The 58,033-nt window shown below is 33.3% G+C and overlaps 11 protein-coding genes across 11 annotated transcripts; 6 read left to right on the top strand and 5 right to left on the bottom strand.

The window, feature by feature from the left end:
* Positions 1–447: 447 nt before the first annotated feature.
* Positions 448–1,672, top strand: TRIADDRAFT_56140 (uncharacterized protein; the record flags this gene model as incomplete). The annotated part of the gene is made up of 2 exons (XM_002112237.1): positions 448–1,542; positions 1,619–1,672. 2 exons carry the CDS (start codon positions 448–450, stop codon positions 1,670–1,672), a joined length of 1,149 nt encoding a protein of 382 aa, XP_002112273.1.
* A 5,519-nt stretch (positions 1,673–7,191) lies between these two features.
* On the top strand, positions 7,192–11,166 carry TRIADDRAFT_25308 (uncharacterized protein; the record flags this gene model as incomplete). Its single annotated transcript, XM_002112238.1, has 20 exons — positions 7,192–7,280; positions 7,370–7,439; positions 7,521–7,544; positions 7,638–7,731; positions 7,806–7,936; positions 8,012–8,109; positions 8,302–8,425; positions 8,547–8,635; positions 8,740–8,847; positions 8,940–9,018; positions 9,120–9,242; positions 9,323–9,388; positions 9,456–9,512; positions 9,587–9,664; positions 9,777–9,845; positions 9,931–10,053; positions 10,143–10,279; positions 10,743–10,841; positions 10,929–11,001; positions 11,074–11,166. Coding segments are annotated over 20 exons (1,824 nt in total), but the record flags the coding sequence as incomplete, so codon positions are not given.
* Positions 11,167–13,954: 2,788 nt separating this feature from the next.
* TRIADDRAFT_56142 (uncharacterized protein) lies at positions 13,955–15,090 on the bottom strand (the record flags this gene model as incomplete). The annotated part of the gene is made up of 2 exons (XM_002112690.1): positions 13,955–14,950; positions 15,010–15,090. The coding sequence occupies 2 exons, from the start codon at positions 15,088–15,090 to the stop codon at positions 13,955–13,957; spliced, it is 1,077 nt and encodes a 358-aa protein (XP_002112726.1).
* A 3,585-nt stretch (positions 15,091–18,675) lies between these two features.
* On the bottom strand, positions 18,676–19,812 carry TRIADDRAFT_56143 (uncharacterized protein; the record flags this gene model as incomplete). Its single annotated transcript, XM_002112691.1, has 1 exon — positions 18,676–19,812. The coding sequence occupies one exon, from the start codon at positions 19,810–19,812 to the stop codon at positions 18,676–18,678; it is 1,137 nt and encodes a 378-aa protein (XP_002112727.1).
* Positions 19,813–25,104: 5,292 nt separating this feature from the next.
* Positions 25,105–30,902, bottom strand: TRIADDRAFT_25047 (uncharacterized protein; the record flags this gene model as incomplete). Its single annotated transcript, XM_002112692.1, has 26 exons — positions 25,105–25,183; positions 25,300–25,388; positions 25,513–25,620; positions 25,704–25,760; positions 25,834–25,895; positions 25,999–26,077; positions 26,151–26,273; positions 26,380–26,454; positions 26,523–26,711; positions 26,791–27,819; positions 27,940–27,997; positions 28,090–28,178; positions 28,292–28,405; positions 28,485–28,576; positions 28,803–28,869; positions 29,023–29,079; positions 29,192–29,232; positions 29,333–29,403; positions 29,494–29,567; positions 29,681–29,734; positions 29,826–29,895; positions 30,024–30,097; positions 30,186–30,226; positions 30,308–30,353; positions 30,530–30,628; positions 30,798–30,902. Coding segments are annotated over 26 exons (3,042 nt in total), but the record flags the coding sequence as incomplete, so codon positions are not given.
* A 3,911-nt stretch (positions 30,903–34,813) lies between these two features.
* On the top strand, positions 34,814–35,347 carry TRIADDRAFT_56145 (PTTG1IP; the record flags this gene model as incomplete). The annotated part of the gene is made up of 1 exon (XM_002112239.1): positions 34,814–35,347. One exon carries the CDS (start codon positions 34,814–34,816, stop codon positions 35,345–35,347), a length of 534 nt encoding a protein of 177 aa, XP_002112275.1.
* A 2,578-nt stretch (positions 35,348–37,925) lies between these two features.
* Positions 37,926–42,066, bottom strand: TRIADDRAFT_25386 (uncharacterized protein; the record flags this gene model as incomplete). Its single annotated transcript, XM_002112693.1, has 4 exons — positions 37,926–38,048; positions 38,293–38,391; positions 38,585–38,689; positions 41,899–42,066. The coding sequence occupies 4 exons, from the start codon at positions 42,064–42,066 to the stop codon at positions 37,926–37,928; spliced, it is 495 nt and encodes a 164-aa protein (XP_002112729.1).
* Positions 42,067–43,470: 1,404 nt separating this feature from the next.
* On the top strand, positions 43,471–44,357 carry TRIADDRAFT_56147 (uncharacterized protein; the record flags this gene model as incomplete). Its single annotated transcript, XM_002112240.1, has 2 exons — positions 43,471–43,812; positions 44,325–44,357. The coding sequence occupies 2 exons, from the start codon at positions 43,471–43,473 to the stop codon at positions 44,355–44,357; spliced, it is 375 nt and encodes a 124-aa protein (XP_002112276.1).
* Positions 44,358–45,587: 1,230 nt separating this feature from the next.
* Positions 45,588–46,897, top strand: TRIADDRAFT_56148 (uncharacterized protein; the record flags this gene model as incomplete). The annotated part of the gene is made up of 7 exons (XM_002112241.1): positions 45,588–45,630; positions 45,789–45,886; positions 45,949–46,029; positions 46,205–46,270; positions 46,407–46,475; positions 46,641–46,742; positions 46,877–46,897. The coding sequence occupies 7 exons, from the start codon at positions 45,588–45,590 to the stop codon at positions 46,895–46,897; spliced, it is 480 nt and encodes a 159-aa protein (XP_002112277.1).
* Positions 46,898–47,797: 900 nt separating this feature from the next.
* On the top strand, positions 47,798–55,529 carry TRIADDRAFT_63930 (uncharacterized protein; the record flags this gene model as incomplete). Its single annotated transcript, XM_002112242.1, has 31 exons — positions 47,798–47,923; positions 48,064–48,152; positions 48,711–48,803; positions 49,014–49,062; positions 49,143–49,189; positions 49,270–49,323; positions 49,644–49,674; positions 50,197–50,266; positions 50,366–50,572; positions 50,667–50,709; positions 50,786–50,891; positions 51,040–51,115; positions 51,236–51,311; positions 51,404–51,503; positions 51,638–51,744; positions 51,844–51,923; positions 52,433–52,487; positions 52,573–52,618; positions 52,770–52,829; positions 52,915–52,995; positions 53,097–53,172; positions 53,256–53,348; positions 53,445–53,503; positions 53,610–53,682; positions 53,790–53,855; positions 53,950–53,989; positions 54,085–54,173; positions 54,268–54,464; positions 54,828–54,877; positions 55,033–55,095; positions 55,284–55,529. The coding sequence occupies 31 exons, from the start codon at positions 47,798–47,800 to the stop codon at positions 55,441–55,443; spliced, it is 2,562 nt and encodes an 853-aa protein (XP_002112278.1). The 3' UTR covers positions 55,444–55,529.
* Positions 55,530–55,937: 408 nt separating this feature from the next.
* TRIADDRAFT_25997 (uncharacterized protein) lies at positions 55,938–57,536 on the bottom strand (the record flags this gene model as incomplete). The annotated part of the gene is made up of 7 exons (XM_002112694.1): positions 55,938–56,048; positions 56,143–56,266; positions 56,378–56,391; positions 56,490–56,574; positions 56,798–56,907; positions 56,998–57,067; positions 57,169–57,536. The coding sequence occupies 7 exons, from the start codon at positions 57,534–57,536 to the stop codon at positions 55,938–55,940; spliced, it is 882 nt and encodes a 293-aa protein (XP_002112730.1).
* Positions 57,537–58,033: the final 497 nt, after the last annotated feature.

The following is a 58,033-nucleotide window of genomic DNA, read 5'->3' on the forward strand; positions in this document are numbered from 1 at the left end:
TTCGTTTTCAAATAAGTAGAAGACATTATCTTTTGGATATTTCGAGGATGCTATTGTATCTGAAACATTACAGCTATTTACCATATTGTCTATAGTTTGCATTGTGTAATTTTATTGCCTCCGGCTTTTATGGTAATCAGCCCCTTGAGGTAAATTCAATGATTTGTGGTGTAAGACACAGGGTGGAGTAATAAACAGCCCTATTGATCTAATTATTGAATTATATTATAATATTTTGATATTAAAAACTGAATATGCTGTTTCCATAATTCAAGAACTTTAAGATAATGTAATATGCTTGGTTTTTCCAACGCAGATAGCAAGGGGATGACGTCTTTATCTTCGTAATCATCATCTGTATTTGCCCTGATCAGAATGCAACTTCAACTATTTCAATAACTTCAATTTACAGTTACTTACACACTCGTATGCTATGTTAAGGTTGGGATGGCCTCTAAAATTGAGATAGAAAAGTACAATTTTGATCAAAGTCTATTAGCATTTGAACGTAAAAGTAATGCTCCTGAAATAATATGCCGGGTGGTACAATCATTTTTAAAAGGACTACAACAAAATTCGATAGTGTTTTACGGCGATCAAACGATTAAAATAGCGGAAATTGCTTGCGGGCCCGGCAATCGAACGATTGGCTACTTTAAAGGCATCGATTTTCAACCAGGCTATGACATTAGAGCAACTGATATCAATGCTACATTCACCGGTGAAAATGGCTTTAACTTTTCATCTTGCAAAGGCAGTGAAGACACTAATGCTGCATCTATACTAGGCAAGAACGAAAAAAATCTAGGGTTAACAGTCAAAGCCTACTTACAGGCTATTACGACTCAAAGTATGCCGTTAAAGACGTTCTCGATTAAAAGAGGAAATGCCTTCCTCGAGAATCCACTCCATTTACTTGTTAGCAGAAGTGATGATATTCAGTCTGAAAGAAGTACATTTTCCTTGGTAAATATTTTCCATTGCTTGTATTATGTATTTAACGAGAAGGAACCTGAGGAAGCTTTTCAACGGTTTTTTCATTCTTTAAAACACGATATTTTAGCTGACAACGGCGTAGCGCTATTTTGTCATAGTACACTCAAGCCAAATAGTCATATAGCATTAGAATACAAATATGCATTTCAATCAATACACGATATCCATCCTACTACACAAGAATATGAAAAGTATTCGTTAGATCATATCATCGAAAAAAATTGTCAACAAAATAATCTGCCTTGTTATAAAGTGGAATTTCTTACAAAAGTTCACTTTACTCAAGCTTTATTCGATCAACAAGATATTATTCGAGATATTTATCGATATGACGAGCTCGATGAAAATGCAATCGATGACATTCATCGATTGCTATTTATAGCCCGTCGATCACCAATGGAATTATATAAGGATAAATCTGATATTGGTCTCAATCATTTATTGGATACAGTCCAGGCTATCGTTCGAAATGACGGAGGTATCCTCGAACACAATGCTCTTCAAGTAGTTCTGAGCCAAAATGCAAGTCAGCAGCAGAAGCAAGCGGTAGAATGCTTGCTTGAGCGATTAAATACTACGCCAATGCAATAAAATAAATTTCTATTAATGGATCGATGGATAGGTTATGAACATGGCGGAAGCTAAAACAAAATTAGTTGATTCAAAGGTGGCTTGATTGACCAAAGATATTTCGCCTGATACCATTGAATATATACTTGTATGTCGCGTATGCGTATTCATGAATAAGAAAACTCTCTTTTCTGAAAACAGAATCCGTATCATGATTTTAGTTAACTTTCGTTAATTCGGTCTGTACATATCATATCTGAATAATCCATTAATTATCGTGAAAATTTATTGTACGTTATACCTGAATTGGTGTGAAGACTACGTTACTTTCAAAGAAACCGATAATTTTATATCAATAAAGCTTCATAAATCAAGTTGCGTGTTCTCGGAACTGCTAGTTAAAAATGGGGATTAGTAACGACTACAAACTGTTCTTATAGCAATTAAATACTACCAGTCTGGCGTAAGGTATGCCCACCCCCAACATCTACTTACAGTACTACTCTAAATACTGACAATCTCCTCTCGTCAGAAGCAACAGTAGTGCCACTAGCCTTGTTGAGATACAGTAATTAATCATTAGAAAGACCCAACCTATAGATCCATCAATATCCCAAGTTATTTAATTCAAATTAGAAGTTACCAACGAGTCACTGAAGATAAAAGTAAAACTAAAGCCGATATGCTACCCACGAGCAAGAAGAATCAATCAAATACTCAACTCTATTCTAGCGTTCTCTCTATCTAGCTTAACTTCTACAGCCTTAAATGCCGCCTATTATATGCAGTCATGCACGTGCAGATTGGATAGTTGAATATTTCACTAAGAAAGCAAGAGTAATTTGATGAACTTCTCCCATGTTAGCCTGAAATATCGCCCATTAATGCTGTATAGTACTGTATATGAAGTCATTCATACATGTTGCAGATTGTATACTCTTAAATATGATTGATCAATACACAATTATTAATTGACATAGAGTAACATGGAGTAGTCAATATACCATATGAAAATATCGAAATCTTGATAATGAACACTAGCGTTTAGTCAAAACATTAGCAATAAATACCTTAACATGAACATAACAAGTCTATCGAATCTCAATACTCCTGCAAAATTGGCAGTGCACTATGGCATTGCACGAGTCGGCAGATCCGTATAACGATCGGAATCTACCTACTAAGTCATAACTACTACTTGTTACAGAGTACCTAGTCGCCACCTTCCCTCTTGGCTTTATACCCTCAATAGTATCCACAGATTCTACATTACTGTATACCTTTCTAATAAATTGGTTCAACCTTTTCCAATCAAATCGAATGTGAAATCATGGACTACTCAAAGAAGACCATGAGTAGTCGATGGCTGAATTACAGTGCACAGTGCTATCCAATCTCAATCTACTCTTGAAAAGTTGGCAGTGCAACTATGGCAAAGTATGAGTCGGCAGATCCGTGTAACGATCGGAATCTACCTATTAACTTAAGTCATAACTGCTACTTGTTGCAGAGCACCTAGTCGCCACCCTCCCTCTTGGCTTTATACCCTCAATGGTATCCACAGATTCTACAGTACTGTATACCTATCTAATAAATTGGTTCAACCTTTTCCTATCAAATCGAATGTGAAATCGTGGACTACCAAAAGAAGACCATGAGTAGTCAATGGCCGAATTATAGTGCACAGTACCTTTCTAATAAATTGATTCAACCTTTTCCAATCAAATCGAATGTCAAATCATGGACTGCTAAAAGACGACCATGAGTAGTCAGTGGCCGAATTACAGTGCACAGTACACAGTCAGTACAGTACTGTACACTGTACTGTACAGTACTGTATTGCGTCATAAAATCGGTCGACAAGGCAACTCAGTGTACAGTACACTGTACTGTAAATCTAAGCACAGTAAGAGTGCTAACTTGTGTAAAAATGATGTCGCGACCCCAAACGAACAGCGACATCGCCACCGCCTCAATAACCGGAGGTGTGTAAAAACGACCAGAATAGAACAGATGGACACTGGGCAGTATAGTTACCTGGAACTGGAAGTGATGAGCCTGCTAGGATTACGACATCTTTTTTACACGCATCTGCACCCTACAGTACACATGAAAAAATTGATACAGTACGTACTATACTGTACAGTACTTAGGTATCACCGCTGCACTAACTCGTTCATTCAAATCCAAACCAGCATGGCTGCCGCCTGTGTCAACCGATTACTGCTCTATTCCAAGTCTTACAGGTCGAATAAGCTAATTAAGCAATGGTTTCAAAATTATAACAGTATAAGGCCAATGGCAGGTTTGTTCTACAATCATTTTTATCATTTCTGTTGCAATAGTAGCCTATTCAGTAGTACGATAAGATACAGCTTGTTCTCCTCGCAACAGCTTGGTTTGCAGCTAGATTGCAATAGATTTCAATTTGGTGTTAAACTAACGATAGTTGCATGGATCATCATTGACAGTGATAGCTGAAAATAAGACTGACAACCATCAGAAATCATCAGCACCTCATGATATTCCACCCAGGCGTAGTCGATGTAGCAGATTAAGCTCTTATAATGAAGAATTCAGAGCAACATCGATCATTGATGCTAGCCTCTATACTGGCGATGTAAGTAGACTATCCACCATGGAAGAGCATACAAAACTAGTTGCTTTACAACATTGAGGACCAGACGTTTAATCTTACTAACTACTCAACTATACTGTAGTAGTATAGCTTGCCAATTGTTATATTCAATTTCGACAGCTGCATAAGCTTACTTTCCTGTATTAAGTATTTCACTTGTTAATACATTGCCATTCCTTGCAATAGAACAGTAAATGTGTCAGATAATTGTGTGAGTAAAATTATGATACAATGATGGTATAATATGAACCCTTAGGATCATTTTTTGCTGTTCTGACTAAAAATAGGCATCCTTTGCTGTACTCTAGCTGTAATAAATTTCATCGTGCACGTATGGTAGTTATACATAACTTATACAGCATAGAATGACTATCAATCGATCAATAAAGCCGTTTTGTGTCTTCTAATATGGCTTGTCGTAGTGATTCATCGTTTTAGAACAGCACAGTAATACTGTAATACTACATGGCGTAAAGACCATTTTCCGCAGACTTTTACACACCAGCCCACTTTATGTGCATCATTTTCATCTTGTCAATTTATAGATCGAGCAGGCTTGGTCCTACTTTAATAAATTTCGACGGCTTGATCATACCTTCAAGATCGATGTCTACAATGATATCTTGCAAAGTCTAATCAAACAGGTAATTTATGTTAGTTGCATTGATTACATCGCAAACCTCCCGTAGAGCACGAGTACAGTATTCGACTTACAAGGACTGGTGCAATTCGAATTAGAATAATTATAGCTTAACGCTGTACATATTTATGATAATATTGTTAATGGAAACCCTGGTCTGGCCTAGAATACGAAACTAACCTCTTCTCTATTACGTTTTTGTACATTTAGAAAAATAGATCTAAAATTGAAGCTTTTATTCACTCTATGCAAACCGATGGTGTCCAGTATAATTATGATACTTTTGCAATTTTATTGTTAGACGCTTACATGTAAGACATAATACTTCAGAAAGCAACTAATGTCTTTATGTCTTTACAACAACCAATTGTTGAATGTGTATTTTATCATATTATAACTAACACAGTCAAGAACTTGAATACGAAAATGTCAAGAAAATTATCGATAGTATGACGGCGCAGGTAATACGTTAATTTAGTTTTAAAATTATTAGTGGATAGAATTAGACGGAAGACTGTCGATATTAGATACTTAAATACTACACCACACTATGTCACCATTTTTAGTTCATATTTCTAGTTTTAAAAGTATCTAAGCCGTTTGCTTACCTTCCGTTTGAATTAAATACTTAGCCTAGTATTTCTGATATAATGAATATACCCAGTCCTTCCGCTGTCGTTAATATCTGGAAAAAATACCAATTTTAGGGATTCGATTATAAACGTGTCACCTATGAGTGCTACTTGCCTGCAGAGGATATTGACAAAATAGCTGAGGTAAGTTAATGGTGTTGATCCCTAGAGGAGACATGTTTACTGAGGCAAAGTACAACACCTGTATCATACACCATTTTTTCGTAGATTGTTATTAAAATTCGTGTCTTTAAACGTCTTAATTTTGTATACAGTGGGAAAACACAGGTTAGCTAACATTGATTTCACTCTAGGTATTGGAATTCTATGACTTATCACAACATATTAAATCAAAGAGCGTTTTGGAGGAGCATCCTAAATTGTGTGATTTTTCAAATCCTTTAACTACTGCTGGCGATGTAAGCTAATGGATATGGCTACAAGCAAGCACGAGTTTTATGAGATGTAATTCTTGTCCATTAATTTCCCTCAGTAATGCTAATGCTTTTTAAATTGTAATAGATTCCGAAGCATTCCGTGCTATTCGATTACAGCAATGACGATATCAAGACATTAGTAGATAAGCAATTGGAACGAGAAAAAATTGGCTATACAGAAATAAAATCTGTAACCAAAACAAGAGAATCGGATGAATGGGCATACGCTCAAGTGAGCAATATATTCATTGCTAGCTTATTGATAACCGAATGGTATTTCTTGTATGCCTAACAAGATTTAGTGCAATAAATTCTCGTTCGTCGATAGAAGTAATCTTCAATACTATAGCATTAATTGGTAATACTGGAATTTAATGTTTCGTTATTCTTAATAGTTTAACAAATTAATGAATACCTGGAAGGCTGACTTAATTGCTGCTTTAGAAAATGAGCTACAACTAGTCAAAAGCGGGAACAAAGGTAAAACCAACTATGTTTCCAAATAATCAGATAAATATTTCTTATATATTGTGTAAACTAAATTGGTTGCTATGATCGATCTCTTATATGCTCTAATATTACTATTCATACTTTTGTACTAGAAACTCATCGCAAGCGATATGGCCCGTTTTTAAATATCCTCTCCACATCCCAATGTGCTGATATTACACTTAATGTAAGTAAAACGGGAGATATGAAAGCAAGCCTGGCGCGATTTTACATACGTATGACAAGCAAATTCCTTTTATTTTGTATAAATATTTTAATAGGTGTCAATATTGTTTCAATTTTGCAGACTTTTCGAAACTGTATGAATTCTTCTTATGGTAATGCCTTAAATTTTCTGTGTAAAGAGATTGGAGGAAATATTCTGCGTCTGTATTTAATTAAAAGAAAAGAAGAGTATGGTGGCATCGATAAGGTAACTATTGTAGTTATATGATATGCCTAGATTATTAAGGTACTAACACAAATAATATCAGGTTAGAGATCTGTATCCAGCTTATGTCAAGAATATCTTCCAAGGAAAGAAGAACATACAACATAGCAGTCTTGATTACTGGGAAAAACTAATTGAAGACAGTAATAGTGGCCCTTCTATGGTTAGATCTAAAACCCATATATTACTGGAATCGAACTAATAGAATTTAACGTTCCTTCGATCACTTTCGATATTCTTAGATAACAAGGCTACCAATATGGCCACAATCTGTTAAAGCATCGGTAAGTCACTTAAAATTGTTAAAATAACAATTTCAATACCTACTTCATCCTTAAATATCTCGTCTTCAGCTTGGATCTGCGATAGTAGAAATATTTCTTCGAGTGGCCAAAGTTAACGTTAACCTCATGAAAGAAAAGGCAGAGTACGGTCTAATTTGTTATTAATAACCTATTTATGAAATGTAAGCCATTCATCTACAATCTGAATTGAGTTCTGTTTCCGATCTTATAGAGAGAAATTTATTCCTGCATTTTATCATGTGTATGTATTTCAAAAGCAGCGTCAAGTTGGATTTATCAAGGTAATCTTCTAGGTCGCGATAATACTACAATTGAAATGATCACTTACTTTTGAAGTAACTGTCGACTCTAATTTACTCTAGCCTCATCCCAACGTTATGAAACTAGTACAAAAATTGCAACAATTTGGGGCAAGTCTAATTTAGCAAACTACCATATTTATCTAGTGCTTCGATTTTAATACAAAAATATAACAATAGGGAAAATTCTTAATGGAAACTAGTATGCTTCCTATGCTAGTACCTAGTAGACCATGGTTATGTCACCATGATGGTGGCTATGTAGCTACGCCAGGTAAAGTGTTTATCGAAGGTTTGGTCTTTACATGTTGGAATAATCATTTTTTTTCGAAAATTGATACCACATAGCGCCGATTATGCGTTATCGAGAAGATTGCTTCGATCAAGATGTTTTACTAGCCAAAAGTTCACGAAAATTAAGATCTATTTATGATAGCATTAACTATCTTGGATCTTGCCCTTGGAAGGTTAACAAACGGGTAAGGCGCTTTATGCTAAGAAGAATATTACAGCTATTTTTGGTGACAAAATTGTTCGTACTTCTTTATACTTAGGTTCTAGATAAATGTATCGAATGCTTCAATGAAACTGGTAGTGATATATTAGATATACCTGACCCAAGGCTAATTCCAATGCCGCCATATCCTGTTGAGTGAGTAGAATCTACAATGAAGAATTATTTTGTCGATATCCGTTAGCTAATTCTTTGCACTATCTGAATGCTCAATGATTTATTCAGAATGATAACCATTGATCCATGAGGTAGCAATGTTATTTTGCAAATTTAATTTTACAATATTCATTGAAACTTACCACTTTGCAAACTATTTTTTAATTGATGTAGTCCCGACATTGAGCCACAAGAGAAACGCAGAATAATTGAATTACGACGTCAAGTTGCAAAGAAACAAAGGGAACATCATTCTCTTAGAATGGATGTTTTATATAAGTTATCTGTGGCTAAGCATGTGAGTGTTATAGCAGCTGTACATTTGCATAGATTGTTAATTCCCATATGCCATTAATGCAGTTATACGAACATAGTTTGTGCTACGAATACTGACTTGTAGTTTAATTTTCACGTTCTAGTTTGAAAATGACATATTTTGGTTACCTCACAACATGGACTTTCGTGGTCGTGTCTACCCAATTCCACCACATTTAAGTCATGTCGGTAAGTTACTATTGCAGATTTAATAATCTTATTGCGCCAAGTGTAGATTGCATTCAAGCATCACAAATCTTTCACCTTACTTATAACATTCCGGGAAACAATAGGAAGTGATCTATCACGCAGCCTAATGTTATTTGCTATTGGGCGACCCCTGGGTACCGAAGGCTTCGATTGGATAAAAGTTCACTTAGCTAATGTTCATGGTCAAATGAGCAAGTTAGTAGTATATCTCCATTCATCAACAATTAATTATTGTTAAAATTACATCCAAAAATGCGATAAAGTTTCATTACTTTTTAAAAACTTAGAGCATCTTTAACCGATCGTATTAACTTTACCGAGTCACTGAAAAATGAAATTTTAGATTCTGCCGATAATCCTTTCACGGTAAACAATTATTTGTTTTGCATGGAATGAATGCATTGTAACTGTCATCATCCGATAACAGTAAGTAATAAAATTGCTACTGATAATGATTTTACCGCTAGGGTGATAAGTGGTGGCAAACTGGAGAACATCCTTGGCAAACATTGGCTACATGTATGGAATTGGCAGATGTTTGGAGATGTGATAACCCAGAACAGTATATATCTTATTTCCCCGTTCATCAAGTAACCAAAAGTTTTACAATAGTTCTTTTGAATTATACAGCAAATTTTCATGCTTATATTTAGCACGGTTAATGTTTCAGGACGGTACTTGCAATGGTCTTCAACATTACGCTGCGTTAGGAAGAGATACATTAGGTGCCGAACAGGTAACATTTCCGTTATTATAAGATTTTTACTCGCCTTACCGGCTAATTGATCAAATCTTACTTATAGGTTAACTTGGTATCAAGAGGTATTCCTCAAGACATATATTCCGCTGTGGCAAGATTGGTCCGTTTCTATCGTTCTCGGAAATATGCCTTACTGAATTAATAATTAAGACGTTAATTGTGTAAATTTTATAGGTTGAAGAACACCGTGCAAAAGATGCAAAGAAAAATAATTTCAACGCTCTGTGGTTAGAAGGAAAAGTTTCTAGGAAGGTTGCCATAAGAAAATTAAAAATTTAAACATATCTATTGTAGAACTTAGTACAATACCGCTGTTAATATTTATCGCATAAGATTGATAGCTAATGTTTCATGTACTCATTAGGTTGTGAAACAAACTGTAATGACTATTGTTTATGGGGTAACAAGAGTTGGCGGAAGGGAACAAATTGCGGTAAAGATAAGATATGCGCAATTAATTTTATTGATATTAAAAGAACGCCCATATCGCAACCTAATATTCTGTAATATTGTTATAGCGACAACTTGAAAGACTACAAGAATTAGAAAATGAGGAAAGAATTTTCACTGCATCGCAATACCTTGTACGAATTGTTTTTGATCAGCTTAGCAAGATGTTTTATTCCGCTAGACGAATACAGGTAGAAAATATTCAAAGTATGGGTACTAATTGTAATTACTTCTGAACTATCCGGATATATCACTGTGCTGTTTTGTGATATTTTATAAGGAATGGCTAAATGATAGTGCGCGCCAGATAGCGTCAGCAGGTAGCTTAGTAGAGTGGATAACGCCACTTGGACTACCAGTACTACAACCGTATAGAGTTCCTGTTTATAAAGAGGTACACTTTAATCGCGTAGATGTGTATACATATGTTGCATGTATATAAAAAATTCATTTAATAAGTGCGGAGTTAGCTCTAGAATAATTTCTTTTTTTTATAAAGTGACTTTCGAGTTCCTATAGCTACTACTTTGTGTTAAGTGCAATAAAATCTAAAATGCGCTTCAAGTTATTCGACCCAAGATACCAATAAATTTTAATTATGATATTACTATACTATGACTATACAGTACCTGTAAATATATCGTGATCAATTGACAAAATCTACTTTGTTAATTATTCCGCTGTATTAATATCAACTGTTTTATGTTGTAGCAACGGACTAGATTGCAAAGGATAAATCTTATATCGACAACAGACAATACTAGGTATAATTACATATATATTGATTTGTTCAGTTACTTGTACGGTTATTTCCTAAGTCGATTCAAAAATTACATGATTAATTGATTGATATTGATCAGCATATTTTCGATAATTTCAGTAAACCTCACGTTTCTAAGCAAAAGATGGCATTTCCACCCAATTATATACATTCTTTAGATTCAACGCATATGATGCTAACAAGCCTAGAGTGCCAAGCGTAAATAGTCTCGCTTCTTTTGACTTAGTGGATTGTTGAATTATTGTCGGTAAATGAAGTAAATGTACTTTTTAATGAATTTTACAGATCTGATACTACTTTTGTTGCCGTTCATGATAGCTTTTGGACTCACGCTGCAACTGTAAATGAGCTAAATAGGGTTCGTTGAGACTAATCTTCATATTTATGTCTGTGTGGAATGCATAACAAATTCTTATAATACTATATATAGATTTGTCGTAAGCAGTTCATCAAACTTCACCAGGAGCCTCTGTTAGAAGACTTGGAGAAATTTTTGTGCGCCAAGTTCGATGGACAACTGTAAGGTTTTACAGAAAACTTTGATTAATTAAATTCTATACCACGACTAAACATTAGCTTATTCATTGACTTACATTATAGAACTAAGAATAAAAGCCGCGTAAAATTTGGCAGAATGCCAGAAAAAGGTGAGATTGTAATTACGATTCTAAACGTAAAATATTTACGTTTAGAGGGAATCCTGTTGATAACAAAAACGTTATTTTAATGCAAGTAGAAGAATGGTTGAGTAGATCAATGTTATAATGCGGTCTTCATTTCTAATAATGATAGGATCGTTCGATTTGAATGAAATTAACAACTCAAGATATTTCTTTAGCTAAAAATTCTTATCGAATTCATCATAACCTTATTTGAAGGATGAGATATAATCACGGCCAAATTTTAGATGACAATTTACTGCCTTTAATGATTAAATTAGAATCCAATTATATTCGATTATTGGCAATGAGTGCAACCGACGTTGAAACCAATTTAATATTACAAACGAAGCTCGCTGTTTTATGCATTTCATATTTTCGCATTGAATGACAATTGACGTAGAAGCTCAAGGCTGTTGTATTTACAGCAATCTTGTGATATATGATTTAAATCATCAAGTATTATAATGTGCCATTTATATCATAATGAGAGCAATTGTAGATTTATTGCCGTGATATTTTAGACTAGATATTGTCGAACACCCTAAAGCTTACATAATTAATTTAATATTCAAATTGCTAGTTATTATATGGATTATTTTAAATTTATTTATTTTTTATATTTTTTAGTAGTTTCTGATATATCATTCATTGATGGTAAAATTATAAATTTAACATCACGTGGAAAGTGCAGTGTAATAACAAGTATATGAAAGGGTCGTAACAGCTCATTAAACTGCTATAAGTTAATGCAAAGATACCTATCCAAGTAATATATATATAGTATATATATATATTAATTTAAATTATTATACTATATCATATTAATACAATTATTTTGCAAATCGATTTTCAGATAGGTGCACCTAAAATGTTTTTGTTTCTAAATTTAAAAATACTTTATCATTAGCTGTTTATCATATCAATATTTTGTACTAGACCTACTACGAAACTTGAGATCCGTATATGTATATTAATAGAAGTGCTATCCTAAGATTGTATTTCCTGGTAATTATAGCTAGCAAAAGTATTAAATACAATCGTTGTTTTAGTAAACGGTGAATGCAGAGCGTATTTACGTAGTTTCAACGCGGCCAGTAATTTAAATTCTCATCATTGTAATCTAGTTTATTCGCGATTTATTTTAACTGCGAGTAATGATTTGTATAGCAATGCTCAAATGCTTATAGAATAAAATATTATGTTTTAAGACTTGTAAAGTGAATTGAAATTTTAGTTGACTATTCGTCTACTTGGAGCGCATAAATCTGTTCGTGTTCTATTCAAACCCATTCTGGAATCATTTAACTTCAAATCCAGTATATAAATGCCTATTATTGCTAATTATAATATGTAAATACTGTAGAAGCGTCTACTAACTTCTCCATCAGTTTTAGATATATCAAAAATCCGTTATAAACAGAATTATTTTCCCTGCATTCCAGTTTAAGTGACCATGCAGTAGTTACAACCTAAAAATTAATGACCAATCATCTCGTAATGCTATGTATGTAGATTACGTTTTAATGAACTAACTTGACTCTATAGGTATACTGTATTTCATGATTTATTAAGCATGACATTGTAATAAAGTGCAATCTTACTAAACGAAATTAATAAACTCTAATATTACACAATGATGATTTCTTTATTCAAGGGGTGATAACAACAGACGTTTTATTACTCGATTTCAGTTTATATCTTTCACATTTTAGGTCTATTAACAATTTACACCTAACGTGCATGTATATTAATCTACACTTTACATTGTATTCAAATATTTAATGTACGAAATAATCCATGGCGGCGTTACTGATAGCTTCCGACAATACTGTAACTTTCGTACGATAAGAGCTATTTGTAAAAAAATGAATGTTCCACAGTATACTGATATATAGATCAAATTTTTCGAGGACATATAGAAAACTGTTAAACTTCGCGTACGATCCTTCATGCCGAATTACGATTGCTTTTAATTTCTATTCGTAGCCAATATAACGCTTTCAAAGAAATGGCAAATTTATGTAATAAAACCTGTTTGAACAGAATTCTTAGGGCCTACAGTTACGATTATCAAAGTAGTAATAATATTATATTTATGCAAATGTTATTATCTATTACCTAGAGCACTGCAATAAGTTCAATGCCTAACATAGGTGTTAAATAGCCATTTTTTATCACTAGCGTCAATAGTAACTTAGCAATGTTCCGAGCATTTGCAACCTAGCCATGTATTTTCATAAGCTGAAGTTTACAGCATACGGACGGATATCTAAGTTCACTTATATATCTTAATTTAATATTTGATAATCCGCTGAACACTACACTTAACATAGCAATTGATCTAAAATTTAATTTTTCGCTCTTTGAAATGCTATACAACATTAAGGCTGATTTTATCCAGTTTTACTACAAAGATTTAATTCACGATAGTAGATCCATTATAAATCAGCTCGATCGTCTTAGAATAGATGAACTGATTCTACACATGATGGTAGTAAATAGATTTTAGCTCCTTAAGGTCGTAAACTACGAAACTTAAAACTAAAGTTGTTAAAATAAAACAATTAGTAACACACAACTACTGTAATTATCTGAAATCACTACGACACTATTTTTCATCATATATCAACTTTTATCAGTTCACTACTCTCATCCAAATGTACTGAGTACATCACTATTTAACTGCTCAACGATAGATTCCACGTCTTTCCTTAACTGTGGACTTGCATGTTGGCTTAGTACTATTTGAAGAGCATCGTACTCGGGAATACCTCCATGCTGCTTGATGATAGGTAAAACTGTATCGAAAAGGCTATTTAAACCAATATCAGATTGATCCATGTATAACTCTTTTAGTGATCGACGAGGTATCAGCAACAACCGATGGATATTATCAATTGTATCTTGGCTAAGTTCATCGAATCGAGATATATCTCGAGCAATGTCTTGTTGATTTAGAAAAGCCTGAGAATAACGAATTTTGTTAGGAAATTCAACTTTATAGCATGGCAAGTTATAGTTTTGACAACACCTTTTAATAATACAATCTAGAGCATTTTTTTCGTATTCTTCGGCTGTAGGATTCGTGTTCTTGATATATTGATGCTTAAACTTCCATTGTAAAGCCATATGACTATCTGGCTTAGGAATACTATGACAAAATATAGCTATACCATTGTCAGACAAGATATCGTTGGCTAAGGAACGGAAAATTTGTTGAAAGCTATCTTCGGGTACACTCTCGTCAAATACGTAATACAAGCAATGGCATATAAACGCCATGGAAAATGTTTTTCTCTCTGCTTCGGCATGATCACTATTCCAAGCTAATAAATTAAGTAGGTTATCCTTGAATGAATTGCCTCTTTTAATGGAAAATGATTTTATTGGCATGGTTTGAGAGCTTATGGCTTGTAGAAAGGCTTTAACAGCTAATCCTGCATTATTTGTAATCTCGTTTAATTCTTTGGTAGCTGCAGTACTTTCATCGTTATTACAAGCTGCAAATTGATAGTCATTTTGGCCAGTAAACGTGGTATTAATATCCGTTGCTCTAATGTCAAAGCCTGATTTGAAATGGAGGCCACGAAAGTACCCAATCGTTCTTTCACCAGGCCCACAACCAATTTCAGCTAATTTAATCGTCTGATCACCTTTGAATAAAATTGATTTTTCTTCGAATGCCTTGAGTAATAGCTCTATACCTTGCACGTTATTTCTGGAATATCACTACTACGTTCATAGGATAAAAGACTTAAGTCGTAATGGTAATTTTCAATATCCATTCTTGCAGTCCTAATCGATCATAAATATATATATATATATGTAACAAGTTCTCGAGCAAATGTAAAGACAGCGTATTAGCAAATTAGCAAGAAAATTGATCGGATTTACGACAAGGAAATGGAACCTAATTTGATCTCCTAAATAGACAGTGTAGTTGATGTCATACTGTATTCAAGCTTATTACGATACTATTTGTATTCAAGTTGTCTTGAATGGATGCAAGGTTAAGAACGTGACTGAACACTAATTATATTATTCGTGGATTAATGGCATTAAACAAACTTTTGGCTTGTAAAAAGTATTCTTGTAGCGAAACTTAGTGTTGTGATTGTAGACTTTTAGCTATTTTAGTAAGATGTTCGGAAGCGCAACTTTTATATTTATCTTAAGACGTATTTGGTAGCTCGCTACTATGGACTTTAATGGTCGATTCTATGCTACAGTACAGGTGACTATATATAGTAAGGTAATGAGTTACTATTAATTAAGACTAGAGGTAAAAATAGAACTGTAATTCATTATATTAACCGTTCGTTGAAATAACTAAATGCAAGGCAAGATGAGCAATAAAGAAATACTGGTAGGCACCCGTGCCACACTTTTACCAGGCATATAGAAGAACTTGGAGTCGAAGCATGAATACTAGTCCTAGCCTTTTTGCATGAATTACTTTGTACACTTCGTTTAACCCTTAAAATTTTCGTTTATGTACTATTGCTTTCTAATAGGCACTGATATTCGTGTCGATCACTTTTAAGTCATCAATGGTTTCTACTCTAACAAACAAGCATCTGATATCAATGGCTGGATACTTATAGTACAAGATATCTTCAATTAAGGCGTATACCTCTAGATCGCGTAACGGTCTACTAACAGTTCAGAGATTATACAGTTAGATGGTATAACATATTGACAGAAAAAAATTTTCATCGATTTACTGCTGCTTTCAATAGACACTACGGTATGTTCAAGTGGATCATTTTTGAGTTATCAATTAATTATTTTTACTTTCAAAATTTAGCATCTGACATCAATAGTTGGATAAAATATAAGATATCTTATTTATAATTGGCAAAGCTAATCTATCACTACCTGCAATATACGTATAGTCCACTAACTCCAGCTGAGGATTAATTACGCATCGAACAACTGTTTGAATTCTTGCTAGATAGGGTATCTTTTCATCTAGAGAAACTCTTACCACCAATATAAAACTGCTTGGAAGAATTTTAAGCTGTACATCCCTTTGTGAATCGAGCTATTCCCTTTCTTTATTTTTTAATTACAACTTGCCCTAGGGGGTTTAAAGCCTATAGAATCTCTAAAAGGGAGGAACTATTCTATTTTGTATTGAATTACAATATTGCTGATTAAAATAGTAGCCTTAAGGTTTCTTCAAAGTCTTGGCGGAATGTGAACACAGTGAATGACTGACACTGTACTAAGAGATTTTAGTTCAATTTTTTTATTTTTAACCTTACAATTATCAAATTCTACGTGAGTTAGTGCTTGGGTAGGCGGCGACGTTATTGTTCAACTGCAGTGTCACATGACGAGTGAATTAAAATAAAACTAATTAGTATCAATTAGCATAGCGTACAGAGTCTAGGATCAGAATTATAACAATATTAACATCGCAGAATAAAGAATTATTAAATTTGATATTTTCCATTATTTAAAAATGTCTGCCAAATGGCTTTGCTTTATTTACTTGAAGCATTGGATGACTCAAACAATCAATCCCTGTTTCTTTAGTTGCTTTACTAATTCTAAGTTAAAGACATTGAACCATTCACCCTATAAAGATCATCATGCCATGTAACTATGAAGTCGTCTACACATAAATAAAATCTACTGCCTTATCCGTGCACGGTAGAAGTGATACTTCAGGAGTAATAGCTAGTTAATAAAATAGTCAATAACCCAGATAGATAATTTTAAAATTATCACAGCTACTATCGATCAAGTAATACGATATCTAGCATACTGTATATAATATAGATTAATTATATATATATTTATATATATAACATATAGATACATACTGTATATTCATTATAGGTAGCAAAACTGTTCAATGCAATCGTTATTTTAATAGACGATGTATGAAGAGCGTAATAATGTAGATTGAAGGTGGCCAGTAATTTGATGTTTAATCATTATAACCTAATCTATTCGCGATTTATTTTAAATTGCAAGGAATGATTTGTATAGCTAAGCTAAAATACTTGTAAAACAAATAGGATATTTAAAGACTTGTAAAGTGAATTAGAATTCAGTCCATTAATTCGTAAACTTGGAGGGCGTAAATCTGGTCGAGTTCTATTCAATTTCGTTCTGGAATCATTGAACTCCAAATCCATTATATAAATACCTATTATTGCTAATTATAATCTTATGAGTAGACACGTATCTACTACCTCCTCCATCAATTTTAGATATATCAAAAACCCGTTACTTACAGAATTAATTACATTATCATCTCTGTATTCCAGGTGAAGTGACTATATTGTAGTGACAAGCTGAAAATCAAGAACCGATTATCTCGTAACGCTATATACTAAACGAGACTAATAAGCTTAGATATTCTGCTATGATCATAGAGGCTTGACGATAGTTTCGTTAATAGAATTATTTTATGACGTTAATAAGTGATTTAGTTATAAAATCTTAACAGCTATAATTGTTTCTATACAACGGGATTCTACTCCAGTCTAGTTTCCTAAATTCTTCTTACTTGAGTTTAGACCACTTCTCCTTTTATAGGGGTGACAACAGCAAATCATTTTGTTACTCGATTACAATTTATATTTTTCACATTTTAGGTCTAATAACAATTTACACCTAAGATGCAGGTACGCTAATCTGCATATTACTCACAATAACTAATGTCAAGATATGATTGCTCTTCGCCTTTATTCGTGGTCAAATACAACACATAGAAAGTATTGGTGAATTTATGTAAAGCAACCTGTTTGAACAAAATTCTTAGGGCCTACAGTTACGATTATCAAAGTAGTAATGTATTAATTTTACATTTATGCAAATGTTATTATCCATTACCAAGAGCACTGCAATAAGTTCAATGCCTAACATAGGTGTTAAATAGCCATTTTTTATCACTAGCGTCAATAGTAACTTAGCAGTATTCCAAGCATCTGTAACGTAGCAGCGTATCTTCGTATGCTGAAGTTTACAGCATACGTACATACAATTTCACTTTATACCTTAATATTTGATAATCTACTGAACACTACACTTAACATAGCAATTGATCTAAAATTTAATTTTTCGCTCTTTGAAATGCTATACAACATTAAGGCTGATTTTATCCAGTTTTACTACAAAGATTTAATTCACGATAGTAGATCCATTATAAATCAGCTCGATCGTCTTAGAATAGATGAACTGATTCTACACATGGTGGTAGTAAATAGATTTTAGCTCCTTAAGGTCGTAAACTACGAAACTTAAAACTAAAGTAGTTAAAATAAAACAATTAGTAACACATAACTACTGTAATTATCTGAAATCACTACGACACTATCTTTCATCTTACATCAACACTTGTCAGTTCACTACTCTCATCCAAATGTACTGAGTACATCACTATTTAACTGCTCAACGATAGATTCCACGTCTTTCCTTAACTGTGGACTTGCATGTTGGCTTAGTACTATTTGAAGAGCATCGTACTCGGGAATGCCTCCATGCTGCTTGATGATAGGTAAAACTGTATCGAAAAGGCTATTTAAACCAATATCAGATTGATCCATGTATAACTCTTTTAGTGATCGACGAGGTATCAGCAGCAATCTTTGGATATTATCAATTGTATCTTGGCTAAGTTCATCGTATCGAGATATATCTCGAGCAATGTCTTGTTGGTTTAGAAAAGCCTGAGAAAAGTAAATTTTGGTAGGAAATTCGACTTTATAGCATGGCAAGTTATAGTTTTGACAACACCTTTTAATAATACAATCTAGAGCATTTTTTTCGTATTCTTCGGTAGTAGGATTCGTGTTCGTGATATATTGATTTTTAAACTTCCATTGTAAAGCCATACAACTATCTGGCTTAGGAATACTATGACAAAATATAGCTATACCATTGTCAGACAAGATATCGTTGGCTAAGGAACGGAAAATTTGTTGAAAGCTATCTTCGGGTACACTCTCGTCAAATACGTAATACAAGCAATGGCATATAAACGCCATGGAAAATGTTTTTCTCTCTGCTTCGGCATGATCACTATTCCAAGCTAATAAATTAAGTAGGTTATCCTTGAATGAATTGCCTCTTTTAATGGAAAATGATTTTATTGGCATGGTTTGAGAGCTTATGGCTTGTAGAAAGGCTTTAACAGCTAATCCTGCATTATTTGTAATCTCGTTTAATTCTTTGGTAGCTGCAGTACTTCCATCGTTATTACAAGCTGCAAATTGATAGTCATTTTGGCCAGTAAACGTGGTATTAATATCCGTTGCTCTAATGTCAAAGCCTGATTTGAAATGGAGGCCACGAAAGTACCCAATCGTTCTTTCACCAGGCCCACAACCAATTTCAGCTAATTTAATCGTCTGATCACCTTTGAATAAAATTGATTTTTCTTCGAATGCTTTGAGTAATAACTGCATTACCTTCCACGTTATTTCTGGAATATTACTGTTACGTTCGAAGGATAAAAAACTTACGTCGTAATGGTAATTTTCAATATCCATTTTGTAGTCCTACTCGATAAAATATTCAATTGCCTTTTATAAGTTGTTGAAATGGAAAAACCAATTCTCCAATCAATTGGTACAAGTTTTAAACAACACAGTTAGTAAGGAGGTTGATCGGATTGACGATCAATAAATGGGATAAATCTGTTTTAATCTTCTCGATAGACAGTGTAGTCGATGTCATACTGTGTTGACAGCTGGAATGCACGTTGTGCTGTCAGCTGTTATGTATGTAAGAATACAGTGACTTGTTGTACTGCACCTAAACGTGTTAGCATAAGATAAGGTAATGAATTACTAAGATAAGGGTATAATACGCCATTACAGCTATACTATTTAAATGCAGTAAATCCTAAATAAAAGGGATTTTTTCAGTAAGCTTACTAGTAGGAGTGTATCAAAGTTCCTCGTGTTAACGTTAACGACTAAGAGTGGAAACACAACGTCAGCCAAGTTGTACGACAGGGCTGTCGATAAAACAAGTGGCAAAGTACTACGCGAGATATGCAAGGTGAAAAGTCATTTATTGCCCCGTGTTACCCTCGTGCATTAAATCATACAATATTACATATATATGTAGACATGATTAGTATCAATATCGTTACAATCTTTATCTTGCCATTGACAACGGCACTGCTTGTATTTATTATTTAATAACTTGTCTTGAATGAATGCGAGATTGATAGCGTGATTCATCACGAATTAACTAATTTATATTGAATCAATCTTATCTTACCATAGACAACTGTACTCTTTGTATTCAATATTAATAATACTGTATGTTTTAAATAAATGCAAGATTGATAACGTGATTCAACGCTAATTAATGAATTACTTGTGGATTAATTAATTTATATGTATTGAATTAACTTTTGGCTTGTACGCATGATAGGTACTGGTACGCCTGCTGCTTGCACGGTACCTTGGTTGGGTAGAACAAAATTCGTACGGGTTGCAATCCCTAGTTGTGAACATTTTGCACTATTTCTACAACGGTATTTTCTGCTTCAAAAACGTGTCATGTCTAGTACTGAATACACACAAAAAAGCTCCCATTCTCCGTTTGGACATAATTATATGATAAAATAATCTACTTTCATTTTATGTCATGATATACAGTAGTTAGAGGGGACAGTATCTAAAATATTGACCCGAAAAAATTTCTCGTTGATGCACTACTACTTTTGTATCTGACAAAATGTACCTAGTAAATGATTTATGAATGATGCATTGTTTCTACCCTTACAAATTAGTACATGACATCAATATTTGGATGAAAGTACGAGATATCTTCAATCAGTAAAGCTAATTATAATCATCTTTTACTACCTACTTCGTATCGGTATACACGTAGTCCAGATGCGGATTAATTTCGTGTCGAATGACCTTTTAAGTTGTCGAAAGACAAACTTCACTACCAGTTGATGTGTCTTGTAATTTATAGTACAATACTGAACATGCACAAACAATACGAGTATTATGATGGATCTAGAGATTGGCAGGTGATACTTTGCATAAAATACAGCTTACGCTTTGCTACTAGTTAATTAATTGAATTTATTGAAACTTGAACTATACGATGAACATACGTTACCATGCACAGCGAGATTAAATTCGATGGCACAGCAGAAAAATAAAATGGTGTATGTAAAATTAAGCCTAAATTGAGTAAAACTATTGTGTGATACTTGTACATCTAACTTTTATATAGAATTATTAGCATATCATAACTTTGGTTCATCACCCGATTTTGCCCTTGAAATTAATCTCGCGGTACGGTATACTGTTAGGGTTTCGAAGTTGGGAGGTTCAAAAAATTTCTTTTTATAGTTGTTTGGCCGTTTTAAATTCGGCGAAGACCGTCAATACTACTTAATGCTGGCTGATTCTGGAGGTGGGCATAATATTTTTCCCTTTCCATCCATTTTCAAACCTTTTTGTTCTCCTGTGATGTATATTATAAGCAATTCCACTATACACCAATGTATATTTACTTAGACGTTCAAGCTTATTTGTACTATGGTCTAAATATTAACCAGATTGCAGAAAAGGTCAAACGAGTACAGTATAAGTAATTCCACTATACACGAATGTATATTTACTGTTCAAGATTGTTTGTACTGTACGAAGGTCTAAATATTGACCAGATTGCAGAAAAGGTTATACGCACACTCACACCATATTATACTGTACAGTAGTTAGCATGGCAGCCAGTATGTGCTCAATGTTTATTTAGATCTCGGGATATAAAATTGATATTGGGGAGGGTTACCGGCTGTTGGACAATTGGAAAGTTAAGGTGGTAGGTACGTATAACATAATCGACTTGATCCACAATTTGTTGCTGCACTCCCCTTGACGAATCGAAGCACGGCCGTAGCTAGAAGCATTCCTTTCTTTTTTGAACTAATTTCAACAACTTGTATTAGATTCGAGTGAAGGTTGCAGTTTTTTGAAAGTCTTGTGGTATGCGCTTCTATTTAGTGAATGAGAATAACTTCATGCAAGGACTACCAGAATAGATTGTCACCTATCTCATTCGTTTTCAGTAATTTGTAGTAAAAAGTGAATCAATATTCCCTTCATGGGCTACATATTATAGCCACTTTAAAATCGACTTGTGTTAGCATGATTGACTGTTAATTTGTTGCTTCCATTTAATTATTTCCAAGTGCCTGCTAGTGGCTTTACTGTATTTTGCTTGAAGCTCATGTGCGGTAGATTTTCATGATGACTATCATTCCCTGGCTAAAAAATGAAATCCTATTTCTTTAGTTACCTTAATAATTCAAGTTGAAAAATACAGTACAACTGTAAGTGGCAGAGACAGCCGACAATAGCGCTACTACTTATTCAAGATTATCATACCTTTTGAATTTGAATTAGTATACGCGTGAATAAAGTTGAAAATCTATTGCGTTGTGAGGGTAGAAGTCACGCTGTACAAGTGATAAATAAAAAAAAAATATAGTACTAGGAAATGAATTTATAAATATCATTACTTCTAAAATCGATCATATTTGACGATAATTGGTCTAGCCAAGTTGCTGAAATGATTATGTGGGTATGGGAATTGGTAAAAGAATTACAGACTACAGTAAAAGCATCTACCTTCGATTTTGCTGTAATACTGTCTCAAGGCTATTCAAGTTAATGTCGTGTTCACTTGGTAATTATACTAACTAAAAAAGGTTTACTTACCTCTTCAATAACAATAAACGAGTTACAGTAGCCGAAACTGCGTTCAGACTCGATCAACTACCGATTAAGACTGTTGCAAAAGCTAAATTTGTAGTAAATTTATGGCATTTGAAAGCCAAAGTATTGGTCCATCAATTAATTGCAATTGCACGCATCCAACCAATTTTTATGAAGCTACATAACTTATTTAAATTGCTAAAACTGCATGTTGACCAGGAGTAAATACAACTGAATATTTTATGAAGATATCAGCTTTAAACTAAGCTATGACATTTAGTAGTAGTAGTAGTAGTAGTAGTGTTAATTATTCTTGCATACTACCTTTTTAATAAAGCTGGTTTCGCTGTATATTAAATAATGAAGTATGAGATAATTTTAATTTATGAAATTATTCCAGTAGCTAAGACAATTTTTAACGAAATGACTTTTAAGGTTAACAAATTCAATATTTACTGGCAAACAGGTAAGATCCTTTCATTCAAGCAGAAATACTAAGAAAAATCATACGCTCATCAACTTTTACCCCTTATATATACTCGTATAGAAGTAATTGCTGTGAAATCGTGTACTGTAAATTTCAACGACTACAATATTTTCGTAACTGCACTCTTATTTTTGGAGTTACAGTATAATGCTAAAATATTTTAACATTAATGAAGATAGCATTGCATTAGTTATACTGTTGTTTTGATCAGCATCATACGTCGGTTAGAATTGAACCACTTCTACGTAATACAACTCATTCTGAATACCAGTTATGCAGTGTTCTTTTAGTGTAACTATTTTTATGCGTAAAACTCCAAGAATAACTTTACAGCTAATTAGTTCTCAGCAAAGTCAAAAATGATGCATAAAACTTTTAAGCGCAATTTAGTCGATATCTTCAAGCACCAGTACACCAAATGCTGAAATAAATTAGTAATAAAAATGAACTAGATTTTAAACTATTCTAAATTATTTCACTATAAAACATTTCATTTTAGTAGCTGAACTATGAAGCCTTGCGATAACCTTAAAACTAGTGCCACAAGAAACAGGATTTAAACAACAATGTAATTATTTTCAGCATTATTAAATAAATAAAATGATCAATAAATAATCTGATAAGAAATAATTTTCTTCCAGCACGATGAGTTTCTATTTACAATAATAACTTATCGTAATATACAGTAAGGTAATTCGAGCTTTGTCATAGCTGTGCTACTTTCGCTACGGCGGCTACATAACAAACTTACGTAAATACGATTTCTAAAATTTTTCCAGCCGTATAAACATATACTTTATATTTTAAAACATATAGTCACTTATTGTGCTTCGGGTAAAACCCCAGTAAACTAAAATAGATTCATTCAAGCAATATCTGCGGTGCTACATAGAGCTATCAGTATGAAGCAAATTTCAATAGTCATTAATGCAGCTAAGCCTAATGCAAAATGTCTGCTTCATAAACAAATATTAAGATCGATAATTTAGCATTTAATCGCCTAAGGGTTTTTCAACGCTACTATCGTATCTTCGAATAAGTTCAGCCTGCAGTTAAAATTAAAAATAAACTACGTGAATGCGTTGTAAAATATACTTTGAATGAAGCTCAAAATTATATAATGCGCAATTTGACGATAGTATAGATCTGTCTACGTATCGATACCTACCTGCGAAGTAGCACCATGTTCTTCTTGCGAAAAAGCAAAACCACCTAAAAATTGTTAAACGAGTATTACTTAGTACCGGTATTTCGTGTAAAGCCTTATGCAACTATCTAAACTCTATTGCAATACACACTTTGTGCATTGTATCTAGCGTTACCACCAAAGGCAATTATTGGTAAATGTTTCCTGCAAGATGGTTCAAAAAAGTAATTTAAGTACTTGACATTAGTAATTAACGTTACAAGTACTAACTAATTCTTTGCATGCCAGTACGTACCATATCGTATCCTTGATATCACTACCCTTTAGTCGTGTTTCAATATCACCCTGCGTGAATGAAAATCAAAAAATTACAGAAAATACCCATAATAAAAGATAACAAAAAAGGTAAAATAGTGTTATAATAATCATAAGGGAAATGGTAAAAAAATAAAAGCACTTATCCATTGTTACTAACCTGTCTTTGTTCAAGCTCCTGTACTTCCTGGGTTAAAGTCTTAAAAAATGTTCTTTGAATTCTATTATATTTGTAATTATTTATTGAGATAAGGGCTTCCTTAAAAGTAGGTATACATAATATTGCAATAATTATAATAAGTATGAATTCTATACTTTATCTGATATCATTACGTACATTGCCCAAACGCAATCCCGGAAAAGAGTTATCACAGCAACAATTATCACCGTAAACCAAAATGATGGGCATTTAAACATAATCAATTCCTTAATTCAAGATAAAAAAGTAAACAATTTAGCTTTAAGGAGTCTCTTGAAAAATTAACACACTATCACATAGTGTCTAAAGTACAACATTACGTCTAACTTTATGAATATTTCAAATACCCACCAAACCGGCCATATTTGAACCGATATCAACCGCTGGCCAAAGATTGCAAAACATGAATAGAAACAGGAACCAGCTAATAATACTACCCCAAATGACTAAATGTGTAACCTTCAATTTTAAGAGATTAATATAGTATTGAGTTCGATATACTCTTAATTATCTTTAAATGATAATCAAATAAAAGACTTTACCCAATTCCAATAATCAGTTAAAAGGGCAATCTTTAGATTCACGGTTACAACAACAGCCTATGCCGAAATGAAATGTAATCTATATTAACTAATAATGATTTGTTAAATGTCATGAAATTTCATTACGTACCGTATAAATAACGTTTCCCACAAACCATTCACCAACCACTTTGCCATTAATGAATGGTATTTCTTAATGGTAAAAATCAACATTACGATTATTACAAGATTATTGGATCTACGTCGATAAAATTTTATAAGCGTAATTAACTACTATTCCAGAACTAAGACTTACCATGAGTGAATGCAAGGATGATTAACCAAAATATAACTAAAGTATGGAATACTGCGTTTAGTGTCCAAAGCCAAAAGACCTACATTAAAAGTAACCTTAGAATATGACTTGATTCTAATTAAAATGAAATTTTAATATCTGATTATTCTAACCTTAGTATTGTAAGTATCATTTTTTTGTGTTTCTTTATACAGTTTCGGATATTGTAGAAGACTCTTAGGTGATAACGTTTGATCAAAAATGCCGATAGCGATGGGAGGCAGGGAGGTAAAGATCTATAAATTCAGTTTAATTATTACTGTTATGCGCATTAAGCTTAAGTTGATATTACAAAATAAGCATAAAATTATTATCCATAAATAGTTCATCTCATTGTCTTACAATATTGTAAACAGATATTGTCCATTGATTAAATAGAGTCTGTCCAGAAAATCCATTAACCGTGGCAAACCAAAACTGGCAAAAAATGAACTATTTAATTGGTGAAAACAGCATCATTTATGGAGCTCATTGCTATCCGTTACCTCAATTAAGTAAAGTGTATAATTCTTGTAAAAGCAATATAAAATACATTTGCAGATCCTATTATAGCTCCAATTTCCATGAACAAATAATAATTTACGAAGGAAATGGAATCGTGCGATACTATAGTCAGCAGCACAAACAGCTTGCATTCCTTCTTGACCGCTAATACCAATACCAATGTGGGCGGTCTAACAATAAAAAATATACCTTAGAGGGTGCTATGATATAATAATATAAAACAACATAGCTCTTGAAAACAATTCTTACCTGAATCATACCGACATCATTTGCTCCATCACCGATAGCTAACGTAATAGCCTTCACTTCATTTCTAACGAGTTGGACAACCAAAGATTTTTGTAAAGGAGAAACTCGACAACAAATAATTGACTTACAGGATAATGCAATATCTAAAAAAATATCTTTTAATTCTTTCTCTAACGCAAACTGTAGCGCGTGTCCATCAATAACCAATGCAGTATTGTTATCTTTACGAAGGTTATCACCAAATGCTTGTACATGGTTATATAGCGTAGTCCTTACGCCAGCTAGCGTAGAATCATTCACAATTAGTATTGCCATATCATCGTTTAGAAGGCGACAAGAGTATCCAATGTTGATAGCAGTTTCTTGCTTATCGCCTGTTAAGACCCATAAATTGATGCCAGCCTTCGCTAAAGCTGCGATAGTTTCAGGAACATATTCTTGTAACTTATCTTCTATGGCAGAGGCTCCAATTAGATACAATTCCTTTTCAATCAATTCTGCAGCTTCATCTATCTTGCTGTCTCTGTCTTCCATTGCTGTACTCGCTTGCTTAAACATTTCATTCCATTCACTGAATTGACTTTCTGTGAGCTCTCGCATTCCAAAGCACAAAGTTCGGAGACCATCAACGGCGAATTCTCTTAACTGATCAGAAGTTTGATCTGCGAATGGTGATCCACCAGCATGTAATCTGGCATAAATAACGCTATCAGCGCCTTTACAGTATAATTTTATTTTGCCATCAGGACACCTAACGATAACTGACATTCTTTTTCTAGTACTGTTAAATTCTAGAACGCTCAGTACTTCATAAATTTCTTCCTTTCCCAAGACCCGAATAGTAACTGTATTAGGGGTTCTAGCAGTGAAGGTAAATCCGATATTTCGAGCAGCACATACAATTGCATCTTCATCCGGAGATGCCGCTTGGTAAGTTACGATAGATTTATCTTCATTTTGATAATCAGGTATTACAGTATGACAAATGGCCATCATCGTTAGCATCTCGCGAATTATTGGAGCAATTCCCTGAAAATGTTGATAAATTAAATAACGTTATGAATCAACATTATAAGTTATTGTATACATAACCCATAACTTCATTAAATTAATCAGTGACTGCTACATAATAGATTGGGAACGACTTACAGCAGGTTCTGACAAGTCTTTTAGTAAGTTTGTATCATCAAAGCCATGCCCCTCAATACTTCTGTTAATGTTATAATGTACGAATACATATAATTAATAGCACTGCTAGATATACGTATTTGTTGTCAAGTACAGTATATCGTAATTTACCCATAAACTTTTCCGGCTATTGAACATCTTCGAAATTCCATTACATTGCGAGTTAATGTACCCGTTTTATCGGAGAATACATATTTAACCTAGGATTGAAGAGTTTTCTCAGATTACTATAGTAACTGATGATATGAAATTTGCAACGAATTATTTAAGCAATCAATTAATGAGATGGTTGATATCTCATTATATGACTAACCTGGCCCAATTCTTCATTTAGATTAGATGTTCGAGCTTTTGCAGGAGTATCGGTTTGCTCGTAGTACATGTCTAAATCCCAGCCAATCAGTAGCCCTTGCACGAAGCGCACAATCTGAAATATTATACTTATATTAAAATTAAATTTATTAAATAACTAACTGTAAAAATAATATAATCCTCCATAAACTGACCTCTAGAGTCACAATTAAGCTTATCGGTATCAAATTATTGTACAGAATTACGAAAGTAAGAAAAGCCATGCCAAATTTTGCAGGTTTCAACCCTAAAAAACATCAACCTTTGTTATCTTACTGCAAAATGGCATAGAATGCAAATAAAATTTTTTTCATAGAGCATTTTAATAAAGAATTCATTTCTAAGGACAACCTTCAAATCTTGTTCTCCAAGCAATATGCGCTGGAACAGCTAAAAATTAAAAGGTGACTTATTTATGATAATCTAAATTTACTAATTAAATAAAATAATTATAAGTATTTATTTATTACCACTATAGCCTTCATATACAATAGCACTTAGCAATGACAGTCCAATCAAGAGGAAAAAGAGAAAAATTATCTATCATAAAAAAAATGGCATTAGTTTCTTGACGAAATCAGCTAATATCATATATTCCTAGTAATTACAAGATATTTTGAAGGAAGTGGTGACATAATTGAGGCAGCTTTTACTTTAAGGTCAAAACGTACTTATTCGATATTATTACGTTACCTGATCGTTCGTAACATGCTCCACGTTGGAACGCTTTATCGGCGCCATTGTCGTATTCTAATTGTTCAAATTTGGGGGACAATAATTAATTAGTAATATATTTACGGTATATACGTTTTATTCGAGACTGTAAATATTACTTTAAACAAACATTAGGGAAAAAAAATACCTGCATAAGTTTGGATTCATGTCCAGTGTATATTACAAGACCTATGATGAAGGTAAGAATTAAGCTTATCGCTGACGTAAAGGATTAATATATTAATTATAAACATTATTTATTAGAACAGTAAAGGTAAAAGCAATTAACCGTAAACCCATTGGGTATTTCTTAATTGTGCTCCCCGTAACAAAATTTGATTAGCTCCTATAGGAACTGGTCTACATAAAGATTAAATAAAAGCCCAGAATTACAATAACAAGCAAAGATACATTACTAAACTTGATAACTACCATCGAATGCAAACTAACTCTTGTCCTTGTATGGATAAGTTGCCAACAAATCTGTACAAGCGGTTATTTGGACCTTCACATTCAACGTATCCCTACAAATTTATAAGAATATCCAGTATATAAATTACAACTTAGTGGTTAGAATGGGCAAATTACTAATCGAAAAATAACCGGTTTCTACAGTTGTCAATCGAAAAGTGCAAACCTGGAGATCTTGCAAGTCATGTATGGAATTTTTAGAGGCCGTTTCTGGTAGCGCCTAGCAAATTAATAGCTTTCTTTAAACTTGGCTTCTAATGTAAGCGTATAGGGTATAATTTGATTCATACATATTCACAAAATATTTTTACCTGGCGAATTTTTAAGTTTGTTTCACCATCAAGGTTTGCTGTCTGAATGTAGCACATTCCTTGTGGTTCACTGAAATTTATAAAAACTATTTTTAGGGCTGATTACAAGACTCCATGAAGTGGGCGTTTATCATATATGTATGGTATGAATTACCTTTACTAATCTAAACAGATTGTAGATTAGTTATCAATACCTACCTCGAAGATAACAAAATTAAATCTGATGGAAAGAGTTGGCAGTTTGTCACTTTTACAATATCTCCTGTGACAATCTATAAAAGTTGGACAAATGTAAATTCGAGTTTTTGGCAAGATATAATAACTACGTGTATTTCAATATTTAATTAAAATTCTACTAACATTTCTCCATTCATCAAGGACAAATTTTTCACCACGTGCAACTAATAAAAGATTTGAAAAAATTTTGAACTGTATTTGTAGATTCTGATAAACATGTATATTTTACTATTTTACTAGCTTACCTAAAATTTTTGAATGATTCACTTCTCTATCGGCCTTATGACGCGCCTTTAATAGTTAGTAAAAATAATTATATATACAATAAAGTTAAATTCGTCTTTGTTACCTTCTACTAAAAGTACACTAATTTAATCTAACTAATAGTGAAAGAGGTGTTTGCTGCTATCTTGAGAGTACGTAGTTAATTTATGTATATTAACAATAGGAATATTAGCGTTACGAACATAATCTTCGATAAGTTCTTTAATCGCAGAAATGCTCAGTACAAGTATTAAAGGTCCAGCTGTACTCCATTTACCAGTGGGCGACACACCGGGAATTTGCTAATAAAAATATTATACATGGTCGTATTATAAATCATTATAAATTGATACATAATAATGGGATAATCGATATACAGTACTTATACTCAATAATAAAAATTTAAAGTCAAATTTTTCTCTAACGCGTAAATAGCAAATAGTAAAAGCATTCAATGTCCATACTTCTAACCTGAATTAAGGTAATAAATAAGAAGAACAAATTTGCATAGCGGCTAAATTGTTCGAATAAAAATTTCGGGAAAAAGGTAATAAGGTTGTACTTGGCAGTGCTAAAATTTATGAAAAGAAAGAATTTAATTTTAGAGCTATCAAGCGAACTGATTATATCAACTACAGACAGAATAAGAATATACTGTCAATACGCGTATGTTTTCACCTTTGCTTGAAATGTCATGTTGTTTTAAATGTCTTACCTAACTGAATTTGATTTATAACTCTTCTCTTGTGGTACGTTGATACCAATGAGGCGCTGACTGGTTTGTTGTTGTTGTGACGTTAAGGGATCATCTGGATTAACCGTTTCCTTATGAAAGTCTATAATATCAACAAAATAAGATAAGGTTAAAATTAATCAGCGACGTACTTCGGTGTCTTACTTGAAGCCAAAGAAGTTATTTATCATAAAGTTATCGCATATAACCAATCAGGAAGTTTTTTTATTCCTAGTGATAATTTAATAATCTGAGTGATTACATAGTAATGTACCATATGAATGAAAAAGATTAAGTAATAATCTATAGATCGTTTAAGAAATCTGTACAGATTAGTAATAAATTCGCTATTAATTATTTTAGTATAAACAATTCATGTAAAATTAATTAAAATGCGCGTGGTGAATAGGACGAGTTCCGCGAGACGAATTTCTATTAAATTGTGCGTTTTAAAATAGGAGCGTATAAATGATATTAAAGTAGGTGTAGTAAATAGCAAATTTGACTTGATACGTTGACATACTAGTATCTTTAATTAGGCAAGCGACGTGCAACAAAATGTATTGCTAAAGCAGGCTGGAATATTGGAAAGAGTATATAGAAATTGGCAATACTAAAAGGCAATATCCAATACAGTCTTTTCCATTGATACTCAATGGTAAATACAAAGTAGAAGGGATCATTATTATTAATGCAGGTTTTTTCCTAGACGTAGTGATTCACAGGCTGCGTATCAAAATGCGAACATGAAACATCAATACGGAAGAAATTGAAAAGAAATATTAAGTTCAGTACTACACGCAATCATCCATTTCAATTTCAAGGATAACAGAATGTGCGAGAAAAAGGAATGCTGATACAAGATTTCTTTATAGAGTGTCTTCAAGAGTATACTGGCGTATATGTACTGTACAGTATACTGTATGTCTTCGCCTAATATATCACCATGGACCATTTTAGATACTACAAGAGTAAAAAGACATACAGTATACAGTGATATAACTGTTGTAGCAAGACTTAATGTCCTTTGTTCTAGTAGCAATCATGAATAGTTAGTTGTAAAATTTAAAAGGATCCGCGAATCAATGATGATAGACCCAAAACAGAAGATTGGAAACATTGAAAGCTTTGAAGTTATTGATACAGTATCAATTTGAGAATCTTTATACTGTACTCTTTCGCAGGATAAATTACAAATGGAATCATTTCATCGCTATGATAATAATTAATGGAGTTGTATATGTAAGAGAGAACTTGATAATCACATCGACATTAAGCACCATACGCTCAAAAATTCAAGCTAATCTTGAAATGTATATCATAACAAAACTACCGACAAATGTACTCTTTCAATATTGAAGTGTGTCCCTGATTATACATGTACAGTATACCAAAGGCAATTAATTAATTTATGAACGCAGTAACATTCAACCAACGACTGATGAAGAATTCACAACAATTCAGTCACACTTATACGTCAACTCAAACCGGATATTTCAAAAATAAGTACAGTACACGATACGTTGTAAATTGATTTATCAATTCTGATTGCCACGACAGCTTGATCATTCTTAGTCTACAAAATATATAAGACACCTAGTTTTGATAAAGTGAATTGAACCACATTGATAGTCGCCGATACAGCACTCTATCCTCTCGGTCAAGGTTGCCGTTCTTGATCCCATTCAATAACAATATGTACACTAACATAGTATGGTTTCTTTCAAGAAGAAGAAATCAGTTGTACAGTATCTTGTTCATAGCTATGCTGTATAATGCCTAGTAAATGGGTCAATTGTACCTATTGCCATGCTCCATGAAGATAGATTGTCAAAAGTAGGCTTTGAAATAAATTATTTGAAAGCAATCAAGACCTTGCGGAACAAACTCTACGGACAATTCAACATCCGAGAATGCATTGTTCACCAATCCGGTCTATGAAAAGTACTTTTATCATCCATTCAACTTGACCGCGTTGGAAGTGCAGGGATTACTGTTATGAACTAACAAGAATTGCATGCAAATGCTCATGACTAGTTCAATCCGAACGCTATTATCTACAGTCATTCAAGCAGAGTATGTCTGGGACGAAATTATTTAATAGAATTGCAGAGTTGAGGAGATTACAGTCATGTACGTATCACGCCCCTATGTTTTGCATAGGAAAAGATGCGAACAGAAAGTATTTCCTACTGCTGTCCACCACTGCTCTTTCTAGTCGTCTTATCGCTGATATTAGTACTGAAAATGATCACTCATACTCCTCATCACAGACAAACTCACATTTTCGAAGCTTACTGAATCTCTCTTTCTCAAAGAAAAGTGTCTTTTCCGATTGAGAAGACAAGAGCGAAACTTTTTCGGAACTTTCCGCAGGATCCATTGGTCAGCCTAGGTCGGTATCACGTTGTGGTCGGTAGGCGTCAGTTGTTAGCATAAGACGTCAGCGATCAAAGCTCTGGCGCGCAATAGACGCTTGTTAATCCAGAATCGTTGACAATCCACTATGGCAATAAATGGACTACTTCTTGACTACTTGACAGTCTCTGTAGACCCATCAAAATGGTAAAACGTAAGTAATCAATTAGCGTTGATTCCCTTTTGCCAGTGCCACTGCTGTAATCCATCTACCGAATGAACAATAGCAGATTTTAGCGTTCATACGATATCGTTTGTCGGTCAAGAACGTTGTGGTTATGCAATGATAGACGGTTCGATTTCGCTTGCATCGATTCATAGAAATCAAGGTACGTTTCCCACTCCAGTCTTTTTCTACAGTACAGTGTACAGTACAGTGTACAGTACACGAGAGACCCTCTACTGTACTGTACTGTACAGTATGAGCGACATGACAATCTATTGTTAGTTCAAATTGGGTTTGTACAGTACAGTACTGTACACTGTACAATGTACAGTACATTATACGGTACAGTACAACAACTGTACAGTGTACAGTACTGTACCGTAATTGGACGATTGATTGATTTTTTTTTTTTTTTAGATACAGTATGTCAATGCATGTCTAATGTATCACTAGGAAAGCTTAAACGAAGTGTACAGTACTGTATAAAAAAATTCAATTTATGCAAAATGATCAGGCCTACTGTACAGTGTACACTGTACAGTACAGTACAGTACATACTGTAGGAGTACAGTACTGTACACTGTACACTGTACAGTATGGTACTGACCGTACAGTACAGTACAGTACAGACAACAACAACTACTGCACTTAATGGTTAAGCATCGCTTAGCCAATGAAATCTTTCTTTGATCAAGTGATTGTTTGTTTTGTTCTAAATCCAATCGCGAATCAAAGTTGCAATTTACAGCACGGTACAGTACAATTATTAATTTCTATATTAGGGTACATTATACGTACAGTACAGTACTATAAAACTCATTGTACAAAAATAGATTTACGGTTAGTGACATAACACTGTACAGTATTTACCGTACAGTACGTACCGTACGGTCGTGCGGGAAAACTTTGAATACAGTACACTACAGTATACAGTACTGTAATGTGCTGTACACCCTACTGCGCTGTACTGTACTGTATAAGCGTGACATCAGAGAAAATTCACGGAAAAACTGCTTGAAAACAACATTGAAGGATTTTAGTCAAGAAGCCATCGGTAAACCTTTTCATTAACAACTCTTGATCACATTTTCGCCAAGTGACCACTCATTGCGTCTTGAAACAGGACAGAAAATTACAATTGCACTTTAAAAAGTAGAAAAGTCTTACATGATGAATGTCTTACTACGTATTTCGTTATCGATCTTGATTTTAACCGTTTTTACTCAATACTGTTTGGCTGACACTACCGTCAAACCTACAGAAAAACCTGTCGATTGTAGAAAGTACAACGGCAGTTGTGGCGACTGCGTTGGTACACATCACTGCTACTATTGCGGCTCTAGTAAAGTTTGTTGGAAATACGACCCTACTATTAAAAATTTTATCCCGCCTGAAAGCCAATGTGCTAAAAATGACTCCTTCCTTGGACAGTGCTTTTTTTCTACTCTTGTTCTATTGATCGCTGTACCTACAACAGCCGGTGTATTACTGATCGCCCTTGGCTGTACCATTTATTATTGTTGCTGTCGCAATAACAAGCGCAAAATCCAGCGTGATCAAGCACAATTCCAGGCAGAGTTGGATCGAAGAAAAGAGGCATCGGATCGACGAAAATCTGAAAGGCAAGCGAAACGTGACGACATTCGACGCAAGTATGGTTTGTTCAAAGATGGTGACGATTCAATGTATTCTAGAATGGCCTAAATTCCAGTATTACTTGTTACAGTCTATAGTGTAGCGTAGAATAGAATAAAATAAGACAAAAAAGTCTACATTGAAAAGTTCCTAAATGCCTTATAAGTGAGGAGTTACTGCATGATCAGGCGTTGCTTCTGCCTTATAGCGTTGAACGATGATTGTATTATCGTAATTTGTAACGCAGATTTTGCTGTATGGACTGAATATGCCAATGTTTAAAGTATGATAATCGTGTCCTCTATAATTTACTTGAAAGTCGATGCGTGACTATCAATTCATTGTACTGTATACCTACAACAGTATCGTAACGCATTAGTTTATTATGCGTGACATAGCTGATATTTTAAGACCGAAATATCTCACAACCAAAGTTTGATAATGTCGATCTAGTTGGCAAGCTACAGTATTGTACTATAGGTTAGAAATTAGAGGAAGATTTCGGTCGATTTTTTACATCTTTACAGTATGTTGCCAGTACCTCAATGTTGTACAGTAACCATTAATAATAAATAATAGTAATCTTACTGCATTAGTGAAGTAATCGGCGCTGTAATTGTATAATGGTAATTGATAAACTATGAAATATTATTGAATAAAATGCTCGGATAATAACTTTTCATATACAATTATTGAATGGTAGTATTAATAATGATAGGTAGTCAAGTTTCCCTAGCACGTTATAATATTAGTGAAAATTGTCCGAAACGAATCGAATGGTGAAAACTCATCTCCGTAAATAAGTAGGCGTTGTATAAACGCGTTCAATTCGATGTGGAACTGCATATACTGTACATACTTACACGCACATTGGTATATACTCACTATATAGTAACAGTATTGCTCAATGTTCAATACAAGTGTACAGTATAGAAGGTCCAAAAAATTATTATTATCATGAACTCAGCATAAATTGTAATATTAACCCTTGTAATTGTCTGTCCGTCAAGTTCAGTCACAACGCTCTACCAGGGTAGGATCTCTTGGTAGAGACTTGAAAAAAAATTGTAAATTCGAAGAGGAAATTAGAATTTTCTTTTACAAGCTCGCGGCTGCACTAACTGCGTACTGTACCAGGTACCTTCTACTCAAGGACAACCTGGGGCTACTCCAGTAAAAATGTAAAAATATTACCCTTTTTCCATCGCGGCTGTGCTTACGGCGCACTGTACCAGGTACCTTCTACTCAGGGATAACCGAGGACTGCTCAAGTAAAAATGGAAAAATATTACCCTTTTTCCACCGTCTACCCTCTCTATGACTATCGTACAACGTAGTGGGCTAGTGGCACAGCAATGTACTGTACAGTATACTGTTTTTTAGTATAATAATTTTACGGGCGGGTTAACATGACGTAATGTCAATAGCATAAGTTGCGGAAAATACGAGCAATGAAGATATTCAATCGTTACTGGACTTGAACTATTTGTGATGATACCGTTGACTGGATACTACTGAGTATCCAGTCAATCAATACTACATTCTACGTTAAAGATTCGTGACTGGAAATAGCTGTACTTACGGAGACAGTTTTCCCTCTGCTTAATAAGCTCCATCACAAAATAACGGTTATCTGATTAAGATCAACTACTAGGAAGCAAAAATTTAGAATTTTGGCTAACTAAATGACACTTGCACAACTATCGTTAACTTCCGCTACCGGATAAATCAATTCATAAAACTGCCGGAATGGTACAAAACAGTCTCTTGACCGGTAGCAATTATTTATTTCTTTGAACAAACTTTATACGAATATACAGTATGTATGTGCAGTACATTGTACAGTCTGTGATAATACTTCCCTGTACTGCCTTAAATATAAATTGAAAATTATTTTCAATATCATGCCAACGAGACAACCTCCGTTCAACACAACCAACTAGTTTATTCACAACAATGCTTTATTTCATATATTTTCGTTAAACTAAAAGCAAATATTTAAGGCTAGTATACAGTATTACGGTACGATACAGCTGTCATACATTACTATGTAATCGATAGATCTTACACAAATCTTACAGTTAAGAATCTCCCATGCAATAGAATGATTACAATAAACTTTACTTTATCAACCCCACAAATATGTATCATACATACGGTACACAAGCTGAAATCTAAACATCAAGAAAATTTTGACCAAAACATTAATTCAAGCTATAACTACATGTAGCTTCCAGATGAATGTCTGCATTTACAATTTACAGTTAAAATGTAATCTATACGTCTTGTGTTGTACATACCAGATCAGAATGCACCTTCAATTTGAGGTCAATACTACGTGACCGTTGACACTGCTGGGTTAAGATGTCGTACAATTTAAATGTCTTTAGTAAATATACATCTTATTTATAACGTGGTCCAACTAACTTATCTACTGTATATTCGTTCTAATAATATCATTTACAGTAATGAGCGCAAAGTAGTATTCCATAAAACAATGATTATGTTCTCAATGTATTTGAAGCTAATATATTATGTAACGGTGACAATGCGATTGTAAGCACTGCATTTCAATGTTACCTTTCACATAATTTAACTGCTACAATTGAAGGTATATATAGTCCGTATTCGAATAGGAATACTAAAATTACAGAGAGGCGTCCAGAGGTTTCTGATCTAATTTACTGCGAAACGTTTTAACCATGTAGATAAAGTACGAAAGAGCTTCTGTCTCAATCACAGGGATCGTATAAAAGTGCTTCTGCAAATGCTACACAACCAACAAATATCAAAAAAATAAATTAATAAATCACATAATGTCAGTGGATATTTCAGGTGTAAAGCGTTGGCTGCATAAGCAATTATAATAACGGATTTCTAAAATAGCGCCGCTAAAGCAAACTGAATAAAAACGCTATCGTCACAACATGAATCAGAACAAGTAATGCATATGAGTAACAAGATATCTTATAACTGAAGACAATTTATGCCTATATGGGTCTTTGCCAACTTACCTCGACCAACTGAGCTTTATTCATTCCTGGTCTAGTCTGTAATTTAAAGTGACGCTTGTATCGTCGAAGAGCACTAACTTGTAGTTGATGAAAGTCAACCTGCAGAAATATTGCATACGTGAGAGCAAGACACAGTAAACTGATTTTTCAGCCACCAATAATATAATCTGTGGTAGTTTAGACCGCTATCGCCGTTTAATACTTAATTAAATGTTCATGCGTACATATCAACTTTCAATAATGTTTCGCATCTTGTAGTAACCACATCACAGAAATTTTTAAAAATGATTACCTCTGGAGTTTCGCCATCTTCATCCGATTCTTTCCTTCGTCTGCCTTTGTTACGAACACTTAGTATCATATTTTTATGATGGTCGCAAATATAGATGTGTGGAGCCTAAAATAATATGCAATCAAGATGATGAGAGAAAAAAGGATCAGGTGTTGTACTGTTTGCTATCGGAGCAAGTTTTGAATTCAATTTTTTACAACATAAATTTAGAAATTATCTAAATTTGTTGTGTAAAATCTATAGGGAAACACACTGTGCATTGTGACGAATACAAATATTTCTATTAAAGGAAAATCTACTGTAGTGGACTAGTTCATGTATAATAATCTTCTACAGGTACTGTATTACTACAGTATTACACGCTATGTAGCCCACATACGAGTTCGTGTACTGTATCTCACCCATTTATCTAGAAAAATGTTAACATAAGCATTTGTCAAGACTTGGAAAACAATTTAACTCCATTTTTTTAATATAGCATTGATTGATGCAATAAAGTGGGTAAGTTATACGAATCATCATAATATGTAAAATGTAGTACATTAGTAACATTACTATGGCACTTCTGCTTCAATCGTAGATTATGTAAATTAACAACAAAAACGTCAAATTTGTTCAATGGGCTAGCTACTGCTAGTACATGTTTCATCTTCAGGAGCTCAGCTGTAGCGACTGTCTTCAAATTACGATAATTATTTACGCCTAATATACTCGAATGTACTTGCATGAACAATAAGTTGCTAAAAATTAAGCTACGGCATCATGTGTCTCAGTTTGTTGGTATGTATAGTACGTGTATACTGTATACGCGTACATAAACGAGTCTGTCCAATAACCTCATTGTTGAAAATGAATTAATCATCGTATACAGTAGAGTAGAATGCCGTACAGTTTGGTATCAATAAATAAATAATGAAATCAATCTTCTCGTAGCATGAGCTACGATTGATTACAGAAATAAACTTGATCATCGATGCATTCAATTTTAAATCGTAGAATACCGTACAGTCTGGTATCAATAAATAAATAATAAAATCAATCTTCTCGTAGCTTGAGCTACGATTGATTACAGAAATAGACTTGATCATCGATGCATTCAATTTTAAATCGTAGAATACCGCACGGTCTGGCATCAATAAATCAATGAAATCGATCTTCTCGTAGCATGAGCTACGATTGATTACAGCAATAGACTTGATCATCGATGCATTCAATTTTAAATCGTAGAATACCGTACAGTCTGGTGTCAATAAATAAAAAATAAAATCAATCTTATCGTAGCATGAGCTACGATTGATTACAGAAATAGACTTGATCATCGATGCATTCAATTTTAAATCAATTTTAAACTAAAGCAATGGCTAATAGTCCTCGTGAATCGTTTTAGTACTTACATGTAATGCACAGTACTGTACTGTACGTTAACGAGTTACAACTAAAATTATGGAGTTTACAGGCACCAAGAAAGTCAATCGATGCTCTTCCAGATAGATCTTTTAGGAATTATAGTTTGTGTCGTTCCTCGTCAAATCCAATTAATTCCCCTCCCCAAACACTGCATGTACTGTACTGCAGTACTTAGAGGTGGGCTTTAAAAATAAAATTTGATAACTATACCCGTACAATACGATTACGAAGCCATAGTGCGACAAGCTGGCTTTCAAACTCAGACAAGTCGTCAGCATGTGTCTGGCCAGTCTGGGCAATGTTGAGATCGCCTTTTATTGCTTTGCTGAAGTCATCATCATCATCATCATACAATACAGTATAGTCAAAACAATGCTATCCTATAATTATGCTCGTAGAGCACAGTACTAGAAGTGGCCGACTTAACCCAGTACTGAAGCACTGTCAATATTAGTACTGGCCAATTGGGCAAGGTCAGGCAGGACATGGGCTGCTGGCTGCAATTTAGAATGATGCATGCAAGATGCACCTACGAGTATGTCTTTTCGGATCCGTGTTGATCCAGTTCCTCCGCTACAATTAAATTGTTATTACTTAAGAATCGAATTCAGAACTACAGTATGCATAATAAGGGAACAGCAATTTACCAAGCTCTCACGATGGTCAACATTCAATGGCTCATATAGTATGCACTACTTTTGTACTGTGGTCGGCGGGGGTACAACATCAGTATACTTTACAATGATGTATTGTACTCGTATGTGCACACGACTATTTTATGTCAAGCTGGCTCTAAATCACCTGATTTATTCCATGATGGTAATATTTATTTTCCCTAATATTGATAGCATACAGTAGTATTTTCCCTCGTACTGATTTAGGATTTTAAAATTACGGTTCTTATTGTAAGGAATGAACGAAGCGGTTACAACACGGTCGATCAACAGCAACATAAGTAATGGGTTCATAAATCAAACTGCCATAATTATCAACCGAAGCAAGGTTAAGCATTGAAAACAGGCTGAAGGCAGCATCGGTGATTCATTCTAGTACTAGTTAGCAGATTAGTTGATTGAAAAATTCAGCCATGGCTACATTATGAATATACTGGGCTAATTCATCGTAGCACGTTTCAAGGAAAACTGTGGAACATACAGTATATTACTGTACTCTATAAAACAACGTCAAGCACTTGTCGTTTTAAAACTAGCCACTTTCCTGTAGACGCACTGTTCGGACTGTGCCATGCAGTTTAGTTTGCATCTGTATTACGCAAGTGCTTCAATATCTTCAAGTGGAAATAGCACTAAGGACAGAAAAATTTAAAACAACAGAGACGCCAAGATGTCTTGCTACGGTATCCTTAATTCAGCTAAGCATACATACAAAGCGCTAAATTGCAGAGGGCTATATCAACGATCATTAATCGCAACTTCACCTAGATTTCAAGTCTGTAAACGACAGTACCGTACAAGCATCAAGACTGATAGTTACAATTTTAGAGCCCAGGCAACTGTTTTAAGCAAGCCGTGTCTTGAAGAATTCATACCTAGCTAGAAAGTGTTACTGTAGTGACAATGAATCGACTTGAATCTGAACTAGATAATCGTCACAAAGCCTGAATCAACTTGATCTATAGACTAGAACTCATCTATAAGCAGCCAAAATCTGATTCATCAAACAAAATCAACGTTCTTATTGTTAAAAGACTTAAATACAACACTGTGTTCTTTCACGGCGTTATCGAACTCAAATCAGCCACCATTCCATTTCAATGGTTTAGGAGTTGAGTATTCCTTTCTAGCTAACAGTACATGCGAACCTTAGCCGATCATTTCTGACAACACATACTAGCTGTGCTAAATCTGAATACCGTACTAACAACAACAGTTGGAGATTGTACTTACATCCGATTCTCTGGTTAATTTAAGATGACGTTGAGCAACTGTTCGTTGAATCCTTTTCGAGTAACTGGCGTTGGAAGCTTGACGATGACATCTTGTGCCATCATCCACTAGACAGCATATTCGATACTCATCTGAGCGACCATCGAGATCGCTATTACTATCATTCATTGTATCAATATTCTTTATCGGACCAATGATGAATCAAGTGGGGTAGCGATGGTGATAATAATCAGATGGTCTCAAGACCGATCGATGTTTTGAATAGCTGTGAATGAAAATGAAATTATTACTACTACGATGACGGTTCTCCACGCAGAAAATGGCTACGTAGCTGTTTACGATCGATGCAAACCAATGAGGATGAGAATGGACCGCTTCTATTTCAATTGACGGTGGCTTTAGCCAGTGATGTCGTTTGTATTAAGCGCTAAATGGGACCAAAGTACTATATAGTATGTACAGTAGAAAGGCTAGAATGCGCGGCACTCACTTGTTCAAAGGTCTGTTGTTGTCCGTCCGTCTACCCATCTACTTGTGGACGTCATGAAAAGGAAAAAAGCATCTTTGTTGGTTTATAATTATAATTCAAGCTGCCGTTTCACAAACTTGCACCTCATCAAGTTATCGTGATCAATTAATCTCGAAAACTGTGCCCTCCATCATCTTGGCATGAAATAAGTCTACTTTACTCCATGGAGTTAAGGTATGGCAAAGTATAATATGAGTGTTTTAGATTAGCACTTTCCCAACATGTTCATGTCATTGCAATCACCAGCATGTGCATTGCGCAATTTGTGCTTGGAGCAGCCCATGCTACTCGCTGGAGCACTTTAAATGTCCGAATTATACTGTACTGTACAGTGTACTGTACAGTACTGTAATGTGCAAATTCAGTGTATGTACTGTACTGTACTGTACTGTACTGTACACTGTAGGTCACGATGTCCATCCGGATTTAGTTGGTACGGTGGAGCGCACGTGACAGTGTACTGTACTGTACTGTACGTGGTACTGTACCTTACGAGTTACTGAATACTGTACTGTACTGTAATGTGCAAATTCAGTGTACTGTAGGTCACGATATCCGTCCGGATTTGGTTGGTACTGTACTGTGGCGCACGTGACAGTGTGCTGTACTGTACAGTACAGTAAATGATCAGGCCTACAGTACCCTACTGTACAGTGTACAGTACACTGTACTGTACACTGCACAGACTACATGACCGAAGGACTATAATACTATGTATGTATTATTGACCGCCGACGTCGGTTACTTAGCAACAGAGATTTGAAATAAAGTTGTATCGTTCTTTGGAAGTAATAGCAAATCAAGTAACCATTGCTGTATAGAATATTATTAATAGATGATATACTCCAGTAATAATCATTGTACTGTTTTGTTAGTTTACCATACTGGTAACAGTGATTGATTCTATTGATACAAGGGGCAAATATTATGGCATAACATGCTTTGAGTAATGCTTGGTGTTGTACTCGATCTACTTCTAAAATATTAGACTGCCTTCCAAATTATTATCATTGCTCTATTTTAATTTATGTACACTTACAGCGATGTCGGTCCTAATCTCAAGACGAAAACAACGGCCTTCTTCAGCATCTGCTGCTTTACAAACCCATTTTAGTCGTCAAACCGTTACCATAGACGATATACGTCCTGCAACATCTATCCCTACATCCAGAAATTTAAGAAACAACGTCCGAAATCAGCAAACCCCTATTGGAACGAAAACTCGAACACAACATAATAATGCAATTAATGGTTGGACTAGTATTGTTCCTATGCAGACAAACAGCCGTACGCAGCGTAGGATAACATTAAGTACCGTTAATAATGTTTCCATATCGACTAATACTAGGTCACGTCCTACTACTGCAGCATCATCTAAAATTAAGGTAAGATGCATCTCATGCCTGTTGTACCTTCAAGGAATACTGTCATATTTTAAACACTCTTATACTAAATCTATCATCAGGTCAATCACCTTTTATCAAATTTGTTATTGCTTATATAAATGATATCATATGATTGCATCGAACGAAGGATTTATATCTCATTATATAAAGTTGTTAAATAACTATAAATCAACAGTTGACTGGTTCAGTTACAACTTATGACGCTATACAGTACGGTATAATAACCGTGTGTTTTCCACTGATGCAGTATATCATGATTTTTTAATGATATAATTGTCTGCGTTTTCCAATATACCTGAAACGATATTAATTTGCCAATTTGTAATCCTAAATCCGCGCTATAAGGTACTGTAACAGAGTCGACAAACTAGTAATTGAATAGAATTAGATGATTGCGAAATTAATTAAAACAGCGTTACACTACGATATAATTCTACGGGTTTTGTACGATAGGTCGTAACATTATAAATTTTTTTAATATAATTTTATAGCAAAATGTAGATAGCATTTATAATAATGAGTGAATCACCCTAGCATATATCAATGCAAATATGCTGAAACTGCTTTTAAAATAAATTAGCATAATTTTCGATTCAGCTAAAATTGATGGAATGTCGATGAAGTAGAATATATTGTCATAAAAACGTCCTATATTAAGAATATATGATAAGAAGCGGATACTTACTTAAAGTAAAATAATAGTATGAAATACTTTCAATCAGTGTATTACTTCATAAATGTGTGTCTCTTCAGATATAGTGTTAAAGCCTTTTACGTTAGATCAATTTGTACTGAAATTAAAAAAAATCAGTTACTATTTCCGTTGCTATGGATTGGTCAAGTTGTAACCTGATAACACTCTGTATTTTGTCCATGACTGTTATTTACTTGTGCTACTGTGTGAATTGTTATCTTTTGCGAATCATAAATTTAAATGCACCTAGTACATCATCGATCATCTTATGCAATGACATCACTTCACTCCGAATTATTATTCCAGTATCAAATCCAGCATATTTGATCAGTATCTCCTACGGTGTATAATGAAAGCCCTTATATACTCAAATATATTAGTATTAAATTTGGTATGAAAATGAAGACTGCCGTTAGCTATGATAATTACATTAATAGCTATTAACAATAGCTCACTTTTTAAGATTTTCTAACACTAATGATACCAATACGCCATCTGCCAACTATATTATTGAAAATACATACCCTCATCAATTTTAACGAAGTTATTGTTTAAAGCCGAACCTGATTGATCAATTTAACTAATTAATATTTTTAAGAGTGACATAATTATTATCAATTGATGCATGTCAAACTAGTTTTATTTCATTAAACAATTTATATAGTTCAAATGTAGAAGCTCAAAGCAACTACGCCATAGTCAATTTAAATTATTCCAAGCAGTTCTGATCATTGTTAGGTATTTCCAAAACATTACGATCATAACGTCAGTTAAGTAATGGCTTTTAAAATAAAGTCGAGAAAAGTTTATCAAGAAACCAATAGATATGGCTATTACATTAAAGTAAATATCATTGATGCTTATATCATTATATACGTAAACTACCTCTTTTTCGTAATTTTATTATTTCACCCATCATATCCTTGGCCATTTTCTATATATTTTCTCGTCGAATTGTATCCTTGCCCATTTCCTATATATTTTCTTCAAGAACTGTATATAATTAGCACATACGTTAACCTTCTTTCCAACTTCATTGTATGTTGCGTCTCATAATTTCATGCTAGTTTGTTTAATTCAAGAACAATTTAATAATTGCGGATGTAAGAAATGTTAATTTGGGTAACACGCTGACGTAATATTGCCCGATAAAATTGAAGAGCGTCACAATTATTTGCAAAAGTTTATATTGTAATTTTGTTTTTAAATGAATTACGAACGGTATTGTATCGTTTTATTACATACTTTTTATCTTATTTAGCTCGAGGAATACGTCAATTTGGACCATCTCCATATCCTAAAAAGTGCATTCGACGTAAGGGCATTTTTAAATTCATAAAAAAATATACATCCCTAGAAGTAACAAATCAAATCTAGTAAATTATAAAGCGATCTTGATCTCTAATTTTTTGAATACTTAGGCCAATGCCAATAAAGGAAGAATATTAACTAAAAAAGAATTTATTAGAGTATTTGGCTCATTAGCTGGTCTTCAAGGAAATGTAAATTTTAAAATACAATAATAAAGCTATAATATTATAAACAAATCAAGTCATATTATGGTACTACCCTATTTATATAAAGCAAATAGAATACGTAAATGTTATTAAGAGAACTACGTTATAGCTTACTGTAATGATGATGACATCACTGAGGATTTTTCAATATTATTGTCAGAATAATGAACAGATCGAGCTACTTTTCATGAAAATTGATTCTTGCTGCAATGACTATATAAGTTGGGTAAGATATATGCGTACGGAAAAATAATTCTTTAATAGTCAGAGAATCGTAACGAGTAGTAATGTACACCAATGTAACTGCTTATTATCTGAATCGAAAATTAAACAATATTAAGCCATACTTTTTTTTAATATAGAACGAATTTTGCACTTATATGCAATTAGAATACGCTGAGAAAGAGGATGCTTATCTTCATGGGAAAGAAGTTAGACTTGTGTTTATTTTACCTGAACGAATTTTGTATTTAAAAATCGCTTGCTTTAGCCACTTAAGAAGCATAGTCGCTACTTTTTGATGTTTTATATATCATCAATGTCTTTAAGAAAATGAAATATCCTCAAGTTCTTATGATCAATTCTTAATATCTTAGGTTGACTTTACTGTTCCGGCAGTAACATCAAACACCCCACATCGAGAACAATTTTTGAGAATATTAAATACCAGTGACAATAATTTCGTTATAATGAGCCAAGTAAGTTTTTATCTTCGTCGATGTAAATTAATCAATTTCTTATCATAAGAGAGGTAGGATTTTCGATCGAATTCTTTGATTTTGCAGTCGTGCTATATTCATTAGCATCTATATCTGTATAAATTTAAATTTAGTATCAGCACGTTACTCGATAAAATTTATTTTTAGCCAGAATCCGTTACTTCAAATTTTATTTATCATTATTTCAGTAATATAGATATGGAATAAAGGCACTGAATAATTTAATAATTAACTAAAAAAAATTGAAAATACTGTTCTGCTTTGAGTTTAGATTTGCAACTTTGATCAAAGATTGATTTAGCATGCATGATATTTGCGTTACGATTTATTTCTATGGCGTCACAATGGTTTCAGTGATAACAACATTGCTACTCTATATAACTCTGTTTCATTTATTATTATGAAAATTTTTTATTCTTTTGATTTTAGACTCTCCTGCAGTTAGATAGAGTCAATAAACAAAAACTATTATACTATTACTACTGACATTTGTTTCTTTTCAACTAGTTCTAAAAATAATTATCAACAGTTTTTTACGCTGGACTATTATGCTATTTTAGTGCTATTTCTGTAGCATAGCGTCTAGTATAATTGACTAAAGATTTCCTAAATTTCGTAGTACTGCGATGGCATTACAGATAAATACTAAAAAAAATTGGAAATTATCCAATTTTTGGTTCTTATATAACATATATATATATATAAATGTTATAAAAAACTGTCTGTAATCACGGTTGAATGCGCCATCGAGATTAGTACACTATATTCTCTTTCTCCGAATACGTTATGAATAATATAAACATTGGATGTTTATCAAATCTATTTAGTACAAGTAGCTCGAGTGTGTTGATGCAGGTCCAAGTACAAAAGTGAATTCTTTTACTACCGTTAATTTCCTGAAATTACTATTAAAAGTTTTCATTTTATTTTATTCTTACGTAACTTCTTATAATTGGTAAATATGAATTGATGCCATATTCTGATCGATGATCAACGAAAAATTTTCATTTCTCAGTATTGCAATATTAGCAGCGATGACTGTTAATGTCGATAGAATGGTATTCGATGTTGTAGCATTAGTAATAGTGACTATTAATACTAACGGAATAATTTTTGGTATTGCAACATTACTAATAATGACTATTAATGTCGATAGGATGGTATGATTACTTTTTGGGGGGCGGACTTAAAATTGAAGCGCAGCCGCAATGTAAGCGCTCGAGTTGGATTTGTTCTAAATTTAAGAAATTGTTTAGAAAATAATTTAAACTAATAAGATATCTCCTTTTGTTATATCAAGATTACTCAAGATTTAACCAAGTCAAAGTCCAAGTGGATAACCGATTTTACACTGATGCCACAATATAATAAAATTGTTACTTCAACAGGGTAAGTCTCTATATAATGAATAATGTCACAATTATACATATATTTATTAAACATCTATCTAAATTTCGCCACTAAGAACGCGTTTCTAATATATTTTGACGTGTTGCAAGACTAAATTTACAATACACTAGATATATTGTGAATATATCCCTATTAGATATTTAATTGTATGCTTATTCGCAATTAGAGTAGACAGTTTTTCCATTAATTAAATATCTATAATCACGAGTAATTTAGCTATAACCAATTACTGTTTAATTCGCTTTTATCTTTCTACTATAATTTGCAAATCCTAGCAGAATGCAAATCTTACTCGATTATTTGTTAATAATTATAATTTTTCATTTTTGTCACTAGATATACACGATTTTAGCTAAATAAATTTTGTAATATCAAGCGTACCAAGATATCATAATAGAAAGTTTAACTTGACTTGCTTCATAATTTTATTTATAGATTCTAATTATTACAAATACATTCAATACTCTTATTCTAAAAAAGGCTAAAAATTAACTAGAATTAATTGTTATTTTGCTTTACATTATATTTTGCTACCAGAGATCGTGAAATTCAATTTTACGAAATGTCTACATTTGAGCCTTACTGCCAAATCAGTGGATTAGACAGTGTTCCGCTAAAAATCGATTACTGGTATGTTTAATATAAATCATCATGAATTTACGACTCTAAACAGTAGAAGCGTAATATTTTTTCTGTCCTGACCTGTTTACTTTCTTGCTGGACGCTATTCTAATTATTATAACGTTGAAGGAAATTCGCGCGCTTTCATTACATTTATAATAAATGCTATAACCTGTATCTAGTAAGCAACCATATATTATTTATGATTCGACATTATAGGGGTTCAAGATCTACCGATGAATGTTATGTGCTATATGGTGATGTCCAGGTAAGTCTAACATGGCCTTCAAGTTAATATAATTAAATCTGTTTTTTAAATGATTTTTCCTCCTATGCATTCATCGTTAGGGCTGCATTAATGTAATACAAATTGCATCTGCTGGAGAAACTCTAAGGTTCGCTCCTTAATTTTTTCAACGTACCTATTCTGAGTAATTTCTTACCCAAAACCATCACATGATCATCTATAATGTAGAACCTGGAAAAAGAGTCCCAAAAGTGACGGTATTGCAAGTGTTAATTTGGAAAGGTTAGTAAATAATTATGGTCGTTTATAAATGAGATTAATTTCTATTTGCCAACACCTATGCTTTTCATTGAATGATTTAGAGAGGTGACAAGATCAAGTAATATTAGGTTTTCTAGGTAAATAAAGGTAGTAAATAATAAAGAAATGATCAAAATCCGTAAGCTGTAACCAGATATTTAAGATTTACTGGTTTATAGTTATAGTAAATGATCAGCTAGTATTTGTTAGTCATCTTCGTATGTAGAAAAGGCTTAAAATAATGACTCTTAAGACTCAAGCGCAAGACTAAAGTTGATGTTCCTGTTATTATAATTTAATAGGTGGAAAGTGCATAATGATTGGGTTGGTCAGGTGAGTTACTTTGATGCCTACTAATCGGTTTTACAAAGGGTTCGCTAAACCTCTTGATTAATTTCGTCGGGTGAAACTACTTTTGATTTTTATATTGTTGGCACAGTTTTGCGTCTTAATATGTTTTGTGTTTAGTAAGGTTATACTGTTTGGTCAATATTTATATCTAGCGTAATATGAAATTACTAATTAGCAATAAGCCGCTTTGGATGGCTATTAGACAGACAATTTCTTAGAAATTTCAAATTTCTGTTACACATGTAATAGAAATAAGTCTGATGGATGAGTCTATTTCCGTATGGAATTTAATGCTCCCTAGAAATAGAACAAAACATAAAATATCTTCGTTTTGATGTTACGTCTACAATTGTTACATATCTATTATACCTTGTTATAATAACATTTAGCTTACTTGTTTGACCTATTTTGCGTTTAATAGATTTAGTGATAAACGGCGATGTTCTTAATTTATCTATCTATCTACTAAATTTATTAATCATCGCATTATTTTTCTACTGATAGTTAAACTATTATGAATCCATCCAATCGGTCATTTCATGTTCTAATGATGATACAAATGCCTTAGTAATAGGTAAATTGATTTATTATTATTGGCGTAAACGTAAAATATATCATAGCTATTTTTAAAAGCGATGTTGTTGTAATACTTGTAATACTATCTTTTTATTAGGGAGCTTACAAAGTAGCACTAAAGTTGACTCTCAGTTACGTGAAATATATTACTCGGTTAATAGTCGCCACCGCATACAACAATCTAATTACATTATGGGATCGCAACCAAAACGAAGAAGTGATAGCGATCAGACTGTATTTAAAATCTATAAAGGTGTCAAGACATTCGATTTTTCCAAACAAAAAAATTTAATTGTCACTGGAGGTAAACGAAACGATAATAATATTAACTAATTTTAATGTATAACTATTTAACAGACTTTACTTCTATACTAAAATAATTAAATTTAAAAACACAGGAATGGATAGAATCATTCGCACATGGAATCCTTATGTTGCAAAGTCAGAAAATATTAAAGCGTTATCATTTATCAAAGTTATATAGGAATTTAAAATGATTTATTTATCTCTATTACAGTAAACCTACCGGGATGCTTAGAGGCCACAATGCTCCAATAAATTACATAAAAATAAGCTCTGATGAAGGCCGTGTTTTTAGTGTTTCTACCGACAAGACAATACGGGTTAGAACATGTCATAGCCGTTGCAGATTAATTTTTAGTTAGGCAATACATGCCTATATACCGTTTACACTTCATGAATAATTATATAATCTACTAGTGAATTCATTCGAAATACATTTATATTCTCTAAAATGTAATTTGTAAATAGATCTGGGATTTACAGGACCACACATGCTTGCATATCGTTAGACCAAAGGCTCATAAAATTAGAGGCGATATACAGGGTAATAATATTTTTATTTACTAACTAAGCAGTGATGTTGAACTTTTAACGTAGTCTGTGACGGATATTTCAAACTGAGAGAAATTAAAGTGTCAATAACGTCTGTCTTAATTCACTTTAGTTGTTCATTATAACACACAAAATCGAACCATTGCTATAGCCACAGATTTGCTTGCTTCCATGACTTTAAAGTGCAAGTATGCTATCAACTGACATTTAAAGCTAACATATGTGGACTTTGTAAATTTTGTATGTGTTGCTTTTACTAATGTTGGATTGAATTATGTAGAACTATTGTAGTCGATATGGCAACGTCGCATAAAGAAGCTATCACGGCTATAAAATATAACTCTAGCTTTAGACAGATTGTGACTGCATCCGATGGTTCAGTAAGTACAGTTAAAGGGAATCATTTCGATAACGATAACTATCAAGATTTATCTTATGCATCTAAAGAAATCTTTATATTAATAAAAGTATACCTCTTATATTCTAATGTAAATACTGAATGCTTTGCTGTCAGGTTGTTCGCGTTTGGGATATAGAAACGGGTAATTTACTTTTTGAATTTACCCAAGCTCACGGTACATCCGCAATTACAGCAATCACATTTGATTCATCTGGTAGAAGGTAAATGCAAAATTGAGCATAATCTTTCACTATTTTTGCAATGTCTGTGGCTATATGTAAATCTAATTTTCAATTGAATGTTTCTTGCTGTCCATGTAGATTAATTACTGCAGGAAGAGACGGCTGTTTAAGAATATGGAATTATAACAATGGACACTGCTTACGAATTTTAAGGAAGGGTAAGAGCTAATATCCAATTTGATTGGACGAATACTTCGACATAGCAAAAATAAGCTTAACATGTAGTATTCAAAGACTAATTCTGTTATATAACGTGTGAAATTCGGTTTACAAAAGTGGTTGTATATCGATGGTTTAGAATAAGTAATGACTACTTTTCGATGGTTAAATAGCAACTATGAATATATGCGAAATCATTTTTTCGCAACCACCTTATCATTATGATTTACATATAATTCTGTAACTGAACGTGATTTATTAGCGTAAATGGTAACATACATTACCCTTCTTTTATGAGTAAGGAATCGGCTACTTATTACGTAAGAATCTTTATTCAATATAACTGAATTACAGTACGAATTATAATAGTACAGTAGACTATGCCAGAATCATCCTTATTTTTCAGTACGACAATAGCCATTTAAAATAAATAATGACATTGTGCTACTGAAAAGCGAACTCAATACTTTTTAATTCATTTGCTAAAAATTGTTTTACTTCCTCACAGATGGACGCAATCAAGAAATATCTGACATTACTTACTATACACAAAATAAAAACAAGTTGGTTTATTCTTGTGAATGCATAAATGGAAGCTGCTTTTGAAATTTATTTTAATGAATCCATTTATTCTAATGTTAATTGCAGGCATATTGTATCGGTTGGTTGGGATAAAAGAATAAATATATACAATGTAAGATGATTAGCTGTCTAACTTTTGATCTTTATAAGAATTCAACCTTGAGGATCATTATAAAGATTTCCGTTTATTCAGTATTAATATTCCTCAAAGATTCCGTAGCAGATAAATTTTTTAACTTCATTGCCCATCTACCATAATTAAGGACAATCCGGATGATTTTCGATATGTCCAGCCACCTATGCCTTACTGGACAGAAGATACTGTATGAAGTTGCTTAAGATTAATTATCTTCTGTTTGTTAGTGTTTATATACCGATATTATATCGTGGTTTAATCATTAACAATAGATCAATGGCCATCAAGATGATATTCTTGGTATTGCTGTATGCTCACCGAATTTATTAGCTACATCGAGTTATAAAGGCAGGGTATGTGGCATATTGCTATTTTTTTACAAGCTATCTTAATTAACACCGGATTTTCAATAATTTGGTCTCCCTTTATTTTCCTTATATTCTATAAAATAAAGATAATTGTATGGAATTTGGTTTCTGGGCATATATTTTGTCGCTTGCAAGTACCATGTAAAGACTCTCAATATAAAGGTATTTGAATAAATTACTCGGCATAATGGGTGCTAAACCTATGCGAAGTCACGATTTAGTATTGCTATTCTTTATTTAATTAGCTGGTGAACAGAATGCCATTACTAAGGTTACATTCCTTGGCACACGCTTGAATGATAAATTTTCTGCTATATTAGTCTCCAATGGACCTAACGGTAAATTCTTACTTTTGCGCTAAAATATCAATCTGATATTAAAATAACTGTATTGATGCCAAAGATTAAGAATGCGATGTTAAAATAAATATTTAGGCTATATCCATTTTTGGAATGTCTATAATGGTGGTGCTATTTATGCGTCTTTCAAGGCGGTAAGTCTGCAAAATCCAATCATTTAATCTTACTTTTGGAAAAATTATTTCCATATAATTAAAGATAATTTTATCTATCATCCACAATTTTTAATAAAAATTACAGACGGATTTTGATGAAATTGTGGCCATTGCCACCAATCATGATAACAGTAGATTATTTACCGCTGACGCTAAAGGTAAGCATTAAATGTAGCGCAAATGTTAAAATTGCACGCATAACATAGAGTTCTTATAATTATCAAATTAGGTCAGGCATGATTTAAATTCTAATATTATATTTTAGGTTTTATTGGCACTTGGGATATCAAGACTTATGCGTCCGGTGGCAAAGAGTATATGCCACCAGATGGTATGTACAATATAAATTATTATCATGATATCAGATTATTTATTATGATAGTATGATAATAATAAGAATTACTATTGTACCGTCTCTTAATTAGTGCTATATTCTTGGAGAGCTCATACTCAAACTATAACATCGTAAGTTTACAACGAGTATTCTGCGTAAATCATCGTTGTCATCACTGTTAATGTGTTTGAAAATCTAAATTTTGAGGCCAAATTACAATTTATAGGATGGATTTGATTGAATATCAGGAGGCTATTGCAACAGCATCAACTGATTGTACTTTGAGACTTTGGACCTACGAAGGGAAATATATTGGTAAATTTTGTTGCTTCACATAATTAGATAAACTAACAACAAAATTGATAACATTGATGCAGATAAATGGCTATTAACATCTCTCTTGCTTTAGGCACTTTTGGTCAACAAGAGAGCTGGGATATCTACGATCCAACATCCTATCAGAGCCCTATGGTACCTTATGATGTCTTAGTCGATCCTCAAAGTCTTCCTAATCACCCCATTTTGAAAGAGAAAACGGACATAATGCAAGTTGCGAATAAAAATTCGACTGTAGAACCTGAAAAAAAAAAAGGGCCCAACGTCCAGGTAAATCACTAATTACAAATAATTTTAATCGGTATTACTAGTAAGCCTTGATAGATTTGGAATTCATTCCATATACTGTATACAGAAAATATGTTTGATATCACGTATAAAAGTGTAGCAATTTATAGTCCCAGTATTCAGAATCATAAAATATTACCCCTTTTAGAAATACTTAATTAGCCCTAGTACCACTGCTAACGTGTTTACCTTGCAGTATTTTACATCTGTTTGCTACCTCTATTGATTTAATTCCTAGAGCCTCTTTTCGTAATTATGCGTATTTCGTATGTACTGGTATTATTAATTCAAGGCTGTTAACTGATATCCTTAATTGTGTGCAATTTCTCTTATGTATTTTCATAGGTTGAGCAATCCCCGACGCAATGGTATAAGAATATGAAGCATAATTCAAAGTAAGCAGTCCCATTAGTCACACAATTAATAACTATAATTTATTATTGAGCTATTGTAGTGCCGAATCATATAGCCAGCGTTTGTATAAATAAGCAGTCCTTTATTGATAGTAACGCTTTGATCATTTATTAAATACTATTTGACTCATTTCAAGGTTCGATGATTTGGATATTACTTCTGAAGTTTTAAGAGAAAGGCTAACTGGATCTGGCAAGAGGTACTTTGTGTTGATAGATCAAATACTAATCCATAATAGATTGTATTCTACAATACACAGATGATAGGATATGCATCGAATAGACGACGTTCTTAGCCAATAATATTAACTTGACGTAATTTATATAGTATGTAGGATAGTAGTAGAATATATACCAACTTTACTAACTGAGGTGTTTACCTGCGTAGATTACGTCACGAGATTCTAACACCATTACTAAGATCCAGAAGTGGCGTTACAAGGGAGTACCAATCTCTACCATGTTACGATTTGCAGGACACACCCTCTATACCGGAGCCTCAAAAATTGACATCGCATAACGATCCATTCGATAGTATTTTTAACTAACTGTATTACCCGATAACACATCAGGATTGTAAATTGCCACGCAATACATTTGTTAACTAGGACAATAGTCTTCTGAACTTATATTCTATCAAAGCATAGCTTCATGTAAATATGTGACATTTTATAAATATTTTTAAACTGTAACATAAGAATTTCATTTGCAATGATTTCTTATCATTTATTCACAGTAATTTCATGTGATGACAGGATAAGTCTAATCTACTGCTATATTGATCGAATCAATTAAATTATACAAAATCTATTATCTCCACACACTATTCTTATTCAAAGTATGCCATAATAAATATTGAATTTTATTTAACGCAATTAGCTACAGAAGCACTGCTAATTTACATTGAAATCATCTGGTACGGTATTACTTCAGGGATGAGCATCCCTTCATGGGACTGCTATTCATATATTTATATCAGATCCATATTAAGATGATTATAACGGTGCAGGCTCTAAGTCTTAGTACATTATCATAACATGGTTTAATATTCATGTTCAGTACGAAGTAAAAGATAGACAGCAGCGGTTAAACCACCAATGTTGATCCAGTAGCAATGGCGTCTTTTCCATAAATGCTTGTACTGTTGTAGAACCTAATCAAACATTGTATTTTACATAATTTTCTAGTTATTACATTCCAAATTTCGTATTTGATAAGAAAAAACGTTCATCGAACAAAGTGGCTACCTTAGTCATAACTTTGCTGTCTTGAGTTAGTAATACCGCTCTGCCACTTGAACAGCGACAAATCCGCGCCATTTCGGACAATGCATGATCATATAATTTCCAGTTTTTGTGCTTACTGCCAATTCTAATATTTAATAACACTAATTTATCGACGGCAAATGATGCAAATTTATGTGATAACAAATAATGTTAGATAAAACACACAATACATCATTTCTACTTGACATTTCCCAACCTTTTGCCAAACGGCTGCAAAAGAAATAGATTTTTGAAATTATAACGATATAAACATCAAATTATATACAGTGAGTACTATTATCATAGCTGCAGCAGTTATACGTAATTACCATATCGGATACAACGATATCAACACTATTACGACGAAGTGGTAAACAGCAAACATCCCATGTTGCTACGTCCATCGCCATCGATCTATGTAAAAAGAGTTCCGATATTATGCCAAGGGTAAATCCGAAATTAATTTATTAATGAGTAGCGGAGCTGGTTAGTAGTCAGAAATAATTTTTCACTCTTTCTTAGAATAAGCTAATCAATTTATGTCAAGTTGTGGGTGGTTGCTTTTTATTCCTTTATTTTACTTTGTAAAATTTGATTTAAGTACAGCAAGTACTAGACATAAAAATTACTAACTCACCTAATATTATTCTGGTTACCAGCATAGTCCCTATTTGCAACAGATCTGAGGCCAGCAGCATGATGATTATCACCGCAGATATGAAATGAACTAATCCAATTAACAGCTCCCTAGATAGAGACAAAGATATCAAGGTAATGAATATGTAGGCAGGACTGATACTTCAATTCGAATACTGCCCAGATTGGAGGTTACATTACCTCGACACTAATGGAGCCTCCACCAGCCATAGGATCACAAACAATGTCTCCATTCTGAATATCAGCTAACCTACAAAGTGGTTGAATACCAACATCGTAATGCGTATAGACGCGATATTCCGTAGTGTAATGTAAAGTGCAGTCATTAAGTAACAATGACAAATTTTCTACCTGAGCATATTATAAGCTATAGTTGAACGTAAAGCCGTTGGACCAAATTGGGTAATATTACGCCTGTGTAAGCTAGCACCAGTGAGAGCAATTGAGATATTGATTGAATTTTCGACAATATTGAGTATAACATTAATATCAGGGTTGCTTAGATCAACACGCCAATGCAGGAGGTCATTTATAGCTCCACCAAATTTGGCTGCACAATCCATGGAAGTAAATTGATGATCCTTGCCAACACGGTTACACGTAACTCGAAAGGTTGGTGTAGCAATCGGAATAACGTTATTCGGATGTGCGTTGATAGAGACATTGTTTTGAAGAGAAGCTTCTTGATTTTTATCATATAATAAAGCCGATGGAGGCATAGTAAAATCCGGAAGGGTTGGATAAGGCTTTCCGGTAAACAAGTGCCAGGTATATAACGGTTGTTTCCATTGTAATTGACTAGGTAAATCCAATAATCTATCCTGAAATGTCTCCTATTATCATTATGGTATAATAGTGTCGGTTGTGAGATTCATTATGCTTTGATATGTTGTCCTTGAGCAATAATGATTTATTAGGCAAAGAATGTCATTTGCATACGTCAAATAATACGTATTTGAGCATACGTTGTACTACTGACCTGAGGAGTGCAATATCCATCCATTTCAGCAACCATCACAGATAAGTTATCAACCGATTTTAAAGTATGCAGCTGGAAGTAGTATGCAATAGGTAAATTTCAGCTTTGTCAATAAATCATAATGAGGTATCGATGATAGCATAAGCACTCGATACTATTACTACAGCAATTATATACGTATCATTGATTACGGTGGTGTGCGAGCAGCCTTCAGATTGATTCAACTACAGTACTAAC

Source organism: Trichoplax adhaerens, genomic scaffold (genome assembly GCF_000150275.1).
Source record: "Trichoplax adhaerens TRIADscaffold_5 genomic scaffold, whole genome shotgun sequence".
Classification (NCBI taxonomy): domain Eukaryota; kingdom Metazoa; phylum Placozoa; class Uniplacotomia; order Trichoplacea; family Trichoplacidae; genus Trichoplax; species Trichoplax adhaerens.